Below are 72,089 nucleotides of genomic sequence, written 5' to 3' on the forward strand. Positions count from 1 at the left end.
AGGGCTCGGGAATTCCCCTATATACATGTCTGGTCTCGATCTAGGTCTTATAAAAATTTGTATATCCGATTATCAAGATCCTTTCTATCGCGGTGATCGAAGATAAATACCCAAATTAGTATAGAAAGGGTCAAAAATCTCTAGGGCTGGGCCAGTATCATAAAATAAGCACATCCTCGATGCCTCGAATCAGTATCATAAAATCATCATCCTCGATGCCTCTAGTCCACTAAAAATAGTAGTAATAAAGGTAGTATGACCCCTATTCGAAAATCATAATAAAATAGTTTCAATTGCAAACCAGCTTTCTCAAATCAATGCCAAGAAACAATGCATGCATCGGGGTCGACTACATATGTGAGAAAACAATGATCAAATGTAATTCATGTCATCACCAGCACCTAAACAACATGCACAATCACATACAATAATGACTCCACAAGCACCTTACCCTCTAGAGCTTGCAAACAGGGCTCACAAATACACTGACCTCTAATCAAGGCCTAAAGCTCAAATCTACTCTAATTTAATCACACAACCCAAAAAGGAACTCAACCCTAACTAGGTAATAATGAGGAGGAAAATAAGGAACCAGGGGCTCAGCTAGACAATCAATACCTCCATATCTACTTGGGAAATATCACCTCGAGATTTGTAACCATAAATAGCCCCACCAAATAGCGACAAGAAAGCTTATGGGATTCTAGCGCTAAATCTAGAAATGGGATACAACAACAATTCACAAGCTTAACCGGGTGGAAATCTCTATACCAAGGCTTTAAGATAGGTGCTATAATAGTGGAGGACACTAAGTCTCATAACTTCCGGCTAACAATGGCTACATCAACTTAGTTTCATCCTGACATCAATCCTAAGGAACAACTCCGCCAATCCTCTTAAACGCCGAACAAGCCACCTAAAATGTGCTAACTAAGGCAAAACTAAGGCATAATCATTAATCTTTCCAACTAGACTGGGGGTCTCATAAAGGGAACCTAACCTAAGGCTCATATCGGAATAAGGAAGCAAGAAACTGGAAATTATTCCTAACCCGTCATATACAATCCAAACTACAAGCTATTTATACTAAACAATACCTTATGAAGCTCAATCAAAAGAAATGACACTGTAGCCTACAACGAAGTCGAACAAGCACACATCAAATCCAATACCCGGTAGCTTTTTTCTCCTAAAATGAATCAAAATGCCTCCATGTTATCAAAATATTGATCACCTCATCAATACGAACATTTTGACACTAAAATTGCCTTTTTCGGAGAAGGACCCAAAATTGGGTTAAAACTGGGATTATGGGACCCGCAATGGGAATCTCAAAAATAACTCTGTGAAAGTGTTCTAAACGTATTATTGAGTTTGTACCCCAAAATAGGGCATAAATAGTGCTCAAAACTACCTAAATCTGCCCAACAATTAAAAACACCATTAAAGCCCTAAACTAAGCTTGAGCAGCTTGATTGGGCAAGAAATAACCTCAAACCAATAATCTTCACGCTTCCCTATGAAGACCAAATTTGGTCTACACCAACTGATGCACATCAGTTGGTTTTGGAAATTTTTTTAACTCCTGCGGGGTACTCAAAATTCATTTGAAATCCCGTGCATGCAAATGGATTATGCTACCCCACCAAACTCGACATTTCTGACTCAATGGCACAGTCAAAATTTCCATCTGAGGTCTTCTCGACAAAATCTGTGTCCCACACCTAAGCATAATTTTTGCCAATTTTTCAAAGAGGCTCAAAATGAGACCAGAAAAGCCTCGGGACACAAATAAAAGGTTGTTCTAAACCAAAATCGATATTCACGAGCTAACCACGCTATAGGAATTTCAATCTGAGTGTGTTTTTCAAGAATATTGACCAAAGTCAATCTTACGCCAAATTTCAAATACTAAAGCGTCAAATGGCTCCAAACTTGAACCGATTGCATCGATACTCATGCCGACGATGCTACTAGCCAAATTTAGCCATTTCAAAGCTGATGAAACCGTTAGAATTCTGTTCTGAGGTCGTCTTCCTAGAGTTTTAACCAAAGTTAATTGTTCAAACTCAAAGAGCTCCAAAATAGGGAAACGGTCATAAAAACTAAACGACCGACCAGGTAACCAAATTGTCAGTGCCAATAAGTCATAAATGGCTTAGGGTCGCTACAGGAAAGCTCTAAATGATGAAAAGATCGAAAAAGACAAAAATGACCCGGAGGGTCATTACAACATCCACCACTAAAAAGGATTTTTATCCTCAAAAGTCAAAAGATAGAAAGGAACCCAAGGGCATGAAAAGATTAGGAAGCTAGGCCCGCAAGCTCCACCTGACCTATAGGTACTTTCTCAGGCCGGACAACACCAATCCAGAACTCAGGGTAAGAGAAAACTCTTAAATTTACATTTCTTCAACTCAACCCAATTTCCAATTTCTCTCTTTTGATACAAACTTCAACTTAACAAGAACAAACTCTACCAAATACAACAGACTCATTCGAAATAAGCCAAAACCACACAAATTTCTCAGAATTAGGCGACCACAGACAAAGAAGATTCTAAATAACTCTGAATTCTTTTCTTTATTCTCCTAACTCAAGAATCTTTAGTCATCATGGGTATCCTACCTATCCTAAACTACAACAACAATTTCCAGCATCATCTGAACACTGTCAAAATAAAAAAGAGGGAAATGCAAGCACCACTAGGACATTGATGAGCGGCAAAAACTTAAAATAAATAACTCAACCTAGGGTACAAACCCAATGTTCAAACCCAATAACACCTGAAACCAAAAACTTGAGCCTGAAATCTATCTTTCAAAACTGAAAAGGCTATTCCAAAGGACAACCAAATCCTCGAGTAGAAATACCGCACTGAAAATAACTCTAATGTTGCTTTGCTGCCAACAGAACTTCTAGAACACTGAACTAATAAGCAATTTATTAGAATATTAAACCTGCAAAAAGTGATTGATGGAACCGAACCATTGCAGCAAAAACCACAAGTCGACCTGCCAGTGCAAGTCTGAGCTAACTACTCAGACTCAAGAAAAGCTAAACTGGCAAGTAGCGAGCAAGCATATAAACCCTTTTTTCGAGGGAGACCACAAATTAAGTTGAACCACTATAAGGAACAATTCCATCTAACCACAATGACATAAGCGAGCCTTGCAACCGTAGCAAGAAACCAAGAGATGATCCCACAAATTATTTTGACTCTATCCTGAGGCTAAGCTTTCTAAGAGAAATTTTATCCGCCCATGGAAACAAAAGTCTAATTTAGTCAAAGTACACCACAACAGAAAACTCAAATCAATAATCTAACTCTTGAACCATCAACACACCTATTGTAGTTTACTAGCAGAACCAAGGCATAACATGGAATCCTCAAGATTGAAGATAGTCCAGGTTGTAGTTTAACAAAAACCTTTGACTGAAATTTCTGAGACATATTGACTAACCACCTTAGAGTCCATAAGTCACAAGAGCACACCAAGAAAATTCTGATAAATCAAGACTCATCAATATGAACGCTCTCTCCACAATCATCCATGTCCACTAATTGTTGCTTAGTCACAAGCATAAGAAGACCACCATTTCCATAAACCCAATAGAATCTTCTTTACATGACACTTCAAGCTAAAACATCACCATACTTAGAATAACTAGAGAAAATTCATTCTTAGTTTTCTCAAGTCAAATATAGCCATTTGACATCGCATCACATAACCAGCTGAACTAATAATTAAACCATCAAACTTACCATGAAGAGACAACCCGACCAATTCGAACTAAGAACACGAATCAAACAAGGGGAAAATCATGAATGATATCTACAATAGACTAAAATGGCCTCAAATACTGACACATCCTTCTCTTCGAAGCAAACTCACATCAGCTAAGCACACTAGGAGGGGCAAGCTAGGAAGGGGAAGGATTAAGCCCAAAATCTCTAAAATAGCTAAATAAAGCTCACCAGAGAAATCAATTAAGATCAACATCCATAAGGTATAACTCTACTACTACTAAAAGAAATCATCTAGAGGAGATAAACACAGACAAAGAGTTCCAAGAAAAGCTATCATACCAAATAATAGGCAAGTAATCAGGCTACACAAGCATGCTCACATAAGTCCAAGTAATATAATTACCAGAATCAAAAGATGAATCTAACAATCCAACTAGTCACCGGTGGGTAAAAATACCCAAACACCCAAACACTACAAGAAATGAAGGTCCTAGAAATAAATTTATGGAAAACTGATTGATACCTGAAGCTTCATCCTCTGTCTGACCTACAATGGTCCTAGGACAAGGTATTAAAAATCGTCGATAATAAAGGCTCACCCCGCTGAAGGAAGGGGTGAGATACCCAACAGAAATAAAGGAAAATCCCTAAAAATAAACAGAATCATGAGATGGAATGCGCCTGGCCTCGAACTGAACTCCTAAACCACTAACCACCGCACTTAGGGCACCACCTCTAATTCATTATCCTTGGGCCCTATGGACCCAATCTTGTCGAGCCTATCACCTACGATGTGTGAGTGTAGGACATTCCCTAGCTAGATGTCCAAACTCACCATGTATATAGTAGTTTCTAGCAAATGCAGCCTACTGAGATGAACCAGCTAAATTAATATGAGCCCCAAAACCTGAATGCCCAGATAGAAAACCCTAAGAAGTCAGTCGTGAACTCTGTCCAGTGTGGGTACCATAATCTATCACAAGAATGCCTGGAACCTAAGGTGCTCCCTCCATGGGTCGGATAGGTCTAGAGTGAAGCTGACCCTCACTAGGATGATGCCTACCTCGTAGTGGGGTGCTTCTTCTACTGCACTGATGGCGGGATCTCATGTCTCCACCTTTGTCAGTCTCCATACATGCATGATCCATAGACAAACATGGAGGTTAAGCTCCCAAGGCTCTATAAATACAAAAGGGCCACCGCGACTGCGGAGGGATAAGCCATCAGGCTCCGCAAATGCGGAAGATACCTTGCTAATGCGGAGGCCAATGCCTTAAGGTTTTGCGAACGCGGCCTCATGCCTGCAAACACGGAGGACAAGGACCCTAGCTTCCGTGAATGCAGCCTAGGTGGTCCAAACACAAAGACCAAATTTTCCCTACACTAGCTGATGTACATCAGTTGATTTTGAAATTTTTTCAACTTCGGCGGGGTGCTCGGATTTCATTTGATATCCCATGCAAGCAAAAAGGACTATGCTACCTCACCAAATTTGATATTTTGTACTCAATGATGCAGTCAAAATTTCCATCTGAGATCGTCTTGAAAAAATATGGGTCCCATACCCAAGCATAAATTTTTCCAATTCTACAAAAAGGCTCTAAATGAGACCAGAAGCCTAGGGACACAAACAAAAGATCGTTATAGACCAAACTCAATATTTTGAAGCTAATTGCGCTATTGAAATTTTAATCTGAGCGCATTTTCCAAGAATGTTCACCAAAGTCAACCTTAGGCCAAATTTCAAAGATTAAAGTGACCAATGGCCCCAAACTTATACCGATTACCCTGATACTCGTATCGACCATGGTACTACCCTAATTTGGCAATTTTGGAGCTGATAGAATTGTCAGAATTCCATTCTGAGATCTTCTTCCTAGAGTTATGACGAAGTCAATTGTTCAAACTCCAAGAGCTCCAAAATAGGGAAACGGGGCATAAAATCCAAAAGAACGACTAGGCGACCGAACTGTCAGTGCCAACAAGTCATAAATAGCTTGAGGTCACTACAGGAAAGCTCTAAATGTAGAAAAGATCAAAAAGGACGAAAATGACCCGGATAGTCATTACGCTCACTCTTCTAAAAGAGCATGAAGAAACTAAAAAATACTAAATTTATAAAATCATACACATGACATTTTTTTATAGGTCAATATATATTTAATATTTTAAATATTATTTTCTTGATATATTAACTTTTATTAAAATATGTAAAAAAAATTATTGGCCCACAAAAACTTGTCATCTTTTGCTCTCTTTATTCTTCCCCAACATAGCTTCTTCTCCATAAAGCATCACTTTTTCCTCCATATTCATCTTCAACTCTATCGTTAACTGTGATGGTAGATATTTTATCTCTATGGCATCGCAGATTCAGGAAATAAGACGAGGAAAGAAAGAGATACAAGAGTTGTTTGGGTCTGGTTTGATTTGGTGGAGGTTGATTGTTGATGTTTTGTTTTGGTGTTCTTGTTGTGTTCTTGTTGTTTACTTGGGGTTTTGAGGGATCTGGTGGTGTATCTCTAGAGGTGGATGAGAGTTAATAATAAAAGGGATTTGGGTGGTGAAGTGATGGTGGAGCTCACCGAAAAATACAAAGAGAAAAAAATGGAGTAGTGAAGGCTAGAAATGGTGAAAGAAGTGAAGGGGTGGGTGAGGGAGGGGTTGGGGGAAAACAAAAATGGGCCATATTTTATAATTTGATTTTATAAAATATATTTTTAATTAATTAATTAATTAGGATAAATTAATTTTAAGAATATAAAAGAATAAATAAATTAATTAATTAATGATGCGGTGTTGACATGGCTATGTTGTGGCACTTACATAGAGATTATGTGGCATGTGAGAGTGGTATTATAATTCCACGATGATATATAATTCACTTCAAAGTTATTAAGGGGGATATTTAAACGCCCGTGTAGTTAAAGTACTATAGTAAGTTTTAGTGCCAAAAAGGAATTAAAAGAGTGAAAAATATTAGATCTACAAATATTACTCTTTTCAAAAGATTTGAATGGATGAATTGAGAAATATGAAATAAAGATCCTTCCATTGATATTCATTAGGTATAAAAAATATAGATTCAATGAACAGAAAAGAAAAATGAGGAGAAGAATGGGAGAATTGGAAATATAGAATTAATTCTTAAGGAAAGACAAGAGAATTAAAACTTAGAAACTTCCTTCTTAACTAAGAGATCTATTTTTGAATCATTTGTTGAATGCATAAATCATACTAACCTTATCATAGGAGTTATGTAACTAAACATAGGTTTCTTTAGCCTTTATGGATTAAAAGGTTAAATCAAATATCTTTGTAATCTGTACTCATTTTAGCTTTGTATCATCGTCCACCGGATCATTGGATTGGATCTTTTTATTGTGTATAGTTATGTTGTTCTTCTCTTTCGCGTTGTATATTTCTTTGTATATTGTTGTTATTTCTGTTGTTGTTGGTTTCTACCTACTAGGCTCGTTACTTGCTATTCAGAAATTTGGTTTGGCGTACCTTTTGGTGAATTATGATAGGTGCTATCATGAATCGATTTTTTCGATTGTGACAATAAGAGTGGAATTTATCCTTTATTTTATTCTTTCCATCCACTCAAGTTTCTTCCATTTTATCAATGTTTTCTGGATCCCACCCATCTTCCAAAACAAGAGAAGGTAAAGGAGTAGGATCAGTGGATCTCATGCCAAATATATTCACACTTATTTGATTCTAAACACCTAGTCTGAGTGGTTTCTAAAATATCATAATTAATAAATCTCCAAATTTAGGTGTCCCCTCAAATCAAGAATTTTGGCCTCACAATCACGAGCCAATATGCTTTACTCTCATGCCTTTCTTAAGCATATTCAACCGCTGACATCCGTCACAAGGTAAATCAACACCTCTTATATCTCTCGATTGATTCTGCTAAAGAGGCCAAACAAAGACAATAACTCCCCTCTCCCTTCCCCCCTCTCTGAGAACACATCTATTGTCAAAGAATGTAATGTCCCAATTATTGAGAAATTATTTTTTTTTGAGAAAAATGACCATTTTCTCCTTTCCTATAGTGTTTTCACACTTTATAATGTGGGGATGGTCGGCATGACTCCCAATGAAATTGGTGCGATTTTAGCAATTTGACGCCTTGAGTGAAAAGTTTCATTGAAATAGTTGACCTTGGACAACATATTGAGATCCGAGTGTTGGATGGAAATTCTGTTAGTTTTGTTGCATCCAAAACGTCGAATTTGTCCTAGTTGAGCAGTATTTTAGTGTCACGACCCAACCCCATAGGCCGTGACTAGTGCCAGAACTGAAAACTCGTGTACACCCTTGTTACCTATAATCAATCCTCAACTAAACATGAAATGAAACTTATATGGACGGAATATTATCTCGAAACTGTCACACACACACACATACACATATACACACACACACACACACACACACATATATATATATATATATATATATATATCAAAGCTACTTGTATCTTGAGGAGTCACAACCATCAAAAGATAACATAATACGTAAGTCGACAAGGCTGTCATAACGTGTAGGAATGTCCCAACTATACTTACGCAAGCCGACAAGGCTACCACTACATACAATATCCCAAAATATGTATATACGCAAGCCAAAAAGGCTGTCACTATGAATGGAAATGTCCCAAACTATAGGTCATTTAGACACAACTGAACAAATATGCACACAACCCATGCATATATCTACAGACCTCTAAGAGTATCAACAGTATCATATGATGGGAAAGGGCCTCTCCGTACCCCTGGATAAATATATATATACATCAAAAATGATTTGTACCAAAACTCTAGGCTCTGGGATAATGGAGCATCCAAGACAGCTGAATAGAATTCCTAAGCTGGCGGATCACTAAAGTGAGTATTTGTACCTGCGGGCATGAAACGCAGCCCTCAAGAGAAGAAGGGTCAGTACGAGATATGTACTGAGTATATAAAGCATGAAATACAATAAGAAAGATCATAACTGAAGTAGAGAGTCCAGGAGACAAGTATGATAATCAAGAGTTCACTGTACCTATGCCTTACAAAACAAATCATGCATATCATTATCATATACCGTACCAGCCCATTATGGGACTTGATGCCATAATCGTATCATCATATTATCATATCATCATATACATATGCCATAACCGGACCTCTAGTAAGGGACTCGGTGAATAAAGTCGTGTGCACGTATATCATACCCAGTCCATCATGGGACTCAGTAAATAATGTAGTAAAATTGTGCATAATAACGTACCCAGCTTAGGATTCGGTGAATAATACAATAACAATATACACGAGTGGAATATAATGAGAAACCATATATAATTAGATTATCATTTGAGATTCAATAGAATAATTAAAATAAACCATCATTTGAAAATCAAGACCGTTGTCATCTCAAGTACCCTTCGAATGTCATTATGAATTATACCAAATATGAATCACACCAAAATATGAATTATACCAAAATATGACAGCTGAAATCCTACACATCTATTAAGACATAATGATATAAGTTTTGGGAATCAAGAACATTAGCCATCCTACTGTGTCTAAGAATCGGAGCTTCTTTGGAATTTATACATTCGTCGTCTGTTTGTTTCATATGAATCATTCCAAAAGAAAGAAGGATACCTTTACATACCTTGAACTCTATCTAAATGTCCAACGTCTACTTCTCGAGATCGTGGGTCTAAAATTAAGATAACATAGGTCACAGTTAGATATCCAAATCACTTACTAACTAATCTAGTACGAATGAAACTTAACAAAATTCGAACAACATTTCCCCTGCAAACTTAATAATCCTCAAAATTTCAATTTACCCAAACACCAATTAAACTATCAACAACAACAATACCAACAATATCATATCAAACTAGAATTAAATCCATCTTTAAGTGACTTCCAAAATAGCCCAATATACATTCGGATGTCAATGCTTGTATACACTTCTTTATTTCCGTATATCCATAGTATATCAACAACAACAATTATAGCCAATCCCCCGATATTCCATCCCACAAAATAGTTCATAACAACCACAAAATAGTCTCCAAATTATTATCGTAAAACAGACACAAATATCATCACAAAACAACAATGAAAATCATGTAAAACAGCCCCAAATATTTTCACAAAATAGTCTGGTATACGCTTTATATAAAATATCTTCATATACTTTATTCTTTCAAATTCAAGAACAACAACTCATCAACAATATAAAAAACAATATCAACAATTATTATACATCATAACTCAGCTAATTCCATCCATTTAATCCTCGTAAAATATTCCCTTAATTCATAAATCTCAACAAAACAACAAACGAGTTTATAACGTTATTTTCTCCATTCTAATCCGTTAAAACTCTAAATAAACTTATTAACAATGAAAAATGGACTTTAATATTACCTTAGGTATGCAGATCCCACATTAATACTCTCTTTCTTAGTTGATTTTTAGTTCAAATTGAAGGCAGCGCGACGTACAACACTTTTCTCTTCATGAGTTTCAGGATTCGGGGCTCAGATTTTGATCAAAATTGGTGTTGCTCTCTAAGATTCTCCTCTCTCTCTCTCTCTAGAAATTCCTGGATGTTTTGGTCTGAAAAATAAAGGAGAAAAAAGAAAAATTTCCTTAAATGGCGTAGGTATTGGGCCTGACTCGACTTGGAATCGGGTTAGACCGAATCCACTGTTCAGCTCGACCTTTATGCATTAAAATGTCCATAACGCCTTATCCCAATGTCACATATAACCTATGGTTGGAAATCTATTTTAATTAGCTACAACTTTCATTTAAGAATGTTCCCAAATTCCCAAATACTGAAGGGGTTATGTCCTCCCGAAGTCAGATCACCCAAAAATGTAACTTAAAATATATATATTTTTTTGGATGACTTCCACTTTGATTACAAACAAGTCATTCCATTTTAAAATTCAAAATTAAAAATCCTTGAATTTGTGTCCATTACCTCAAGAATACTCCAATGTACAAAAATACGAAATATAACATTCTTCCTCAAATGTTAAACTAGCCTCATAAAGTCTTATAAGGAATTCGGGGGAATCTCTTTTGTTGCTACAACATATAGTTTCATCTATCAATCAATATAATCAATTTAGAAGTTAAGATTACCTGTAGGCATAGGGAACAAGTGAGGATACTTATTCTTTATCTCCTCTTTGGCTTCCTAGGTCATCTCTTCTCTATTCTTTTTTTGCCACAATACTTTGATGGAAGCCACGTCCTTAATACGTAACCTTCTGACTTGGCGATCAAGTATAGATATAGGGTTTTCCTTGTAAGACAACTCCTTCTTCACCTGAATATCATCCATGAGAAATACTTTAGAAGGATCACCAATACATTTGTGAAGCATCGACATGTGAAAGACTAGGTGCACTATTTCCAAATCAGATGGTAGATCCAACTCATAGGCAACCTTTCCCACCTTACGGACAATCTAATAAGGCCCAATGTACCTCGCTAAGTTTTCCTTTCTTGCTGAATCTCATTACACCCTTCATGGATGACACCTTCAAGAACACCCAATCCCCAACTTCAAACTCTAAGTATCGATGTCGATTATCTGCGTATGACTTTTGTTGACTCTAAGCTACTAATACCCTTTCCTGAATAAACTTCACCTTATCAACAGCTTGATGAATTATATTAGGGCCTATTAACTTTGCCTCACCAACATCGAACCAGCCAATAGGTGACCTGCACTTGCTTCCATATAAAGCCTCATACGGTGCCATTTGGATGCTAGAATGATAGCTATTATTATAGGCAAACTCGATAAGTGTAAAATGATCATCCTAGATACCCCTAAAGTCAATAACACAGGCCCGCAACATATCTACTAGCATATGAATAGTATGCTCGGTTTGTCTGTCAGTTTGAGGGTGAAATGCTGTGCTAAGACTCATCTGTGTCCCCAATCCTTCTTGGAATGATCTCCAGAAATTAGCTATAAATTGAGCTTCTCTGTCCGATATAATAGATGTAGAGACCCCTTGAAGTCTTACTATCTCCTTGATATATAACTTTGCATAGTCCTCGGCTCAATAAATAGTCCTAACCAGAAGAAAATGGGCTAATTTTGTTAGCCTATTTACAATAGCTCATATAGAATCATACTTATATGGAGTGCGAGGTAGTCCTGTAATAAAATCCATATTAATTTCTTCCCATTTCCAAGTCGGGATCTCCATCTCCTGTAATAATCCACCAGGCTTCTGATACTTAATATTAAATTATTGGCAGTTCAAGAACTAGGCTACAAACTCGACTATGTCCTTCTTCATGCCATCCCACCAATATAAACATTTGAGGTCATGATACATCTTTGTTGACCCTGGATGAACAGAATAACGAGCATAGTGTGCCTCTACCATAACTTATTGTCGTAGCCTTGCAATCTTAGGTACACATAATCTGCCCCTATATCTTAGCACTCCATCAAGTGTGATCTCAAATGGGATCTTTTCCTTTTGAAGTGTTTCATCCCTATACTGTGCCAGAATAGGGTCCTCATATTGGCATTGCTTTACTTCTCCCATGATAGACGATTCAACAACTCCTCGAACAGAAACTCTACCACCATCGAGATCAGCCAAATGGACTCCAAGGTTAGCTAACTGGCAAATCTCATAGACTATCTTTTTCTATTTTGGTTGTTCATCTGTCAAGCTACCCATAGATTTACAACTAAGTGTATCTGCTGCAACATTTGTTTTTCCTAGGTTGTATAGAATGTCAACATCATAATCTTTTAGCAACTTTAGCCACCTCTCTGCCACAAATTCAGCTTCTTCTACTTAAAGATGTATTGGAGACTTTTGTGATCCGTGTAGATATCAACATGTATGCCATATAGATAATGCCTCCATATTTTCAAAGCATGAATTACTATTGCTAACCCCAGATCATGAGTTGGATAACCCGAAGAAAGGGGGTCAGTACAAAAAATATACCAAATATGTAAAGCATGAACTGTAATAAATAAAACCATAATCTGAATAGTATGTGCAGAAAATGAACTAAATGTTCAGAATATCAAAATACTTATCATAATCATAAATCACACATGCAAAGTCGTATGCCATATTCGGCCCTATATTTTTAGGACTCGATGAATAAAATGTGGTCGCCACCTTGTCACTGGCGCCACCTCACAATATAACTCTAGAGTAGGGAATATCTCCATAACAAATCATATCATATCAGATGGTCATGTCCTATCATATCGTATCAGATCATATTATATCATATCATCAGACATCAGCAAATGTGAACATGGATCAATATAACTCCACAAACCCATGTACATAGTGTTCTTTCCCCCTCATGTCGGAGCACGGCAAACAATGCAGAGAAGTACGCTTGATAACATATCCTAGCCCAGGCTCAGTGAAAGAATGGTTACAGTATGCATTAGTAGAGTAGTGAGAAACTAAATGCAATTTAAAATACAAAACATTTATAAAGACCTGATAGAACAATCCCAATGACAAATCATATATATAAAAGAACTTGAATAATAATAATAGTGCAAGTCTTTCCAATGTCACGATAGTCTATGTCAAAATATTTTTCTGAGATCGTCTCCATATTTCAAAATATATTATGGAACTTAACAGAATCATTAGTCGTATAATATTCGGAAGAGTAGAAAAGAGTTTTCTTTACATTCTACCTAACATAAGCCAAATGGAATAATAAAGAAAAATTTGGGAATAGTGGGGCCCACCTCGGAAAAATGAGATGGCGTATCTAAATTATGTGCGTTAAATTTCATAATGTTATTTATAAGAGTTTCAAGGTAGTCGGATCCTATTTGTGCAAATTCTAGAAGTTTAGACAATTTTTCAAAAATATTCATAAATATTTAATTCAATTCTACTGAATAGAAAAGGGGCAAATTTAGGCATCGATTCCGAAGGGTAGAGTCATCCCCGAGGCTCGTATCCAAACCTATTACACCTAAGACATGCCAAGAGAAGAAAAGATAAAGCTTTACATACCTTATCGACCTTTTACGGTTGTCCAAATTCAATTCCCGTTTTCTCCAAAATCTACAATTGGTCACATTTACCAATTACTATTCATAAAACTTTAAGAATTCAATTCTAACCAACACTTGTCTACAAAACTTTCGGCAGCATCTCCCCTATTTATACAACAACCCCGAGATTCCAACTCGGCCACAATATCAACAACCATGCCAACAACAACAACAATAACACAAACAATCAATTCAAAACGCACCATAACATAAATTAATTTCTTTTCTAAATAGTGCAATAATTTCCAATCTAACTTTGCATTTTCAAGTCAATATCCATATTTTATGTTTATACATATCATTCTAAGACCATTCAAATATAGGCCAAGATATTCTAATTTAAACTATACAATACTTACCAATTCCATATTTCATCTAAAAGCTCCATAAATGCAACAAAGCTATTATATTAAACGTTCTTCTTTCAAATTCATAATCAACAACAACAATCCACACTTTAACAACTTTATTTCCATAATACCAAAAAATCATACTTGGATGACATAATTTCCTACAAACCATTTCAATACCAACTTAAACCATTTAAGCTTCATTTATATTCCATCTCATCACCTAACCCATATTTCCAACTTCAAAGAAAGTCATTCAACTTCCAATTCCAATATAAAATTCTTACCATAACTACTACTCCATAACTACTACTAAAATACTACACAAAAATTTAATTCATCTTGCCTCCACAATCTTCATATACAAGGATTTATACATATGTAAAATCCACCATGCAAACTTCCATATTTACATGTATTCTACACATATCTACGTACTACAACATAAACAACCTTCGTAACATAATAAAAATGAATTAGTTCTTACCTTTTTCCTTCTAACTTCTTCACTCACAAATCAATGAAACAAGCATCCAATCTTCCAAAATAACTTCACCATTTATAGAGGACCCTTGAATTAGTGGGAATACTAGGAGAAAATAATTTTGGGGATGAAATTTCAAGGGGTAAATTTTCCCTCACCTTGGCCGATTTTCTCTCTTTATTTTTCCTTGGTTTTCTATCTTCTATCATGCTCCAATTCTCTTGAATGTTCTAGGAATTGGATGATAAAAAGACTTCCATGAGAAATTTCAATTTTGCCTCTCACCTTTTCTAATATTTCCAAGTTGAAATTCTAATTTTGCCCTTAACTTTTTCTAGTATTTCCACTTTAAAATTTCCAATTTTGCCCTTAACCTTTTCTAGTATTTCCACTTTAAAATTTCTAATTTTGCCCTTAACCTTTTCTAGTATTTCTACTTTAAAATTCCAATTTTACCCTTCAACTTTTCTAATATTTCCACATCTCAAATTTAGTCATAAGAATTTTGTATCCAACAAGATCAAACATAGCCTTGCCCTTGACTTGTTACCATTATCCCCAAATTGTCCTAATGTGAAAAATACGGGTTATAACATTTTTTCCCTCTTTTGAACATTCGTCCTCAAATGTTAAACTAATCCTATAGGAGTTTATAAATACAGCTATTTCACATAATTTATTAATTAACCAATATAGGTAAATAAGGCATTTAGGTTACCTGTGGGTGCAGAGAACAACTGAGGATACTTCTTCTTCATTTCTTCCTCAGCCTCCCAAGTCATTTCTTCTCGGTGATTGTTGCGCCATAATACCTTGACAGAGGCCACATCTTTGGTGCATAATCTCCTTACTTGACGATCTGAAATAGCCATCGACTGTTCCTCATAGGACAGCTCTTCGGTCACCTGAATGTCTTGTATGGGAAATACTCTAGAAGGGTCGCCAATAAATTTGCGAAGCATAGACACATGGAATACCGGATGTACTGCTTCTAAATCAGCTGGTAAGTCCAACTCATAGGCAACCTTTCTTACTTTACGGACAATCTGATAAGGTCCGATGTATCTCGAACTAAGCTTCCCTTTTTTGTCGAATCTCATGACACCCTTCATAGGTGACACTTTCAAGAATACCCAGTCATCCACTTGGAACTCTAAAGGTCGACGCTGATTATCTGCGTATGCTTTCTGTCGACTTTGAGCCGCCAATAATCGTTCCTGAATAAGCTTTACCTTGTCAATTGCCTGTTGAATCAGATCTGGGCCAATAAACTTAATTTCACCCACATCGAACCAGCCTATAGATAACCTATATTTTTTGCCATATAGTGCCTCGTACGGTGCCATCTGAATACTAGAATGATAGCTGTTATTATAAGCAAATTCAACAAGTGGTAGATGGTCATCCCAGCTACCCTTGAAATTAATAACATAGGCCCGCAGCATATCTTCCAGCGTCTGAATAGTGCGCTCGACTTGCCTGTCAGACTGAGGATAGAATGTTGTACTAAGGCTCACCTGGGTCCTCAATCCTGCTTGAAAAGATCTCCAGAAATTAGCTGTAAATTAGGAACCTCTGTCAGTGATAATGGATATAGGAACTCCGTGGAGCTTTACTATCTCCTTAATATACAATCTGGCATAATCCTTAGCTGAATACGTGATCCGAATTGAAAGGAAATGGGCTAATTTAGTCAACCTATCAACAATAACCCATATAGAATCATACTTTCATGGAATGCGAGGTAAACCTATAATAAAATCCCTATTAATGATCTCCCACTTCCACATCAGAATTTCCATCTCCTGCAATAATCCACCTGGTTTTTAGTGCTTAATTTTGACGTGCTGACAGTTTCGACATTGGGCCACGAACTCAGCAATATCTCTTTTTATACCATCGCACCAATACAAACATCTAAGGTCATGGTACATTTTTGTTATCCCCGAATGAACAGAATATCGGGCATAATGCGCCTCACCCATAACCTATTACCATAGCCCAGCAACGTCAGGTACACATAACCTACCCCTATGTAATAATACCCCATCATATGTAATACCAAAAGGGATCTTTTCTCTATCAACACATATATATCTCGGTACCATTCCAAAATAGGATCTTTATATTGACGTTGCTTTATTTCCTCTATAATAGAAGATTCAGCAAACTCTCAGACCAAAACCCTATTATCTCCAAATTCGGCCAAGCGAACTCCAAGACTGGCCAATTGACCAATTTCATGAACTGTTTCTTTCTTTTCTCGTGGAACATCTGCCAAGCTACCCAAGGACTTATGGCTGAGTGCATCTGCTATGACGTTGGCCTTTCCAGGATGATATAGAATATCAACATCAATCTTTTAAGAACTCTAGCCATCTCTTCTACCGCAAATTCAAGTCTTTCTACTTCAAAATATACTGGAGATTCTTATGATCTATATAGATATCAATGTGAACGCCATATAAATAGTGCCTCTATATCTTCAGAGCATGCTGTCAGTTCTCGATCATGAGTAGGGTAATTTCTTTCATGCTTTTTAAGCTGCCGGGAAGCGTAAGCTATAACTTTGCCATGGTGTATCAAGACACAATCTATTCCCACACCCAAAGCATCACAATAAATCACATACCTATTTGGTCCCTCTGGAAGAGTTAACACTGGAGCGGTAGTCAACTTCTCTTTCAATAACTAAAAACTTCATTCTTAAGCATCAGTCCACTGGAACTTGGCTCCCTTCTAAGTTAATCTTGTTAGTGGTGCTGAAATTGAAGCAAATTTCTCTACAAATCTCCTGTAATATCCTGCTAATACTAGGAAGATGCGTACCTCTATAGGTGTCGTTGGCCTAGGCTAGTTTTTCACAGCCTTGATCTTCTATGTATCTACCCGAATACCATCAGCCCCGACAATATGTCCCAAAAATACCACAGAAGTCAACCAGAATTCACATTTAGAAAATTTAGCATACAGTTTCTGGTGTAGGAGTACCGCAAGTACCGTTCTCAGATGATCTGCATGCTCTTCTTCTGACCAAGAATAAATCAGAATATCATCAATAAACACAATCACGAACATATCCAAGAATGTTCTAAATACCCAATTCATCAGGTCCATAAATACTACTGGAGCATTCGTCAGCCCAAAAGACATCACTCTAAACTCGTAATGACCATATCAGGTCCGGAATGTTGTCTTTGCTATATCTGATTCTCTTACCCACACCTGATGATAACCCGATCGTAAGTGTATTTTTGAGAACTACTTGGCACCCTACAACTAATCAAATAAATCATCAATTTTGGGGAGGGGGTACTTAATCTTTATAGTTACCTTATTTAGCTACCTATAATCAATACACATCCACAGTGACCCATCTTTCTTCTTCAAAAATAATACTGGTGCTCCCTAAGGTGAAGTACTGGGTCTAATGAAGCCTTTTTCCAGCAAGTCTTTCAACTTCTCCTTCAGTTCTTTTAATTCTGTAGGTGCCATTCTGTACAGGGGAATAGATATCGGCTGGGTATGTGGCAGCACATCTACGGTAAAGTCTATCTCCCATTCGGGAGGAAGGCATGGAAGCTCATCTGGAAATACATCTGAAAATTCATTAACTACTAGAACTGACTGAAGGGTTGGCGCTTCCTCTTGCAAATTTTGTACACGAACCAGGTGATAAATACAACCTTTTCTGATCATCTTTCTCACCTTAAGGTATGAAATAAACTTCCCTTTCGGCGATGCTGTATTACTTGCCCATTCCATCACTAGTTCTTCTAGAAATTGGAAATAAACTACCTTCCGTTGACAATCAATGTTAGCATAATAGGAAGATAGCCTATCCATTCCCATAATCACATCAAATTCAGTCATCTCTAGTTCTATTAGGTCTGCTTTAGTGCAACAATCACATATAATTACCGAGCAACTTTTATATATCTGTCTTGCTATAATAGAATCCCCTACAGGAGTAGCTACCTTAAATGATTCTATCGGTTCATGATTTACCCCAATCTTATCAGCAATCAATAGGGAAATATGTGATAATATAGAACCTGGATCTATTAATGCATATACAATCTGGGAAAAGATCAACAATGTACTTGTGATCACGTCTAGAGATGCCTCCTAATCCTGTCGGGTGGCCAAAGCATAAGTGTGATTCAAATGACCACTAGAACTAGAAATCCCACCACGGCCTCTACTGCGGCCTGCTACTTTAGATACACCCTACCCTATGGGGAACATAGCTACCTAAGAAGATGATGACCCAGCAAATAATCCTATAGGCCGAGCTGCCCTACCTGAATTACCCTTATTTGGGCAATCCATCATCGTATGGCCTTGATGTACACAAGCAAAACAAGCCCCTGTAGCACGATAGCACTCTCCCACATGGTATCTGCCATAATAAGAACACTTAGACCTGGGTTTCCTCATCTGATCAGAGCCTCTATCTAGCTGCGAGCTGGAAGCCCTAGAGCTTGGACTTTCTCCCGCATATCCTGTGCCACCTAATTTCTGGCCTGAGGATAGTAGAAGCATACTTCATGCCGGCTGGGTCGGCTGTCTGCTACCTGCTGCTGGAATGACTTGCTTCAGAACTCTTCAAAATACCTAGATGATCTGGCCCTCTTGGGCTAACTCCTACCAAACTCTCGGTCAGACTGGTGTTCTCTATGTCTGTCCTCCATGCCCTGAGCATATACTTGAATACGGGCGATGTCCATCCCTAGCTTGGCAACCATCACCAAACAACTATCAACCAAATACCGATCTAGGCCCATCACATATCTATGCATCCTGTCAGTCATGTTAGCTACCAAAGCAGGTGCATGTCGAGCTAATGAGTCGAACTCTAAACTATACTCAAAAACACTGTGGCCTCGCTACCTCAACAGTAAAAATCTGTCTACTTTAGCTCTCCGTATCTTAAGAGGCAGGAAATGACTGAGAAACACCTCCGTAAACTCGTCCTATATAGTTGGAGGAGCTACTCTACCCCTGGACAACTCCCAGGACTCATACCAGTTAGCAGCTACCTCATGTAGTCTATACAAAGCCAACTCAACCGACTCCGTCGAAGAAGTCTTTATTAGATATAATGTGAGCTACATCTCCTTAATGAACTCTTGAGGGTCTTTCTCGAGCTTTGTCCTGAAGAACTCTAGAGGGTTACAAGTCAGAAACTCACGAGCCCTCAAACTATCTGTTCTATGTACTTGATCTTCGCCTAAACCGTATCTGTACTCCTGGCCTGCCACCAATCTGGTCAACAGCTGGACTGCATACTGCATAGCCCTGCCCTCAGCTCCTGGCTGTGGAGCTAGGGGATCGGGTGTTGAGGATCTAAAAACTGGCAGTAAAGCCACTCTCTGATCTGCAGCTGAGGTTTCCCTAATCCCCTTTGATACTAGCGGCGTCGCGGAGCTGGCTGTCGGGGGAACAGTCCTCAGATCAGGCTGAGATCGGGCCCTGGTAACTATGTGGGCCTGACTAGCCTTACCTGGCACTGCTGATTTGCTCTTCTGGGCAGCCGTCGCTTTCTTCGGAGGCATCACTGGAAACATAACAATTCGTGTTGTTAGGGAGGAATCATCCTGATAATATAACTCTTATCGCATGATCTAAGACAAAAAAGAAAGGTAACATCCTAAATATCATGTAGCCTCTTGTTTATAGATGTGGTGCATAACACACCAATAAACAAGACTCTACTAGATACTATCTGTAGACATTCCGAGGACCAAATCGCTCTAATACCACTTTTGTTATGACCCAACTCCGTAGACCGTAACTCATGCCCGAGTTGGGCACCCAAACATACCCTTATCCCAAATTAGCATATTAACCGAGTAAACATAGGTAGTAATTAGAAAAGATTGCTAAATAGATCACAAAAATAGATATAGGCATGAGGGTTGATAGGCCATCATAAAATACACAAAACCCAAAATATATATACAAAACCCACAGCATAACTCTATATACAGACCTCTACAGATAATAGCATATTCATATGATGGGATAGGGCCCCGTCGTACCCCTGACCAACATATATAAATATACAGAGAAAAAGTCATTACCAAAAGATAAACTCCAGACAAGGGAGCACTGTCAACGACACGACAGATGTCCTAAGAAGGCGGGTCAGCAAAACGAACGTCTGTACCTGCGGGTATGTAACGCAGCCCCCCCCCCCCCCCGAAGAAAGAGGGTCAGTACGAAAAATATACCAAATATGTAAAGCATGAACTGTAATAAATAAAATCATAATCTGAATAGTATATGCAGAAAATGAACTAAATGTTCAGAATATCAAAATACTTATCATAATCATAAATCACACATGCAAAGTCATATGCCATATTCGGCCCCATTTTTTTGGGACTCGGTGAATAAAATATGGTCGCCACCCTATCACTGACGCCACCTCATAGCATAACTCTAGAGTAAGGAATATCTTCATAACAAATCATATCATATCAGATGGTCATGTCCTATCATATCGTATCAGATCATATTATATCATATCATCAGACATCAGCAAATGTGAACATGGATCAATATAACTCCACAAACCCATGTACATAGTGTTCTTTCCCCCTCATGTCGGAGCACGGCAAACAATGCAGAGAAGTACGCTTGATAACATATCCTAGCCCAGGCTCAGTGAAAGAATGGTTACAGTATGCATTAGTAGAGTAGTGAGAAACTAAATGCAATTTAAAATACAAAACATTTATAAAGACCTGATAGAACAATCCCAATGACAAATCATATATATAAAAGAACTTGAATAATAATAATAGTGCAAGTCTTTCCAATGTCACGATAGTCTATGTCAAAATATTTTTCTGAGATCGTCTCCATATTTCAAAATATATTATGGAACTTAACAGAATCATTAGTCGTATAATATTCGGAAGAGTAGAAAAGAGTTTTCTTTACATTCTACCTAACATAAGCCAAATGGAATAATAAAGAAAAATTTGGGAATAGTGGGACCCACCTCGGAAAAATGAGATGGCGTATCTAAATTATGTGCGTTAAATTTCATAATGTTATTTATAAGAGTTTCAAGGTAGTCGGATCCTATTTGTGCAAATTCTAGAAGTTTAGACAATTTTTCAAAAATATTCATAAATATTTAATTCAATTCTACTGAATAGAAAAGGGGCAAATTTAGGCATCGATTCCGAAGGGTAGAGTCATCCCCGAGGCTCGTATCCAAACCTATTACACCTAAGACATGCCAAGAGAAGAAAAGATAAAGCTTTACATACCTTATCGACCTTTTACGGTTGTCCAAATTCAATTCCCGTTTCCTCCAAAATCTACAATTGGTCACATTTACCAATTACTATTCATAAAACTTTAAGAATTCAATTCTAACCAACACTTGTCTACAAAAATTTCGGCAGCATCTCCCCTATTTATACAACAACCCCGAGATTCCAACTCGGCCACAATATCAACAACCATGCCAACAACAACAACAATAACACAAACAATCAATTCAAAACGCACCATAACATAAATTAATTTCTTTTCTAAATAGTGCAATAATTTCCAATCTAACTTTGCATTTTCAAGTCAATATCCATATTTTATGTTTATACATATCATTCTAAGACCATTCAAATATAGGCCAAGATATTCTAATTTAAACTATACAATACTTACCAATTCCATATTTTATCTAAAAGCTCCATAAATGCAACAAAGCTATTATATTAAACGTTCTTCTTTCAAATTCATAATCAACAACAACAATCCACACTTTAACAACTTTATTTCCATAATATCAAAAAATCATACTTGGATGACATAATTTCCTACAAACTATTTCAATACCAACTTAAACCATTTAAACTTCATTTATATTCCAAGAATCACAACAACAATTAACAAACTATACAACCTTAATTTTTTTCCATCTCATCACCTAACCCATATTTCCAACTTCAAAGAAAGTCATTCAACTTCCAATTCCAATATAAAATTCTTACCATAACTACTACTCCATAACTACTACTAAAATACTACACAAAAATTTAATTCATCTTGCCTCCACAATCTTCATATACAAGGATTTATACATATGTAAAACCCACCATGCAAACTTCCATATTTATATTTATTCTACACATCTCTACATACTACAACATAAACAACCTTCGTAACATAATAAAAAGAAATTAATTCTTACCTTTTTCCTTCTAACTTCTTCACTCCTAAATCAATGAAACAAGCATCCAATCTTCCAAAATAACTCCACCATGTTATAAAGGACCCTTGAATTAGTGGGAATACTAGGAGAAAATAATTTTTGGGATAAAATTTCAAGGGGTAAATTTTCCCTCACCTAGGCCGATTTTCTCTCTTTATTTTTCCTTGTTTTTTCTATCTTCTATCTTGATCCAATTCTCTTGAATGTTCTAGGAATTGGATGATAAAAAGACTTCCATGAGAAATTTCAATTTTGCCCCTCACCTTTTCTAATATTTCCAAGTTGAAATTCCAATTTTTCCCTTAACCTTTTCTAGTATTTCCACTTTGAAATTATAATTTTACCCTTCAACGTTTCTAATATTTCCACATTCCAAATTTAGTCATAAGAATTTTGTATCCAACAAGATCAAACATAGACTTGCCCTTGACTTGTTACCATTATCCCCAAATTGTCCTAATGTGAAAAATATGGGTTATAACAAGTGGTTAGCCTAAAAGACATCACCCTAAACTCATAACGCCTATATCGGGTCTTGAACGCAATCTTTGAAATATCTACTTTCTTTACCCGTACCTAATGATAGCCTGACCTGCAGGTCTATCTTTGAGAAACTCTTAGCACTCTGCAACTGGTCAAATAAATCATCAATCCTTGGAAGGGGATATCTATTCTTTATTGTCACCTTGTCCAACTGCCTATAATCAATACACATTTGCAGCGACCCATCTTTCTTTCTCACGAACAATACCTGTGCTTCCCCAAGGTGATGTGATAGGCCTAATGAAGCCCTTTTCTAACAAGTCTCTCAGCTTCTCCTTTAATTTCTTCAATTCTGTAGGTGTCATTCTATAAGGAGGAATATATATAAGTTGAGTATCTGGCAACAGATCTAGAGTGAACTTTATCTCCCGCTCAGGAGGAAGACCTGGAAGTTCATTTGGGAATACATCTGAAAATTTATTAGCTAACGGAACTGATTAAAGAGTCGGTACTTCTATTTTCAATTTATGCACATGAATTAGATGATAAATATAACTCTTTCTAACCATCTTCCTTGCCTTGAGGTATGAAATAAACTTACCCCTTGACGATGCTGTATTGCCCACCCATTCTATGATTGACTCTCCTAAGAACTGAAATCGAACTGCATTTTCTCTACAATCAACATTACCATAACAAGAAGCTAACCAATTTATGTCCATAATAACATCAAATTTTTTCATATCTAATTCTATCAAATCTGCCTTGGTATGACGACTATATATAATCACCGAACAATCTCTATATACTTGCTTGGCTATAATAGAATCTCCTATCGGTGTAGCTACCTCAAATGGTTTTATAAATTCAGGTTTTATTTTGATTCTATTGGCAACAAAGGGAGATATATATGATAAGGTCGAGCCTGGATCTATCAATGCATATACGTCTCGAGAGAAAATCGATAATATACCTGTAACCACGTTTAGTGATACCTCTTGGTCCTGTCTAATAGCCAAGACATATATGCGGTTCGAAGGACCGCTATAACTGGAAGCTCCACCATGGCCTCTACCATGGTCTACTGGTGTCTGAATACCCTGCCCCATAGGGCGCATAGCCATAAAAAAAGATGAACCAATAATTGACCCAGTAGGCTGAGCTGCACCACCTGGACTACCCTCGAATGGACACTCCCTCATAATATAGCCTTGACGGTCGCAAGTAAACCAAGCACCTATAATAAAATGACATTCCCCAAAATAGGGCCTACCATAATGAGAACATCGAGGCAAAGGAGGCCTCGACTGGTGCGTACCCCTGTTCATATGTAAACTTGAAACCCTAGAGCTCTAACCGGCTCCTGAATACCCTATTCTATCAAATCTCCTACCTATGAACTATGGGGGTGCACTCTGGGATGGCTAAGAAGGATATCTACTATACTGCTGAGGCTGCCCGTCTTGAAGCTCATCTGAATAATCGGGCGATCTAACTCTTTTATTTTGGCCTCTATCATGATCTCTATCAGGTTGACTCCCTCTGTGCCGATCCTCTTCCCCTTGTGCATATGCCTGTACCTTAGAAATATCCATACTTGGCTAAGAAGACATTAACATACAGATATCAATCAAATAATGATCCAGCCCTATCACATAAAGATGCACTCTATCAGCTATATCAACTATAATAGTGGGTGTATATCTTGCCAATGTATCAAACACAAGGCTATAATATCGAACACTCCTGCTATTCTGCCTCATATATAAGAATCTATCAACTCTGGCTCATCTTATTTCTGGAGGTAGAAAGTGGCCAAGAAAGGCCTCCACAAACTCATCACATACTGCTGGAGGAGCACCCTCACCCCTAGACAACTCCTAGGATTTATACAAATTAATGACTATGTCACATAGTTAATATGAATCCAACTCAACAGACTCAGTCTTAGAAGCCCTAATTATCCTTATCATCACTACACTTGTCAGATAAACTCCTATGGGTCATCCCAAGCCTCGACCCATAGAACTGTGGGGGGTTACCAATTAAGAAGTCACGAACCCTTAAATTATCATGTCTATTTGCATAATCAACTCCTAGCCCATGCTTGTGAGCCTGTCCTTCCATTAATCTGGTCAATAACGGAACTGCATCTCTCATGGCCCTATCCTCTGCCCCTGACTAGGGAACTGGAGGCTCAGGTACTGGGGCCTCAGGAGTTGGCGGTGGAGCTGCCCCCTGATCTGCAGTTGTTGTTGCTCTAAGCTCATCAAGAGGTGGTGGTATAGCAGAGCTCGCTAACTAAAGTATAATCTCGGGCATAGACTGGGCACAGGCCCTAGTACATCTCTGAGTCTAACTAGTCTCTCCTGCTATTAATTTTCCCTTCTAGGCAGCTGTCGCTTTTTTTGGAGGCATAGCTGTAAACATAACAATATTTTAGGGGGGATTATCTTGATAATATAGCTTTATCGCACGATCTAGAATAAGAAGGAAAGATAACATCCTAAATTTCTTGTAGCTTCCTATTTATAGATGTGGTGCACAACACACCAATAAAGAAGACTCTATTAGACACGGTCTGTAGATACTCAAGGGAAGAACTACTCTGATACCACTTTTTTCACGGCCTAACCCCGTAGGCCGTAACTAGTGCCCGAACTGGACACTCGTGTACACCCCTATTATCTATAATTAATCCACAACTAAACATGATATGGAACTTATACAAATGGAACGTTGTCTCAAAACTATAACATATATATATATATATATATATATTGTTAGGCCCCGTACTTTCATTCTTCAGAATTTTTTCTTAAGCTTCTTAAAAGTTGCCATGTGACCTAGAGTATCTATGATGTTGTCAAATAACTCTAAAGAAGGGAGGATGTGATGTCCTATAATAGGGAAGGTTGTAAATAGAGTTATAAGAATTTGAAGGGAGTTGGAGGCCAAATAACACGTCGTGGAACTCGACTTACTTGCGTAAGCTACCAATTTGGAGGGCTTATATAATTAAGCTACGAGAATACATGTCGAGCTTAAGTGGCAAAGAATACATAGGCTCTTAAAGTGAGACCATATTATGAACTCACAAAAGAGAAATAAGGAGACGACGCACCCACTTAAAGCAAGTAGGTAACCTACCTACTTGGGGTGGACCCTACGCTGCCACATGGCAGCTTTGGATTAGGCGCATGGATGAGGTGGCGCCCTAGGGGGCTTCCATATTTCACCTCCTAAGGAGGTGTATATATTTATTACAAGCTGAGTATATCTCATTCTTCAGTTGTACTTAGCCAGAAAAAAAGAGAAAAACTTGAGAGAAGGAGAGGTTGCCACGTGTTTGGCTCAATTTAAGGTAAGGCTCCACTTTTGTTTCATGAATTAATAGGTATGCCTAGGTCAAGTATGGGTATTAATAACATAAATTAATTGTTTGGAGAAGCACCAAAAGGGTAACGAGCAGCCACCACATTTTCAGCACGTTAAGGAGCTTCCGAAGTCAATTTTCAGCAAGTTTGGGAAGTCGTTTGTTAAGGTATGGATTGATTCTCTTCTACCACATTTTGGTAAAGGTTTAAGCATATTATGGATGTGTACATATGAGTTGGAGACATGAAAATATGTATGTTACTGCTGAAAGAGGTGGCAGGCCATATAGGGGCTGTTTTGACGATACTCTAATGGGTTAACGTTTGGCTAGTGTCATTGTTATTGTGGTGTTATATTGGGAGTTGTTTTGTAGTGTTTCAGGGATGGAAACATGTCTACATATGGGTATAAGTACTTCTGGTTTCAGCCACATGACACCCCATTTCGTGTGGTTAAAGATTTTACGAAACAGAGATAAAAAACCTTATTTTGATATCGTAGTTTTGGGCGAGTTGTTTGGAACTTGTATTACATCATATTATAGTAATTCAATGTTGTATATCTTCTGGTTGTTGTTGTTAATATGTATGCTAAGGTTTGGAGGTTAAAACGGAAGTTTGGATAGGGCAAGTTATAGGGGAGGTGCTGCCTGATTTTCGTTAAATTCTTAACTAACTTATAAACTAGTCGAGAAAGGCAAACAAGGAAATGGTTCCTATAGATACTTGAATACAAATGTAGGAACTGGAGAGTCGAAGGTTATTAATATGAGTATTATTTTCATGTTAAATAGGTTCAGAGGATGACGACGCGAACGTGGTTATGAGTAACCCATAAGAGGTATGTAAAGCTTATTTCTTCCTTTGTTTTAGCATGTTTACAAGTTAAGTAATGAATGATATGAGATTAAGGGTAAATCTACTCATAAATGCCAAGCGTAATTCATGGTCCTTATTTACTTCTTGATGAAAGCACTCTTACAGTAATAGAACTAGGGCTTTTCAAGCCTTCCATACATTAGGAAGTGATGAGTATGTGAAGCTATCCTTCTTTTTTCTTGGCTTGTCTTAGCGATAACTGGTTTGTATATGGAATGTGGGGATAATTTTATTCACAAAACTCCAGGCATGACTCATAATTCTTACCCACTTCTTGGTATTAGAACTCTTATAATAGTTGAGTTATTGCCTTTTAAGGCTTCTATATAATGAAGGATAGTATACGTAAAGCCTATCTCTCCTTTCTTTTGGAATGTCTTAAATGTAAGTGAATTGATATATGATATGAGTTTGGAGGGAGTTCCATTCATAAGTTTTGGACATAAACCATGACTCATGTTCACTCCTGAATGCTAGAAGTCCTAAAGTAGTTGATCTACTACCCTCGAGCCTTTTATATGTTGAGTAGTGACTGAGTACGTAAGCTCCTATTTCTAAAGACTCTGTGATGATAAATGTCTCTGATTGCATAAGTTGTGTAGCATTATCTTGATGCACGTCTATGTTGCTTGAGGCTCTACTTAATATGATCCCTAATGACCTTTAGAAGGTACTTAAGACAAGTACTACCCTGATCTTCAAGTGATGGTTCAATTGACTATTTCCTTGAATCTTAGACGGTGATTTTACTTGCATATGGTTACTCGCTACTCTGCTCGTGCATGCTATTAAAAAATTATACACCGCATCCCATGAAGGGCCAGGCATGATAAACGAGGAAATATTTATTCACCGCATCCCATAAAGAGCCGGGCAAGATAAGTGATGAAATGATTATTCACCGCATCCCATGAAGGGATAGGCATGATAAATGACAAATGATTATTCACTACGTCCCATGAAGGGCCGGGCATGATAAATGATAAAATGATTATTCACTGCATCCCATAAAGGGCCGGGCATGATAAATGATGAAATGATTATTCACCGCATCCCATGAAGAGCCGGGCATGATAAATGATGAAATGATTATTCACCACGTCCCATGAAGGGCCGGGCCTGCTAAATGATGAGATGATTACTCACTAAGTCCCTTACCAAAGGGGCGGATATAGTATATAGACATACATATGAAATATAGTGATACACTTGTAGCACCGAGTCCTACATCGGGCCAGGTATGGTATGTGAGGAAAATGTACATGCCCTCATTTCATAAGGTGCAGGTATAGTGATTTGTTAACTGTTACACTTGTTTCCTGCATCCGTTTTTCAGTTGTTGTCTCACTTATGACATATTATGCTTTATATATTCAGTACATATATCATACTGACCCCCCATTCTTCGGGGGGGCTATGTTTCATACCCGCAGGTACAGATGTTCATTTTAGAGATCTGCCAGCTTAGGATTTCCACTTAGCCATATTAGAAGTGCTCAACTATTCCGGAGCCTAGCTTTTTGGGTATTGGTCCTCCTATGTATATATTTGTTTGTTCAGGGGTACGGCGGGGGCCCTGTTCCATCATATGTTACCATTACTATTCTTAGAGGTCTATAGACATGTGTGTGTGGGTTGGTTATAAGTCGTTTCAATTGTGCCTATACGTCGCATTGTAAATTTTTTTATGTTATGGTAGCCTTGTCGGCTTGCGTGTCCTTTCATTATATGGTACAAATGAAAGAGGCTACATGTACATGAAAAACTATTGATCCACTGGGGTTTTTGTGAGAAGTATCACATTTTACATAGCTTAACTTGACTATAGCTGATAGATACTTATACGGGGGTCCAGGTTGGAACCCAGTCACGGCCTACGGGGTTGGGTCATGACATATATATATATCAAAGCCACCTTTCTCCTGGGGATTTTCAACCATCAAAAGATAACATAGTACGTAAGCCGACAAGGTTGTCATAATGTGTGAGAACATCCCAACTATGCATATGTAAGCCGACAAGGCTGCCACTACATACAAAATCCCAAAATATATATATATACGCAAGCCAACAAGGCTGCCATAATGAATGGGAACATCCTAAAATATAGATCATTTAGACACAACTGAACACATATACACACAACCCATGCATATGTCTACAGACCTCTAAGAGTATCAACAGTATCATATGATGGGAAAGGGCTCCGCCGTACCCCTGGATAAATATATATATATACATCAAAAAGGATTTGTACCAAAACTCTAGGCTCTGGGACAATAGAGCATCCAAGACAACTGAATAGAAGTCCTACACTGGTAGATCACTAAATCCAATATCTGTACCTGCGGGCATAAAACGCAGCCCCTCAAAGAAGGGGGGGTCAGTATGATATATGTACTTAATATATAAAGCATGAAATACAATAAGAATGATCATAACTGAAGTTAGAGAGTCAAAGAGATAAGTATGATAATCAAGAACTCACTGTACATGTGCTTTACAAAACAAATCATGGATATCATTATAATATACCATACTCGGTCCATTATGGGACTCGGTGCCATAATTGTATCATTATATTATCATATCATCATATACATATACCGTACCCGGCCCTCTATTAAGGAACTTGATGAATAAAGTCGTGTGCACGTATACCTTATCTGGCCCATCATGGGACTCGATAAATAATGTAGTAAAATTGTGCATGATAACATATCCGGCCCGGAACTCGGTGAATAATACAATAACATTATGCATGAGTGGAATATCATGAGCAACCACATATAATTAGATTATCATTTGAGATTCAATAGAATAATCAAAATGAACCATCATTTGAAAATCAAGACCGTAGTCATCTCAAGTACCCTTCGAATGTTATTATGAATTATACCAAATATGAATTACATAAAAATATGAATTATACCAAAATATGACGAATGAAATCCTACACATGTATCAAAACATAATGATATAAGTTCTGGGAATCAAGAACATTAGCCATCGTAGTGTCTCTAAGAATAGGAGCTTCTTTGGAATTTCTACATTCGTTGTCCGTTTGTTTCATATGAATCATGCCAAAAGAAAGAAGGGTAGCATTACATACCTTGAACTCTATCTAAATGTCCAACTTCTACTGCTCGAGCTCGTGGGTCTAAAATTAAGATAACATAGGCCATATTTAGATATCCACATCACTTACTAACTAATCTAAGTACGAATGAAACTTAAAAAAATTCAAGCAGCAGTTCCCCTGCAAACTTGCTAATCCTAAAAATTTCAATTTAGCCAAACACCAATTAAAATATCAACAACAACAATACCAACAATTTTATATCAAACTAAAATTAAATCCATCCTTAAGTTACTTCCAAAATATCCCAATATACATTCGGATGTCAATTCTTGTATACACTTCTTTATTTTCGTATATGCATAGTACATCAACAACAAAAACTATAGCCAATCCCCGATAATTTAGCCTACAAAATAGTTCATAAAAACTACAAAACAGTCCCCAAAATTTCATCGTAAAATAGCCACAAATATCATACCAAACTGCTCCAAAATATCGTCACAAAAAACCATGAAAATAATATAAAACAACCCCAAATATTATCCCAAAATAGTCCAGTATACGCTTTGTATAAAATATCTTCATACACTTTATTCTTCCAAATTCAAGAACAACAACTTATCAACAATATCAAAAACAATATCAACAATTATTATACATCATAACTCAGCTAATTTCATCCATTTAATCCACCTTAAACTGACCCCTAATCCATAAATCTCAACAAAACAACAAATGAGTTTATAATGCTATTTTCTCCGTTCTAATCTGTTAAAACTCTAAATAAACTTGTTAACAATGAAAAACGGACTTTAATATTACCTTAAGTACGCAGAAAACACATTAATACTCTCCTTCTTGGCTAATTTTTAGCTCAAATTGAAGACAACGCGACATACAATACTTTTCTCTTCATGAGCTTCAGGATTCGGAGCTCAGATTTTGGTCAAAATTGGTGTTTCTCTCTAAGATTCTCCCCTCTGTCTCTCTATGTAAATTCCTGGATGTTTTGATCTGATAAATGAAGGAGAAAGCTGAAAAAATTGCTTAAATGGCGTGGGTATTGGGCCATACCTGACCAGGAATCGAGTTGGCCTAAATCCACTGTTCAGCTCGACATTTTTTCCTTAAAATATCTATAAATCCTTATCCCGATGTTACATCTAGACCCACAATCTATGGTTGGAAAGATATTTCAATTAGCTACAACTTTTATTTTGAGAATATTCTGAAATTCCCAAATGATGAAAGGGTTATAGCCTCCCGAAGTCAGATCACCCGAAAATGTAACTTAAAAAAATATTTTTTTGCATGGATTCTACTTTGATTACAACCAAGTCGTTCCATTTTAAAATTCGAAATTAAAAATTCCTGAATTTATGTCCATTAGCTCACGAATAGTCTATGTGCAAAAATACCGAATATAACACTTACAGCCCCGGGATCTTAGTTTTTGTTCTAAGACAATAGGCTAAAAGTTGAGTTTTAGGACTAAAACGGGTCTGGGAGAGTAATTTCATCATAACGGCCATTTTTTGAAAATTCGATGATTACATTGAGTTTTAATGTCGAATTCAATACGGTAGCATATCCAGTTTATTTTTATCGAACTCGAACGAATCTCGAGGGTCAGATTAGAGACTTTGAGAATTTACTATATCTAGTTTCTGGTGCAGGTGCTTTTACTTATTTCTTTTGCGGCCATAGGCTCCAAATTCGCAAAGAGTCACTTTGTTGTTCTTTGTGTTCTCGAAGAGGGTCTCGCGTTCATGAAACAAACCCCCATGTGATTAGCAATCGTAGTAGTGATGTTCGTGTTCGCAAAAGGTCAACCTCTTATACTCCACAATTGTGGAGGGTAATGGCCCGCGATAGTGGACGGTAATGGTCCGCGATCCTAAAGGTCATTTTTACCTAAAACATTGTTAAGTTTGGAAATTAGTCCATTTTTCATATGCCACCATTTTTGCTCTGTTTGGAGCTTAGAGAGACTGTTTTTGGAGAGATTCTTTAGAGGAAATCATTTTGGTATGTATATCTATTCAATCTTTATCGGTTTTCATCAATTTTATCCTCTTAAATCATTGTAAAATCAAGATTTCAAATGGATTTTTAGGTTTTTTTCTTTCTATTTTCAAGTTTAAAGATTTGGTGATTTCTAACTCGATTCTTGATCAATTTTAATGTGTTTTTCAACCACAAACTCCTCTTGATGTGTAGAACATATTTTTAAAACTAAATTCTAGTTTTTCCCTTTTTTGTTTTTGAGGTGATTTTTGGATGATTTATCCTAAATTTTAAAACCTATCAATATGGGTATCATTAGACTCCTTTTGATAAACTCTTGTCATTTTTGATAGTGGGTAACTATTTTGGAGTCAATATTCATGAGTTGAGCTCCGATTAGAGCGTTCGTGCGAAGTTTTGGCATTCGAGGTAGGTTTGGCTATCCTTCTTTGAGACTGGGTTGGGTAATTATTCATTCATATGTTATAGACTATGGAATGAGGTCATACAATAAGTTCAGACTTTTAATTTTGTTGTGATGCCCGTATGGGGACTTTTTTATATTTTTTATGCATGTGTGGAGGCTTATTTGTGTTGTGTGGCCCGTGTAGGAGCCTTATTAGCTATCTTATTAGCTTTGAGAGCATGTTGTTCATGATTTACTAGTGAGAGAGGCTTAAGGAGACTATTTGACTTGTAATGCCTGCCTGAGGGGTTGAGTATATGGCTTTGAGCATATTTGAGTACCGAAATATTTTAAAATGGATGAACACTTATTTCAATGTATTTCCTTCCCATTATTATCTATTGAGGGTGTATATCATGATTAGGTTGAGTTTTAAGAACTTTGAACCTAGAATTACAAGTTTAGTTGAATATTGCATCCATGCCATAGGTTTTTTTATGCATTCATCCTCATTCATCATATCAGTGATCTTGGAAAGTCGAGAACTGTGGAAAATTTCTTTTGAAAAAGAAAATGTGACACCTTTTCATATACTTGACCACGAGCTAGGTGGCAAGTTGATGAGATATTGAGATTGTGATTAGTATATGGACTATGAATCTCTCATGGGTCCTTGTTTGAAAGTCTTAGCTCGACAGTTGTATAGACATGTTGTGCGACAGTCTTGATTCTGCTGTACCACCACATAATTGCATTGCATTGCTATTTGAACAACCTGACTTACCTGATTAATTGTGATTTGAACTATCCCTATGTGTTTACTTTATTCACACAATTCTATATAAATTTATCGTATATACATCGAAATGGGACTTTTCTATATGTAGGTGGAAGTGTTCCTTAGTTTATTTCATAGGTTTAATTATTTCCTTATACTCAGTTAGTCAAACCTACTAAGTACATATGCATTGTACTCACTCCTACTTTTGTGTACCTTTTTGATGCAGATCCTAGTCAGTATGGTCTACATGGCCGCTGATCTTCCTAGCGGACTTCATATCTTCAGATTAGTGGTGAGATTCTGGGATCCGTTTCTCCACTTGTTCTATCATTCATCTTGTAGTATTTATTATTATTCAGAGACGTATGATGTATTTCAGATTTGAACCTTGTATTAGATGCTCTTTACACTAATGAAACCAGATTTTGGGATATTTTTCATGGTCCTTCTTTTCATTTACTTTGTGGCTTAACTTCCCCTTTTGGGAGTCTCGTATTAGTTTTACTTTTAGGCTTACGCATCAGGTTCGTTTTTGGGATGTGTGCCTTCATGACCTAAGATTTTGGATCATGAAAAATTTATATTGGAGCACTAGGTTCACTGGTCTCATAAGTTAAAATACAGGGTGTCTATTAGAGTATTGTGGATTGGTATGTAGACGTCCGTACTTATCTTTGAGAGGCTGCAAGATACGTAATAAGATAAATTCCTTTTATTGATTCCTTTCGTACAAGTTATTCATATCAAGTGTTGTATACCTCTAATCTATTATTTCTGCGTTAGAGGTAATCATTAAGTTCCAGAGGGAAACCCCTGCTTAAGGATGATCTAGTAAGGCTCCACCCGAGTATGACTATTAGTACGAGGGTGTGGAGAAGCAGACTGAAGAAGTGGGGAAAATGGTCGGTTAGACACCGAGTGTTGGATTTCAAATTTTGGGTAATTAGCCTACTTTTTCATTCCTCTGAGATCTATGGCTCAGCTATTTCTGCTAATGTTGCTATGTCTACTTTGGAGAAGAATTTTGAGAGCTTCGTCAGATTATTACCTCCCAAGTTTGATGGTATGACTGGTGAGGAGACTTATGACTTTTGACCGATTACCATAACAGGTTGTTCATCCCAGGTACATTAGAGATACACGGAGTCTCTTATATCTTGTTTCAATTTACGAGAGTGGATACATAATGGTGGAGATAGGTTCTTACCCATTGGCCTATGGGTTCTCTTATGATAAGTTGGGCATAGTTCACTGAGGTGTCCCATATAATCATCGCGATTGGTGCCATGATGAGTTTGACATATTGTACTAGGGTTTACTATCAGTATTTGAGTATGAGGCTCATTTTCACAAGCTATCTCATTATGCTATGTCGAGTATCCCTACAGAGTTTGAGTGGATTCATAAGTTGGTGAAGGGATTCCCCGCTTATAATTTGGATGTAACAACCTCTCTTATGTTATCAGGTGGCTCATTTTAGAATATTATTAACCATGGTAGGATGATCAAGAGAATCCAACTGCTAGATAGGGCATCACCAAGAGGTTCCATCATCAGGGTCATTTCAGTGGCTATTCATCCAAAGGTAGAGAGTATTCGGGTCCAAGCACCTAGGCTTATCAGGGAAGGCAGTGCATGTAGCAATTCAGAGTACATATGGTACAGGTGGATCCAGGCTGAGTCAGACTAATTATAGTAGTTCTTCAGGCTTAGAAGGACGTGTTGAAACTTTTGTTATCCTCTATGGGGTTTGGGTCCTCGAGGCTACTTTGTTTTTGATGAGTTTGGGCATAAAGTAGAGGATTTTCCAAGACGTGCTTCTTCTACTTTACAACCTAGGACACAGGTTGTTTGTGCTATGTCGTCCCTAGCTATTCGAGGTTCTTTGTAGAGTGCAAGAGGTGGTGTTAGGGGTGTCAAGGGTGGAGCTCATGGTGGCTCACAGGCTAGTAATGACCTTAGGCTATGCTATCCTATACCAGGTAGATATGAGGCAGAGGCCTCTAATGCAGTGATTACAGGTATTGTCCAGTTTACCATCATTTTGCTTCACTATTATTCAATCTCGGATCTACCTACTCTTATGTGCCAACTTATTCTAATGTGGGAATTGATTATGTATGTGTGACCCTGGTTGTGTATATTACTATTTCTACCTTGATGGTTGAATCTTTAGTGGTGGATCGGGTATATCGGGGGTGTGTGGTAATATTTTCGAGTAGAGAGACCCGACACAACTGATCTTTCTAGCGGACTTCATATCTTCAGATTAGTGGCGAGATCCAAGGATCTGGATCGCCACTAGTTCTATCTTTCATTTTGTAGTCTTTATTATTATTCAGAGACGTATGATGTATTTCAGATTCGAACATTGTATTAGATGTTCTTTATACTTATGACACAAGGTTTTGGGATATTTTCTTCATGGTCCTTCTTTTCGATTACTTTGTGGCCTGACTTTCCCTTTTGGGAGTCTCGTATGAGTTTTACTCTTAGACTTACATATTAGGTTGGGTTTTTGGATCTCTACCTTCATGACCTCAGATTTTGGATCGTGACAAAGAAACTCATGATAGAGACTATTCCTTTGAGAAGAGAAGATGAGTATCAATTAAAGAAGACTAAGATTGTTTACATGTGCACAAGATTTTCATGGAGAATTGTAATATGCAAGACTTATAACTCTATAAGAAATTGAAAATTTATTCAAGAAAATTTACCATATACTTGCACATAGAATTAGTTCCAAATAAGGAGTCGAGAAAGCGCCATGCGCGTCAACAAGAGGAAAATCAAGTCAAATTAGGATTGAATTCTTGCCAAGTCTTGAACCAAATATCTCCTAGGTTTTACAATAACGATTGTAAATCTAAATTATTATAGAGAGTTGGATCGTGATTTTTGACTCCTAAAAGAGAGGAGTTTTCCACATTAAATATTGTAAATCGAGCTCCTAACTCCCAAAATGTGTCTTGAACAAATGAACTTCGACTATAAAATTTAAACATTGTCAAGGACTTACCCTATGCGATCATAAAGAGTACTTAATTTGGTGGAACCCTCGCGATCAAGGTTGACCCTAACTACCGCGCTACCCTAGACCCTTAACCCTTTGCCAACGTTATTCTCCCTTCCACAATCACGCAATGAACACTAAATTATTTTGTATACTTTTAGTAATACTAATGGTTTAAATACAAATGATTGACCAAATGTTGTTCCTCAAGATGATATAATATTTAGGGATTAACGATCGAAATTGCGATAGTATCATTAATTTATTACTTGTTAAGCACGTACACTTGCATATGGATGCATTTGGACCCAACACAAGTGTTTCCTCCTATAGTTTCTAGGAATAATTATTTAGCAATTGTAGTAACTGAAGAATTTCTATGGGAAAGTAAATACTCTTAAGGATTAATTTAAAACCGTGAAATCATATCATTAACTGACTAAAACATTCACTGTGGCACTAGCTCCTTAACGAACTCAATTAATGCCTTTATCTCAACATGAAAACTAACATAAATAAAAAATAACTAAAAATTCCAGGTTGGATAACCAACACTTTATGGAAATTAAATTAATTAGAACAATATTTATCCAATAATTCAATTGTTTGCTCCAAAAGTATCTTTCACAGCATCTGCAGCTCCTTCAGCCTTAGCCTTCATCTGCTGGCCAGTCTGCAATCAAACATTATGACCAAAAATTCAAGTAAGAATACATTTAAATTAATGGAGAAATAAATAATCAACTATTATGATGGTTGGTCCGTTTTTCCGGTTTTTATGAATGTTATGTTGAAGTAGAAGTGACGCTTACTTGTATTACCAGCGTCACATTTAAACAATTTTGCGGTGTTTTTATTTTTGATTTAAATATATTGTTGAATTAATTTTTCGTTGGAAAAAAAATGTTTTATGATTAAGGTGTGATAAATTGAACGTTGATTGAAAAAAGTTAAACCCATATTCTAAAATGCATAATACAGAAATACATCTTTTAACTTAGGCTTAGCTAAAGATATCTAAATTTGTATAAATTTGAACAAATAAATCCACATGTCATACGTGACATAATACACGTAGAACACAACTTTTCACACAGAACGTAACGTCATTCTAATATGCCATTCTAAAAAGAAAAGTTTTATTAATAATAGTTTCATAGACAAACCTCCTGCATGGATTGCTGAGCAGATTGGACAGTGTCTCTAGCTTTGTCCATCATTTGGCTAGCTTTCTCCTGAAATGTATATTAATTCACCAGAAAATCATGAACTAATTAATTAATCCAAATTAATCAAGATATATGTATATATATAGTTAATGAACCTGAGTTTGGCCCTTAGCCTGTCCTGCATGGTAACTGGCTTTCTGAGATGAATTCATCTTGCAATAAAAATAAATTAAATGTAGAAAATAAATTATTAATAGAGAGTGTTTAATTAATTTGGTAGTAATTAACTAGTGATGTTGAAAATTAAAGCAAATAGGTAAGGTATATATAGGTAGCAAGAATGGATGTGTGACAATACGTGTGTAGCTTAGAATAATTGTCGGACGACGTTTGATCAGGACAACTTCAATCCTATTGGACAATTCCAGCGTCAACAATTCTTAGGAATTTATAGATTAATTCATAGTTGTTATTAAAAGATTAAGAGGTTAATTATATACTAAGAATAATTAATATAATTAAAATATAGTTAGATCAAGATATCATATTACATAATAACATTATATTATACATATCATGGGAGAATAATTAAAAAAAATTATAGTAGAAAACTTACACGACTTAATACAGAGAGAGGTTTTCCTTTCGGAAAGACTCCATACACTAGCTTATTTAGTAGTCTTAAAACTATTTTAAAGAGGGGATTTAAATTATAAGGTTTAATAAATAGGTAAATGAAAAGATAAGGAACATGTAGGCTACGAAGGAATAAGGTGTTGGGGAAATGCAGACAAACATAAAAATATATATGGTCAAAATAATGATACCAACAATTTTACGTAGAAACTCTTTTAAATAAGAAAAGAATCACATGTCAAGAGGAACAATTGATATCACTATAACAAGGAATTCTACATTGTATAGTCATCAGTACAATACTCAAAGTGACTACTATACACTAAAAAGAAATAATTCTTTTTAAATTTTCCACATCACTAAAATATTGTTCATACTCTATATTTCTTCAAAAAGTATTTTTATATGTATAGTCTATGATATACCTCAATAGTCACTGCTCTCTATATTTTGTTTTCTTTTTGTAGTGTATTTATGAGAGAGCGGATGCTCTTTATTTATAGAAAAATTGCCAATCATTTTAGCCAATCATAAGGCTTGATTACTTACAATTTTGCAACTGCAAATTGCTCGTCCATTCAACAACTTGCCACACTTTTTCAATATTTGCTGCCAATCAACCTTTTCAACATTTGTTGTCAATCAACTTTCCTTTTTTTTATTTTTCATTCTATGGGTATGGATGTCACGATCCAAAAACTCGGGTCATGATGACATCTATCAAATCTCATCGGTAGCGAAGCCAAACCATATTTCAAAACTACAGGTAGCAGGTCCAGTGGGCAGAAGTTCAAACAAACATCAGAATTAACAACATAAAAAAAACACAACGCGGAAGAGAAGAACAACAAATATACAATAATACAAGATCAAATTCCACGACATGGTGGATGATGGTACAAAGCTACAACAATTGAGTACAAGTTCCAAAATAGTCAGTCTTGACAATAACCTGTTTATCCATTTCTTGATCGTGTTGCCTAACAAAGGTTGAGGTTGTGTGTGTTTATACTTGATGCCTTTTTACTCTTGCTTTATTTTTGTGATGTCAAAAGGCGGAAGATAAGTGTATGATTGTGTATGATATTAAAGAAAAGTGTATGACTGTGTATGATATAAACCCAAAAGTGTAGGTTAGAGGTGTCATCATCAAAAGGGGGGAAATTGATGACATGAAAATATTCAATACAAGTTTTGATAATGACAAAACTGAATCAGGTTCACCAACTTGATGGAAATACCGGAGAAAATGCGGGAGCTGCAAAAACCCTTATTAAAAGGTCAAGACTCCTGAATAAGGAAAAGCAGCGCAGTAAACTCCTACGAAAAAATGTAATCAGCTGGAAAATTATTTTTCTTATTGGGCTAGACTAGGGTTTCACACAATCCTATAAAAGGATAATAGAAACACGAAGACATAGCTTTTGCAATCATAAATTATGAATTTCTCAAGCAAGATTGAAAGTGCAAGAGGGGGTGAATTTCTTCTTTTTATTTTTCTAAGTAATAGTCAACTAATAAAGTTTAGTAATCGGCTGCAGTTGATAGAACATAACTTATAAGAATAATAATGAAAGTACAGAAAGTAAGACTTGACAAAAAATGTTTTATACTGATTGGGATCCAATATGGATCTTACTCCAGTCCCCTTGGATTGCAAAGATTTTCTCTTCTAGCCCTTTGATGTTTTGGAATGAGTACAATGTTAAGAAAATGTCCTATGACTACTATCTATCTTTTCTCTCTTTTCTTTTTCGATACAAAGCCTTACCAATAATATTTTCCTCTCTTCTCTTTTTTTTTTGATTACACAGTAAAAAACTAAGTAATACAATACTTGATAAAAATTAGAGCAAAGAAGGTAAGATGATTAAGACTTATTGTATATTTGTTCTTTTTAGCCACTCTAGTATTTGTAGTGAGGAAGTCTGAACTTTTCCTTTTAGAAGAGAAGGCAACCCAAGAGAATGATCCTTGAAAAAAGACAGTGATTGATCCTTTTTTCAAGAATAGGTGAGGGCTTTTTCTTGACTAAAATCTCCTTTCTTGACTTTTGATTATCTTCCTGATATGGTTGGATGTGATGGTTTGATGAGCTTCTTTATTTAAGGCACTTGTTGGTTGTATTGATCTTCTTGCTAATTTAGCTTCAATTAAATTGATCTGCTCCAATCTTGATCTTCAATTAGCTCCTTTAATTGTGGAAGATATCTCTTCAATCAGCTTCTTTTTTGGTGGCAGTATCTTTACTTCGATACTTACTTGATCTGCTCCAATCTTAATCTTTAATTAACTCATCTAATTGTGGAAGATATCTCTTTTCAAATTAGGGGAAATCTGATCTTCATTCAATATTGATGTAACACTGCAAGTGATTGATGCTTTCTTTTTTATTGATTATCCTAGGAAGAATACAATTGCTTATCATGAAAATCATGCACTATCAATGTCCCTTTTTTGATTATGCCAATTGTGAGTAGTGGTACATTCTTAATAGACGATTATTTATGTGCTCCCTCTTAATCTTACGCCATTTCTTTTGTCATGCCTGCTCCAAAATAAGGATCCAAAATATGTATATACGCAAGCAGACAAGGATGCCACTACGAATGAGAATGTCCCGAAATATAGGTCATTTAGACACAATTGAACACATATACACACAACCCACACATATGTCTACATACCTTTAAGAGTATTAACAATATCATATGATGGGGTAAGGCCCCGCCGTACCCCTATATAAATATATATATATACATCAAAAAGGATATGTACCAAAATTCTAGGCTCCGGGACAATGGAGCATCCAACACAGCTGAATAGAAGTCCTAAGCTGACGGATCTCCAAAGCGAATATCTGCACCTGCGGGCATAAAATGCAAACCCTCAAAGAAGGGGGGGTCAGTATGATATATATACTGAGTATATAAAATATGAAATACAATAAGAAAGATCATAACTGAAGTAGACAGTCCAAGAGACAAGTATGATAATCAAGAACTCACTATACATGTGCCTTACAAAATAAATCATGCATATCATTATCATATACCATACCCGACCCATTATGGAACTCAATGCCATAATCGTATCATCATATTATCATATCATCATATACATATATTGTATCCGGCCATCTAGTAAGGGACTCGGTGAATAAAGTCGTGTGCACCTATACCGTACCCGGCCGATCATGGGATTTGGTAAATAATGTAGTAAAACTGTGCATGATAACGTACCCATCCCGAGATTTGATCAATAATAAAACAACATTAATCACGAGTGGAATTACATGAGAAACCATATATAATTAGATTATCATTTGAGATTCAATAGAATAATCAAAATGAACCATCATTTGAAAATCAAGACCGTAGTCATCTCAAGTACCCTTCGAATGTCATTATGAATTATACCAAATATGAATTACACCAAAATATGAATTATACCAAAATATAACGGCTGAAATCCTACACATGTAGCAAGACATAATGATATAAGTTCTGGGAATCAAGAACATTAGCCATCCTAGTGTCTCTAAGAATAGGAGCTTCTTTGGAATTTCTACATTCATCGTCCGTTTGTTTCATATGAATCATGCCAAAAGAACGAAAGGTAGCTTTATATACCTTAAAATCTATCTAAATGTCCAGCATCTACTTCTCGAGATCGTGGGTCTAAAATTAAGATAACATAGGCCATATTTAGATATCCACATCACTTAATAACTAATCTAAGTACGAATGAAACTTAACAAAATTCGAGCAACATTTTCCCTACAAACTTAATAATCCTCAAAATTTCAATTTAGCCAAACACCAATTAAAATATCAACAACAACAATACCAACAATTTCATATCAAACTAGAATTCAATCCATCCTTAAGTTACTTCCAAAACGTCCCAATATACATTCGGATGTCAATGCTTGTATACACTTCTTTATTTTCGTATATCCATAGTATATCACCAACAACAACTATAGCCAATTCCCCAATATTCCATCCCACAAAATAGTTCATAAAAATCATGAAACAATCCCCAAAATGTAATCACAAAACAGCCAAAAATATCATACCAAACAGCTTCGAAATATCATCACAAAATAACAACGAAAATAATGTAAAACAGCCTCAAATATTATCACAAAATAGTTCGGTATACGCTTTGTATACAATAGTTTCATATAATTTATTCTTCCAAATTCAAGAAAAACAACTCATCAACAATATCAAAAACAATATCAACAATTATTATACATCATAACTCAGCTAATTCCATCCATTTAATCCACCTAAAACAACCCCTTAATCCATAAATCTCAACAAAACAACAAACGAGTTTATAACGCTATTTTCTCTGTTCTAATCCGTTAAAACTCTAAATAAACTTGTTAACAATGAAAAGGGGACTTTAATATTACCTTAAGTATGCAGAAATCACATTAACACTCTCCTTCTTGGATAATTTTTAGCTCAAATTGAAGACAACGCGACGTACAACACTTTTCTCTTCATGAGCTTCGGGATTTAGGGCTCAGATTTTGATCAAAATTGGTGTTTCTCTCTAAGATTCTCCTTTCTCTCTCTCTCTCTGGAAATTCCTAGATGTTTTGGTCTGATAAATGATGGAGAAAGCTTAAAAATTTTCTTAAATGGCATGGGTATTGGGCCTGACTCAACCTGGATCGGGTTGGGTTGAATCCACTGTTCAGCTCGACCTTTTTGCCTTAAAATGTCTATAAATCCTTATCTCGATGTCACATCTAGACCCACACCTATGGTTGGAAAGCTATTTCAATTAGCTACAACTTTTATTTTGAGAATATAACCAAATTCCCAAATGTTGAAGGGGTTATGCCCTCCCAAAGTCAGATCACCCGAAAACGTAATTTTAAAAAAAAAATTGGATGGCTTCAACTTTTATTACAAACAAGTCATGACATTTTAAAATTCAAAATTAAAAATACTGGAATTTATGTCCATTAGCTCACAAATAGTCCAATATGCAAAAATACGGAATATAACACTTATAGCCCCAGAATCTTAGGTTTTTTGTTCTGAGACAATAGACTAAAAGTTGAGTTTTAGGACTAAAAGTTGTCTGGGAGAGTAATTTCATCATAACGGCCATTTTTTGGAAATTCGATGATTACATTGAGTTTGAATGTCGAATTCAATGCGGTAGCATATCCAGTTTATTTTTATCAGACCCGAACGAATCTCGAGGGTCCGATTAGAGACTTTGAGAATTTACTAAATCTAGTTTCTGGTGCAGGTGCTTTTACTTGTTTCTTTTGTGGCCATAGGTTCCAAATTCGCAAAGAGTCACCTTATTGCTCTTTGTGTTCTCGAAAAGGGTCCCGCATTCATGAAACAAACCCCTATGTGCTTTGTAATAACATTAGTGATGTCCGCGTTCGTGAATGGTCAACCTCTTAGACTCCACAATTGTGGAGGGTAATGGTCCGCGATCGTGAAGGTCATTTTTACCTAAAATATTGTTAAGTCTGGAAATTAGCCCATTTTTCATATTCCACCATTTTGCTCTGTTTGGAGCTTAGAGAGACTATTCTTGGAGAGAATTTTCAGAGGAAATCATTTGGTATGTTTATCTATTCAATCTTTATCGGTTTCCATCAATTTTATCCTCTTAAATCATTGTAAAATCAAGATTTTAAATGGGTTTTTGGGTTGTTTTCTTTCCAATTTAAATTTTAAAGATTTGGTGATTTCTAACTTGATTCTTGATCAATTTTAATGTGTTTTTCAACCACAAACTCCTCTTGATGTGTAGAATATATTTTTTAAACTAAACTCTAGTTTTCCCTTTTTCATTTTCGAGGTGATTTTTGGACGATTTGTCCTGGATTTTAAAAACTATCAATATGTGTATCATTAGACTCCTTTTGATAAATTCTTGTAATTCTTGATAGTGGGTAACTATTTTGGAGTCGATATTCATGAGTTGAGCTTTAGTTAGAGCGTTCGTGAGAAGTTTTGGCATTCGAGGTATATTTGGCTATCCTTCTTTGAAATTGGGGTTGGGTAATTAGTCATTCATATGTTATAGACTATGGAATGAGGTCATACAATAAGTTCAGACTTTTAATTTTGTTGTGATGCCCGTATGGAGACGTTTTTATATTATGACGCATATGTAGAGGCTTATTTGTGTTGTGTAGCCCGTGTAGGAGCCTTATTAGCTATCTTATTAGCTTTGAGAGCATGTTGTTCATGATTTACTAGTGAGAGAGGCTTAAGGAGACTATTTTACTTGTAATGCCTATTTGAGGGGTTGAGTATATGGCTTTGAGCATATTTGAGTACCGAAATATTTTAAAATGGATGAACACTTATTTCAATGTATTTCCTTCCCATTACTATCTATTGAGGGTGTATATCATGATTAGGTTGAGTTTTGAGAACTTTGAACCTAGTATTACAAGTTTAGTTGAATATTGCATCCATGCCATAGGTTTTGTGATGCATTCATCCTCATTCATCATATCAGTGATCTTGGAAAATCGAGAACTGTGGAAAATTTCTTTTGAAAAAGAAAATGTGACACCTTTTTATATACTTGACCACGAGCTAGGTGGCAAGTTGATGAGATATTGAGATTGTGATTAGTATATGGACTATGAATCTCTCATGGGTCCTTGTTTGAAAGCCTTAGCTCGACAGTTGTATAGACATGTTGTGCGACAGTCTTGATTCTGTTGTACCACCACATAATTGCATTGCATTGCTGTTTGAACAACCTGACTTACCTGATTAATTGTGATTTGAACTATCCTTATGTGTTTACTTTATTCACACAGTTCTATATAAATTTATAGTATCAATATCGGAATGGGACTTTTTTGTATGAAGGTGGATAGCGTTCCTTAGTTTATTTCATAAGTTTAATTATTTCCTTATACTCAGTCGGTCAAACCTACTAAGTACATATGCATTGTACGCACCCCTACTTCAATGTCCCTTTCTGATGCAAATCCTAATCAAGATGGTCTGTATGGCAGTTTATCTTCCTAGCGGACTTCATATCTTCAGATTAATGGTGAGATCCTGGGATCCGTTTCTCTACTAGTTCTATATTTCATCTTGTAGTATTTATTATTATTCAGAGACGTATGATGTATTTCAGATTTGAACCTTATATTAGATGCTTTTTACACATATGACACTAGATTTTAGGATATTTTTTTCATGGTCCTTCTTTTCATTTACTTTGTTGCTTAACTTCCCCTTTTGGGAGTCTCGTATGAGTTTTACTTTTAGGCTTACACATCAGGTTGGGTTTTGGGATATGTGCCTTCATGACCTAGGATTTTGGATCCTAAAAAAATTATATTGGAGCACTAGGTTCATCGGTCTCATAAGTTAAAAAGCAGGGTGTCTATTAGAGTATTACGGATCGGTATGTAGACGTTCGTACTTATCTTTGAGAGGCTACAAGATACGTAATAAGATAAATTCCGTTCATTTATTTCTTTCATACAAGTTATTCATACCAAGTGTTGTATACTTCTAATCTATTCTTTCTGCGTTAGAGGTAATTTCCAAGTTCGAGAGGAAAACTTCTACTTGAGGATGATCTAGTAAGGCTCCACCCGAGCCCGACTATTAGTACGAGGGTGTGGAGCAGCAAATTGAAGAAGTGGGGGAAATTGTCGGTTAGACACCGAGTGTTGATTTCAAATTTTGGGTAATTAGCCTACTTTTTCATTCCTCTGAGATCTATGGCTCACCTATTTCTGCTAGTGTTGCTATGTCTACTTTGGAGAAGAAGAATTTTGAGAGATTCATCAGATTATTGCCTTCCAAGTTTGATGGTATGACTGGTGAGGAGACTTATGACTTTTGACCAATTACCATAACAGGTTGTTCATCCTAGGTACATTGGAGATACACGGAGTCTCTTACATCTTGTTTTAATTTATGAGAGTGGATACAGAATGGTGGATATCGGTTCTTACCCGTTGGCCTATAGGTTCTCTATGATAAGTTAGGCGTAGTTCACTGAGGTGTTCCTTGAGAGGTTTGTCCCTTATAGTCATCGGATCAGTGCCATGATGAGTTCGACATATTGGACTAGGGTTTACTATCAGTATTTGAGTATGAGGCTCATTTTCATGAGCTATATCGTTATGCTATGTCGAGTATCCCTACAGAGTTTGAGTGGATTCATAAGTTGGTGAAGGGATTCCCCAGTTATAATTTGGATGTAACAACCTCTCTTATGTTATCGGGTGGCTCATTTTAGAATATTATTAACCATGGTAGGATGATCAAGAGAATCCAACATGCTATATAGGGCATCACCAAGAGGTTCCATCATCAGGGTTATTTCAGTGGCCATTCATCCAAAGGTAGAGAGTATTTGGGTTCGAGCACCTAGGGTTATCAGGGCAGGCACTGCATGCACCAATTCAGAGTACAGATGGTACAGGTGGATCCAGGCTAAGTCAGACTAATTATAGTGGTTCTTCAGGCTTAGAAGGACGTGTTGAAACATTTGTTATCCTCTATGGGGTTAAGGTCCTCGAGGCTACTTTGTTTTTGATGAGTTTGGGCATAAGGTGGAGGATTTCCCCTGACGTACTTCTTATACTATACAACCTAGGACACAGGTTGTTCATGCTATGTCGGCCCTAGCTATTCGAGGTTCTTCAAAGAGTGTAAGAGGTGGCGTTGGGGTGTCAAGGGTGGAGCTCATGGTGGCTCATAGGCTAGTAGTGGCCTTAGTTTATGCTATCCTATACTAGGTAGATATGAGGCATAGGCCTCTACTTCACTGATTATAGGTATTTTCCAATTTATCATCATTTTGCTTCACTATTACTCAATGTCGGATCTACCTACTCTTATGTGTCAACTTATTCTAATGTGGGAATTGATTATGTGTGTGAGAACCTGGTTGTGTATATTACTATTTCTACCTTGATGGGTGAATCTTTAGTGGTGGATCGGATATATCGGGGGTATGTGGTAATATTTTTAGGTAGAGAGACCCAAGAAGACTTGATTTTATGAGATATGCTTGACTTTGATGTGATATTGAGTATGCAGGTGGAAGCGTTCCTTAGTTTATTTCATAGGCTTGATTAATTTCATATACTCAATCAGTCAAATCTACTGGGTACATATGGATTGTACTCACCCTACTTCTGTGTCTCTTTTTTATGCAGATCCTAGTCACAGTGTTCCATGCAACTGATCTTTCTAGCGGACTTCATATCTTCAAATTAGTGGTGAGATCCAAGGATCCGGATCGTCACTAGTTCTATCTTTCATTTTGTAGTCTTTATTATTTTTTAGAGATGTATGATGTATTTCAGATTCGAACATTGTATTAGATGTTCTTTACACTTATGACATCTGGTTTTGGGATATTTTCTTCATGGTCCTTCTTTTCGATTACTTTGTGGCCTGACTTTCCCTTTTGGGAGTCTCGTATGAGCTTTACCCTTAGACTTACACATCTGGTTGGGTTTTTGGATCTATACCTTCATGACCTCAGATTTTGGATCGTGACACAGAAACTCATGATAGAAACTATTCCTTTGAAAAGAGAAGATAAGTACCAATTAAAGAAGACATAGATTGTTTACATATGCACAAGATTTTCATGGAGAATTGTAATATGAAAGATTTATAACTCTATTAGAAATTGAAAATTTACCATAAACTTGGACATAGAATTAGTTCCAAATAAGGAGTCGAGGAAGCGCCATGCGCATCAACAAGAGAAAAGCTATTTCAATTATCTACAACTTTCATTTTGAGAATGTTCCCAAATTTTCAAATATTGAAGGGGTTATGGCCTCCCGAAGTCAGATCACCCAAAAATGTAACTTTAAAAAAAAATTAGATGGCTTCCACTTTTATTACAAACAAGTCGTGCCATTTTAAAATTCGAAATTAAAATCCCTAAATTTATGTCCATTAGCTCACAAATAGTTCAATATGCAAAAATACGGAATATAACACGTAGAGCCCCGGAATCTTAGTTTTTTTGTTCTGAGACAATAGACTAAAAGTTGAGTTTTAGGACTAAAAGGTGTTTGGAGAGTAATTTCATCATAACGGCCATTTTTTGGAAATTCGATAATTACATTGAGTTTGAATGTCGAATTCAATGCGGTAGCATATCAAGTTTATTTTTATCGAACCCGGACGAATCTCGAGGGTCCGATTAGAGGCTTTGAGAATTTACTAAATCTAGTTTCTGGTGCAAGTGCTTTTACTTTTTTCTTTTGCGGCCATAGGCTCCAAATTCGCAAAGAGACACCTTGTTGTTCTTTGTGTTCTTGAAGAGGGTCCCGCATTTATGAAACAAACTCCTATGTGCTTTGCAATCACAGTAGTGATGTCCGCGTTCGCGAATGGCCTGCGATAGCGGAAGGTAATGGTCCGCGATCGTGAAGGTAATTTTTACCTAAAACATTGTTAAATCTAGAAATTAGTCTATTTTTCATATTCCACCATTTTACTCTGTTTGGATCTTAAAGAGACTATTCTTAGAGAGATTGTTTGGAGGAAATGATTTGGTATGTTTATCTATTCAATCTTTATCGGTTTCCATCAATTTTATCCTCTTAAATCATTGTAAAATCAAGATTTCAAATGGGTTTTGGGGGTTTTTTCTTTCCAATTTCAAGTGTAAAGATTTGGTGATTTCTAAGTTGCTTCTTGATCAATTTTAATGTGTTTTTCAACCACAAACTCCTCTTGATGTGTAGAACATATTTTTTAAACTAAATTCTAGTTTTTCCCTTTTTCATTTTCGAGTTGATTTTTGGACGATTTGTCCTCGATTTTAAAACCTATCAATATGGGTATCATTAGACTCCTTTTGATAAACTCTTGTAATTCTTAATAGTGGGTAGCTAATTTGGAGTCGATATTCATGAGTTGAGCTCTGGTTAGAGCATTCGTGAGAAGTTTTGGCATTCGAGGTAGGTTTGGCTATCCTTCTTTAAAACTGGAGTTGGATAATTAGTCATTCATATATTATAGATTGTGGGATGAGGTCATACAATAAGTTCAGACTTTTAATTTTGTTATGATGCCCGTATGGAGACATTTTTATATTATGACGCATATGTAGAGGCTTATTTGTGTTGTGTAGCCCGTGTAGGAGCCTTATTAGCTATCTTATTAGCTTTGAGAGCATGTTGTTCATGATTTACTAGTGAGAGAGGCTTAAGGAGACTATTTTACTTGTAATGCCTGTTTGAGGGGTTGAGTATATGGCTTTGAGCATATTTGAGTACCGAAATATTTTAAAATGGATGAACACTTATTTCAATGTATTTCCTTCCCATTACTATCTATTGAGGGTGTATATCATGATTAGGTTGAGTTTTGAGAACTTTGAACCTAGTATTACAAGTTTAGTTGAATATTGCGTCCATGCCATAGGTGTTGTGATGCATTCATCCTCATTCATCATATCAGTGATCTTGGAAAGTCGAGAACTTTGGGAAATTCTTTTTGACAAAGAAAATGTGACACCTTTTTATATCCTTGACCACGAGCTAGATGGAAAGTTGATGAGATATTGAGATTGTGATTAGTATATAGACTGTGAGTCCCTTATGGGTCCTTGTCTGGAAGCCTTAGCTCGACAGTTGTATAGACATATTGTGTGACAGTCTTGATTCCACTGTACCACCACATAATTGCATTGCATTGCTATTTGAACAACCTGACTTACCTGATTAATGTGATTTGAACTACCCTTATGTGTTTACTTTATTCACACAGTTCTATATAAATTTATAGTATCAATATCGGAATGGGACTTTTTTGTATGCAGGTGGATAGCGTCCCTTAGTTTATTTCATAAGTTTAATTATTTCCTTATACTCAGTCGGTCAAACCTACTAAGTACATATGCATTGTATGCACCCCTACTTCAATGTCCCTTTTTGATGCAAATCCTAATCAGGATGGTCTGCATGGCAGTTTATCTTCCTAGCGGACTTCATATCTTCAGATTAATGGTGATATCCTGGGATCCGTTTCTCCACTAGTTCTATCTTTCATCTTGTAGTCTTTATTATTATTTAGAGATGTATGATGTATTTCAGATTTGAACCGTGTATTAGATGCTCTTTACACTTATGACACCAGATTTTGGGATATTTTTTCATGGTCCTTCTTTTCATTATGTTGCTTAACTTCCCCTTTTGGGAGTCTTGTATGAATTTTACTTTTAGGTTTATACATTGGGTTGGGTTTTGGGATATGTGCCTTCATGACCTAGGATTTTGGATCGTGAAAAATTTATATTGGAGCACTAGGTTCACCGGTCTCATAAGTTAAATAGCAGGGTGTTTATTAGAGTATTACAGATTGATATGTAGACGTTCGTACTTATATTTGAGAAGCTACAAGATGCGTAATAAGATAAATTCCATTCATTGATTCCTTTCGTACAATTTATTCATACCAAGTGTTGTATACCATTAATATATTCTTTCTGTGTTAGAGGTAATTGCCAAGTTCGAGAGGAAAACTCCTACTTGAGGATGATCTTGTAAGGCCCCACTCGAGCCGAACTATTAGTACAAGGGTGTGGAGCAACAGATTGAAGAAGTGGGGAAAATGGTTGGTTAGACACCGAGTGTTGGATTTCAAATTTTGGGTAATTAGCCTACTTTTTCATTCCTCTGAGATCTATGGCTCACCTATTTCTGCTAGTGTTGCTATGTCTACTTTGGAGAACAAGAATTTTGAAAGATTTTTCAGATTATTGCCTCTCAAGTTTGATGGTATGACTGGTGAGGAGACTTATGAGTTTTGACTGATTACCATAACAGGTTGTTCATCCCAAGTACATTAGAGACACACGAAGTCTCTTACATCTTGTTTTTATTTATGGGAGTGGATACAGAATGGTGGAGATCGGTTCTTACCCATTGGCCTATGGGTTCTCCTATGATAAGTTAGGCATAGTTCACTGAGGTGTTCCTTGAGAGGTTCTTCATAGAGTGCAAGAGGTGGTGTTAGGGGTGTCAAGGGTGGAGCTCATGGTGGCTCAAAAGCTAGTGATGACCTTAGGCTATGCTATCCTATACCAGGTAGATATGAGGCAGAGGTCTCTAATGCAGTGATTACACGTATTTTCAAGTTTACCATCATTTAGCTTAACTATTATTCAATCTCGGATCTACCTACTCTTATGTGTCAACTTATTCTAATGTGGGAATTGATTATGTGTGTGAAACCCTAGTTGTGTATATTACTATTTCTACCTTATGGGTGAATCTTTAGTTGTGGATCAAATATATCGGGGGTATGTGGTAATATTTTTGGATAGAGAGACCCGAGAAGACTTGATTTTATTAAATATGCTTGACTTTGATGTGATATTGGGTATGCAGGTGGAAGCGTTCCTTAATTTATTTCATAGGCTTGATTAATTTCTTATACTCAATCGGTCAAACCTACTGGGTACATATGGATTGTACTCACCCTACTTTTGTGTCTCTTTTTTTATGCAGATCCTAGTCAAGGTGTTCCACGCAACTGATCTTTCTAGCAGACTTCATATCATCAAATTAGTGGTGAGATCTGTAACATGCCCTAAAATTTCTCACTAAGATTCGGACCCTTCTTCGCATACGTGTAGGATAGAACTCGACTATTGTGAAGTGTATGCATGAGTTAGGATGAGTTCCAAAGTAATTGAAGAGTTTTAGAGGTGATATAGGGTCACAAAGGATCCCTAAGACCAAGCTAAGTCCAAAGAATTCATCTTGGCTAAGTTTTAGAATGGGTTTGTATAAGGGGTTGACTTCTAATGACCATATCTTTTGAAATATGATGATCTGGGTGGCCCATGACGTATTAAATTAAAGATCTTCGAGCCTTCTTTCCAACGCTGTCAAGATTGTAATTTTTAGAGTTCGGAGTCAAAAGTTATGACTATCCTAAGATGAACTAGTACTGCAGGAAACCTGGGCTTAGCGCCGCAGTGGCGCGATGCGCCACTATAGCGCCAGGAACAAGCCTTAGTAGTTTGGTCCCTGGCGCGGCGCACCACTATTAGATGTGCAAAGTTTTTAAGCCTATTTTCCAGAACCCAGAAAATTTAGGCTTGGCACTGTAAGGGCGCGATGCGCCACTATAGCGCCATAAAACAGCCTTAGTAGTTTGGTCCTTGGTGCGATGCGCCACTATCAGATGTGCAGGTTTTAAGCCTATATTCGACTTGGCGCTGCAGTGGCGCGACGCGCCACTATAGCGCCAGGAGGATTTTAGCCTATTTTTCTAGATTTTTGAGGAAGGGCAAATTAGACATTTTCCCTAATTATATATACACTGATTTGGTCACGATTTGGACCATAATTTTCAGTCTATTGCCTCTTCCAAAAATCCCTAGACATCCTCTTTTCTCTCTCAATCCATCTCCAATAAGGATTACCTTCAAGGACTTTAGGATTCAAGCCTTCCATTGGAGACCCAACATCAAGGTTTCTTCAAAGTCTTCACCAAGGTATGTAAGGCTACTCAAAACATGGGTTGAGTCCACTCATGTGCCCTTCACTTTTTTGAGGTTAAATGTTCATGAAAATGGAGTTTCTTGATAGGCTTATGTCCAAATGAGTCTTTTCATCTATTTTCCTAATTTTTGTTATGTTGATGTTGTGGAGTTAAGAAAGTGATGTGCTACATGTTGGTATGAGTTGATTGATAGGAGTGGTTAAATATATTTTGTTAATTTTCTTAACTATGTCGATTTCTTTAAATATGTTAATTTCCTTAAGTATGTTGATTACCCTAAATTGTTGATTTAGAACCTTGGACTCCTGATGAGTCCTGGAAAGATTTGCTAAATGAATAGAGGAATGATTGGATAGGATTGTATGATGTTATAAATACATTCTTAAATTTCACTTGAAAGATACGATTAAGATTGATCGAATAGTTTGATTTGAGGAGGTTTGATTGTAATAGAATTGATGATTTTACAAGGTTCCAAATGAGACTTGTCGATATGATTTGATTGAGTTGATTGGATGGAGTTTTATGAGGATTGAGTCTTGGGAGGAGTATCGAGCACCGACTTGGGTAAGAGTAAGTAATAACTCGAATCCAATAACTACGTCGCCAAACATAGGAGGGGATTGAACCGTTAAAGTCGGATGCTTCCCCAAACTTATTGTCCTGACATGATAGGACTTGGTTGGATTGGATCCATGATTTTTTGATTCGTTTATACCCTGGCAAAGTATGACTGAACGCGGCAACAACGTCGGTTTGTTGTATTGTCACTGGCTCATAAGTGATGGTTGTCAGATAAGAGAAACTCCCATATAGGTCTTGATAGTACTCTGAGTCGGATAGAGTTGAATTATATGTGATTGGTCCCGTCTAATCCATATTTTTATTTAGACTTAGGATACTTGATTGAGTTGTTCTTTCTTCTGAGTTGAGACTCCGATTTGATTTAATTCTTCTTTGATGGTTGTTTAATTCGGCTATTTTACATACTCGTACATTTCATGTACTGACGCCATTTGGCCTGCATCATTTTATGATGCAGATACAGGTACTAGAGATCATCAACCGATGCACTATTGAAGATCTATTCACTTCCAACTAGTTGGTGAGTCTTCCCAGTTTTAGGAGGATATCGAGATTTTCTTGTCGTTTTGATTTATTTCTCTTGTTTTGATTTTTGGTAGTCATGGACTTGTCATTGGCACCTCTTGGATTGTTGTTAAAGGCTTCATAGACTAGAGTGTGGAAATGTTGATTTGTTCATTTTGACTAGTTTTATTTTAGTTGATTATTGATTTGATAGTTGTTTGGCCTTTGGCCCTAAATTATGGATAGTAGTCTTATAATAGAGTCTTCCGCCGATGGAATGTGATTGAATGAAAGTGTGACTGGACCAAGTGGTTCGCTTAAAGGCCAGAAATGGCTTTCGAGTGCCGGCCACGTCTAGGGTACCCTCCCGGGCGTGACAAATATGGTATCACAGCACAAAGTTCAAGAGTCCTAGGGAGTGTATGAAGTCGTGTCTAGTAGAGTCTTGCTTATGGGTGTGTTGTGCACCACACTTATAATTAAGAGGCTATAAGACATTAAGGATTGTTTCACTTCTTTCATACTCTGAACTCGTGCGATAGAGTTAAACTCTATAAGACTTCCTTTCTAATTCTTGCATTTACACATTACAGATAATGCCTCCTAAATGTACTGCTAGCCAGAGGAATGCCAATAACACAGAGATTCCACAGTCAGAAATGTGCCCATCTAGGACTAGGGGCCGACCCACAGGGTATGCTGAGGCACCTCAAGTACCTACTACTCCACCTGCACCAACTTCGGAGGTAGATTTTCGAGGAGCGATTGCCATACTCACTCAATTAGTGGCTGCCCGCAATGGTAACTAGAGTTCGCCAACTCTTAGCTCTAGTTCCCAAGAGTCATCTGCTACCACAAGAATTAGAGACTTTCTGAGAATGAATCAGCCGGCATTCATGGGTTCTAAGGTATATGAAGACCCCCAGAATTTTATTGATGAGATGTGGAAGATCTTGAAAGCTATGCATGCTACGTAGATCGAGGGGGTTGAGTTAGTGTCTTATTAGCTCAAGTATGTGGCAAACATCTGGTATAACCAGTGGGAACAAAGTAGAGGTGAAGATGTTGAGCCTGCTATTTAGGATGAATTTGAGAAAGCCTTTCTTGACCACTTCTTTCCCAGAGAATTGAGGAAAGCGAAAATGGAAGAGTTTGTGAATTTGAAACAAGAGGGTATGACCATTAAAGAGTACAGTCTAAGGTTCATCCAGCTGTCCAGATATGCCCCAGAGATGATCCCAGATATGAGGTCAAAGATGAGGAAATTTGTCTCCGGATTGGGAAGACATGGGAAGAAGGAGTGCAAAGCGGCATTATTAATATCCGACATAGATATTTCAAGATTAATGGTGTATACTCAACAGGTGGAGGATGAGAAGAGGAAAGACAGGGAGGAGCATCAGAGTAAGAAGGCAAAATCAGCGGGACATGAGAATGAACAGAGGCAGAACAAGGGCAACAGGTCCTTCTTCCAGAAGAGGTCTTCCAACTATGCCTCGTCCGCCGCAAGTGCACCTATGCTACATAACAGGTATGATCGGTAGAGACAAAGTCACTAGAATGTCAGATCTCAGGGTTCTCAATCCCAGGCTAGCTGTCACGCCCCGGGAGGGTACCCTAGACGTAACCAGCACCCGAAGGCCATTTATGCCCTCCGAGCGAACCACCTGGTCCAGTCACTCATTCATTCAATCACAATCTATTTGTAGGAAATCAATTAGAGAAATACTTTTCATAATATAAGGGCCGAGGGCCAAACATTTACAATCAAAAGAAGACAATGAAGTAGGACTCCTCAAGATGACCGCTCGACCTCCCCACACTCCAGTCTATGAAGCCTCTATTCATGTCTAAAAGGTGCCAATGACAAGCCCATGGCTACCAACAATCTAAATAAAAAGAAGGGCAACAAAACAGTGCAAGAAGGCCCAATATCCTCTGGGAATTAGGAGGACTCACCGACTGGCTGGAAGTGTATGTGGATCTTCAACGGAGCGCCGGTTGATGATCTCAGTACATGGAATGTACGAGTATGTAAAATGGCCGAGTATAACGAACATCAAGGAAGAATAAATCAACTCGGGAACTCAACTCAAAAGGAATGACAACTCAATCAAAGGTCCTAAGTCTGAACAAAATATGATTTAGACTGGACCAATCATATACAACTCAACTCAATCTGACTCAGAGTTCTATCAAAAACATATTTGGGAGTTTCTCTTAACCGACAACCAACACTTATGAGCCAGTGAAGGTACAACAAAACGACGTTGTTGCCACTCCCGTTCATACCTTGCTAGGGTATGAACAAATCGAACACTCATGGATCTAATCCAACTAAGTCCAATAATGTCAGGGCAATTCTCTCGGGGAAGCATCCGACTTTAACAGTTCAATCCCCCCTACGTTTGGCAACATAGGTATTGGGTTCGAGTATAGACTATACTCTTGCCCAATTCGGTGCTCGATACTCCTCCCAAGACTCAATGCTCATAAAACTCCATCAAAGCAACTCAATCGACTCATATCGACAAGTCTTATTACAACCTTGTCCACTCATCAACTCTATCACAAACAAATCTCTTCCAAGCATACTATTTGCTCAATCTCAATCATATCATCAAAAGAAAATTTAAATGCACATGTATAACATCATCTAGATATAATCAATCATTACCTCCATCCATTTGAGAAAATCCTTGTGACTCACCACATCTTCAAGACTTCAAATCGACCTTTTTTTTATAATAGGCAATATTTTTAAGAAAATAAAATACTTTGTCAAATCTATATAACTAAGAAGATCAATAAAACATATTTAGCAACTCATTTCTTCATCATCTCATACTCACATAAGGGCTCATTTTAGGGACCTCTTAGCTCAACAACATTGACACATAAATAATCAAGTAAGATGGAGACAAAACTTATTCAAACATGCACCATACTAAGAAACTCCATTTTCATGAATATCTAACCTCAAAGCAAGAATAGGGCACATGGGTGGACTCAACCCATGTTTTGGATAGCCTTACATACCTTAGTGAAGACTTGAAGAAAACCTTGTAGTTGGGTCTTCAATGGAGGACTCAAATCTTGAAGTTCTTGGACTCCTTTTTGTTGGAAATGGAGAAGAAGAGAAGAGAGAGGAGCTAGGGCTTTTAGAGAGAGAGTGGAGGCTGAAGAAATGGTCCCAAAATGTACAAGGCTTGTGTATATATAATTTGGGACAATTCCCAAATTGCCCTTCCTCTAAATTCTAAAAATTAGGCCAAAACGCCCTTGGTGCGATAGTGGTGCATCGCGCCATTACAGCGCCAAGGCCAATTACGCCTAAAACCTGCACAACTTTTAGTGGCGCGTCGCGCTAAGGACCAAACTACTGAGGCATGTTTCTGGCGCGATAGTGGCACGTCGCGCCCTTACAGCGCCAAGCCCAATGTTCTGAATTTTGGGAATTTGGCCTGGAAAACCCTGCACAACTTTTAGTGGCGCGTCGCGCCAAGGACCAAACTACTAAGGCAAGTTTCTGGCGTGATAGTGGCGCGTCGCGCCCTTACAGCGCCAAGGCCATTTCCCCAGCAGTTGCAACCTAGGCCAAAATGAAATTCCTGTCGTGCTAGTTCATCTTAGGATCGTCATATCTTTTGACTTCGAACTCCAAAATTTACGTTCTTGGTGGCATTGGAAATAAGACTCGACGACCTTTAATTTGATAGGCCGTGGGCTACCCAGATTGACGTCTTTCAAAAGATAGGGTCGTTAAAAGTCGACCCTTACATGAACTCGTCCTAAACTTAGCCACGACGGATCTTTTGGGCTTAGCTCGGTCCTAGGGGTCCTCAATGACCCCACATCACCTCCAACGCTCTTAAATTCCTCAGGGACTCATCTTAACTCTAGCACATACTTCGAAATAAATACGATGGGCCCCACACGTATACAAAGAAGGCCCGAATCTTAGGGAAAATTTTGAGGGGTGTTACACTAGCGTTGGTCAAGGTTTGCAAGGGAAGCCACCATGCGGCAAGTGCGGTAAGCTCCACTTGGGAGAGTGCAGAGCGGGAAGGGTTGGTTGTTATAAATACAGCCAAATAGACCATTTTCAGAAGGAGTGTCCAACATGGGGGAATAGAGCCCAGTATTCTACCACCGCACCACCAGCTAGAGATAATCCGAGGGGCACTACTTCAGGTACAAGCAGAGGTACAAACCGTCTATATACCATGGGTAGTCGCCAAGATCAGGAGAACTCCCTAAACGTTGTGACGGGTATGATACGAGTCTCTTCTCTTGACTTTTATGTTTTGATAAATCCGGGTGCCGTACTATGTTTTGTGACTCCTTACGTGGCTAGTAAATTCAATAAAATTCCTGAATGTCTTCTTGAGCCTTTCAGTATAGCTACTCCTATCGGTGATTCTATCTTAGCTGAGAGAGTCTATAGAGATTGAACTATGTCAATCCATCACAGGGATACCTTGACCGACTTAGTTGAGTTGGACATGGTCGATTTTGATGTGATACTTGGCATGGACTGGCTTTATATCTGTTATACCTTTATTGATTGTAGGACTCAGATTGTCAAGTTCAAATTCCCGAATGAGGCTGTCATAGAGTGGAAGGGTAGTCTTGTCGTGCCTAAGGGTAAGTTTATTTCTTACCTTAGGTTCAGAAAACTAATCTTGAAAGGGTGTATTTATCACATCATCCGAGTGAAAGATGACAATATTGAGTCTCCATCCCTTGAGTCGGTCTCAATTATCAATGAGTTTCCTGAAGTCTTTCTTGAAGATTTGCCTGGAATCCCTCATAATAGGGAGATCGACTTTGGGATTGATTTCCTTCCTGGTACCCAGCCTATCTCTATCCCTCCATATAGAATGGCTCCTGCAGAGTTGAAAGAGTTGAAGGAACAGCTGAAGGATTTGTTAGATAAGAGATTCATTAGGCCGAGTGTCTCACCATGGGGTGCTCCTGTCCTATTCGTGCAAAAGAAAGATGGGTCCCTTAGAATGTGTATTGATTACAGGCAACTAAATAAGGTTACCATAAAGAATAAATACCCTCTCCCCAAAATAGATTATTTATTTGACCAACTTCAGGGTGCGACTTGTTTCTCGAAGATAGACCTAAGGTCGGGTTACCATCAATTGAAGGTGAGGGAGTGTGACATCCTAAGGATAGCTTTTGGACCCGTTATGGCTATTTTGAGTTCTTGGTTATGTCCTTTGGATTGACTAATGCCTTTGCAGCTTTTATGGATCTGATGAACCGAGTATTTAAGCTATATCTTGATATGTTTGTGATTGTATTCATTGATGATATTTTGGTTTACTCCAAGAATGAGGAGGAGCATGCCTATCACCTTAGAGTCGTCTTGCAAACTTGAAAGACCAGATATTGTATGCAAAATTCTCCAAATGTGAATTTTGGCTTGCATCAGTGGCTTTTCTAGACCACATTATATCTAGAGATGGTATTCAGGTTGATGCTCAGAAGATTGAGGCAGTGAAAAATTGGCCTAGACCTACATCCCTAATAGAGATAAGAAGATTCTTGGGTTTGGCTGGCTATTATCGAAGGTTTGTAGAGGGATTCTCATCCATATCATTACCATTGACCAAGCTGGCCTAAAAGAAGGCTAGGTTCCAATGGTCTGATGCTTGCGAAGAGAGTTTCCAGAAATTGAAGACCAAACTGACCACTGCTCCTATTCTAACTTTGCCTGATGGAACAGAGGATTTTGTGATCTATTGTGACGCGTCTAGAGTTGGTTTGGGATGTGTGTTGATGCAGAGGAGAAAGGTGATAGCCTATGCTTCAAGACAGCTTAAGGTTCATGAGAGAAATTACCCAACTCATGACCTTGAGCTAGAAGCTGTGGTATTTGCTCTTAAAATTTGGTGCCACTACTTGTATGGAGTGCATGATGATGTGTTCACCGATCATAAGAGTTTGCAATACTTCTTCAGTCAGAAGGAACTCAACTTGAGAAAAAGGAGATGACTCGAGCTATTCAAAGACTATGATATGAGCATCCTCTACCATCCAGGTAAAGCTCAGGTTGTTGCTGATGCTCTTAGCAGGTTGTCTATGAGTAGCACTGCCCATATAGAGGAGGGAAGGAAAGAATTGGCTAAAGAGGTGCATAGACTAGCTCGATTGGGAGTTCGGCTTGAAGAGAATAATGAAGGCGGAGTTAATATTCAGGATGGGTATGCATCCTCCCTCGTGGCAGAGGTAAAAGAGAAGCAAGACCAAGATCCCGTCCTTCTCCAATTGAAGGAAGCTGTTCACAAACAAGAGGTGGTGGTTTTTACCAAAGGGGGAGATGGTGTGTTGAGGTACCAAAATAGATTGTGTGTTCTAGATGTTGATGATGTGCGAGAAAGGATTTTAGCTGAAGCGCATAGTTCTAGATACTCTATTCATCCTAGTTCTACAAAGATGTATCATGACTTGAGAGAAGTTTATTGGTGGAGTGGAATGAAGAGAGATATCGCGGAATTTGTTTCCAAGTGCCCGAATTGCCAACAAGTTAAAGTTGAGCATCAAAGGCCATGTAGGTTAGCTCAAAACATAGAAATTCCAGAATAGAAGTGGGAGATGATCAATATAGACTTTATTACAGGTTTGCCGAGGTCCCAAAAGCAACATAATTTGATTTGGGTGATTGTGGATAGAATGATGAAATCATCTCACTTCTTGGCAGTTAGGACTATTGACACCGCAGAAGATTATGCAAAATTATACATCCAGGAGATTGTCAGGTTGCATGGAGTCCCCTTGTATATCATCTCATGCAGAGGAGCTCAATTCACTTCCCAATTTTAGAGATCCTTTCAGAAGGGACTGGGTTCAAAGGTGAATCTTAGTACGGCCTTTCATCCCCAGACAGATGGCCAAGCAGAGCGCACCATCCAGACATTGGAAGATATGTTGAGGGCATGCGTACTTGACTTCAAAGGAAATTGGGATAATCACTTACCTCTCATAGAGTTTGCATACAATAACAGTTATCATGCGTGTATTCAAATGGCTCCTTATGAAGCTTTGTATGGGAGGAGGTGTAGATCACCAATTGGATGGTTTGAAGTTGGTAAAGTTGAGTTGATTGGGCTTGATTTTGTACACCAAGCTATAGAGAAGGTGAGAGTTATTCAAGATAGTCTAAAGACAACCCAAAGCCGTCAAAAATCTTACACCGATGTGAGAAAGAGAGACTTAGAGTTTGAGGTGGATGATTGGGTGTACTTGAAAGTGTCACCCATGAAGGGCGTCATGAGGTTTGGAAGGAAGGGAAAGCTTAGTCCTTGATACATTGGTCCTTACCGGGTTGTGAGAAGGATAGGGAGTGTTGCTTATGAATTAGAGTTACCCTCGAAGCTAGCCGCCATTCATCCGATATTTCACATCTCGATGTTGAAGAAGTTCTTGGGCGATCCCTCATTGATAGTCCATATTGATAGTATTGGAGTTAAGGATAGCTTGTCCTATGAAGAGGTTCCGATCCAAATTCTTGATCGCCAAATTCGCAAATTGAGGAACAAAGAGATTGCCTCAGTCAAAGTCTTGTGGAGGAATCAATTTGTTGAGGAAGCCACATGGGAAGCGGAGGAAGATATGAAATCTAAATATCCTCACCTATTCGTGCCCATCAATGAGAATGTTGAAGGTAACGTCTATTTTCTTGACTTGAATTCATTTGTGCATTTTGAGTTCGAATAGTAAATTATTTTGATAATTTGATTAGTTGAATGACTGAATTCTGATTATGATTTGTACCTCGAGTCCATCCTTGGTTTACTCGTCATTCGAGGATGAATGATCCCAAGGGGGAGTTAATGTAACACCCCCTAAAATTTCTCACTAAAATTCAGACCTTTGTTCGCATACGTGAAGGATCAAACTTGACTATTATAAAGTGTATTCATGAGTTAGGATGATTTCCCAAGTAATTGAAGAGTGTTAGAGGTGATGTGGGGTCACAAAGGATCCTTAATACCAAGCTAAGTCTAAAGAATTCATCTTGGCTAAGTTTTAGAATGGGTTTGTATAAGGGGTCGACTTCTAATGACCATATCTTTTGAAATATGATAATCTGGGTGTCCCATGACCTATTAAATTAAAGGTATTTGAGTCTTCTTTCCAACGCCTCCAAGATTGTAATTTTTGGAGTTTGGAGTCAAAAGTTATGACTATCCTAAGATGAACTAGTACTGCAGGAAACCTGGGCTTGGCGCCGCAGTGGCGCGATGCGCCAATATAGCGCCAGGAACCAGCCTCAGTATTTGGTCCCTGGTGCGGCGTGCCACTATTGGATGTGCAGGGTTTTTAAGCCTATTTTCCAAAACCTAGAAAATTTAGGCTTGGCGCTGTAAGGGCGCGACGCGCCACTATAGCGCCATAAAACAGCCTCAGTAGTTTGGTCCTTGGCGTGATGCGCCACTATCAGATGTACAGGTTTTAAGCCTATATTCGACTTGGCGCTGCAGTGGCGCGACGTGCCACTATAGCGCCAGGAGGATTTTAGCCCATTTTTCTAGATTTTTTAAGATGGGCAAATTGGACATTTTCCCTAATTATATATACACTGATTTGGTCACGATTTGACCATAATTTTCAGTCCATTGCCTCTCCCAAAAATCCCTAGACATCCTCTTTTCTCTCTCAATCCATCTCCAACAAGGATTGCCTTCAAGGACTTCAAGGATTCAAGCCTTCCATTGGAGACCCAACATCAAGGTTTCTTCAAAGTCTTCACCAAGGTATGTAAGGCTACTCAAAACATGGGTTGAGTCCACCCATGTGCCCTACACTTTTTTTGAGGTTAAATGTTCATGAAAAATGGAGTTTCTTGATAGGCTTATGTCCAAATGAGTCTTTTCATCTATTATCCTAATTTTTGTTATGTTGATGTTGTAGAGTTAAGAAAGTGATGTGCTACATGTTTGTATGAGTTGATTGATAGGAGTGGTTAAACATATTTTGTTGATTTTCTTAACTATGTCGATTTCTTTAAATATGTTAATTTCCTTAAGTATGTTGATTACCCTAAATTGTTGATTTAGAACCTTGGAGTCTTGATGAGTCCCGGAAAGATTTTCTAAATGAATAGAGGAATGATTGGATAGGATTGTATGATGTTATAAATGCACTCTTAAATTTCACTTGAAAGATACGATTGAGATTGATCGAATAGTTTGATTTGAGGAGGTTTGATTGTGATAAAATTGATGATTTGACAAGGTTCCAAATGAGACTTTTTGATATGATTTGATTGAGTTAATTGGATGGAGTTTTATGAGCATTGAGTCTTGGGAGGAGTATCGAGCAACCGAATTGGTTAAGAGTAAGTAATAACTCAAATCCAATAACTACGTCGCCAAACATAGGAGGGGATTGAACAGTTAAAGTCGGATGCTTCCCCAAAATTATTGTCCTGACATGATAGGACTTGGTTGGATTGGATCCATGATTGGTTGATTCATTCATACCCTGGCGAAGTATGAACGGACGCGGCAACAACATCGGTTTATTGTACTGTCACTGGCTCATAAGTGATGGTTGTCGGATAAGAGAAAATCCCATATAGGTCTTGATAGTACTCTGAGTCGGATTGAGTTGAATTGTATGTGATTTGTCCCGTCTAATGCATATTCTTGTTTAGACTTAGGACACTTGTTTGAGTTGTTCTTTCTTCTGAGTTGAGACTCCTAGTTGATTTGATTCTTCTTTGATGGTTTTTTTATTCAACCATTTTACATACTCGTACATTCCATGTACTGACGCCATTTGGCCTGCATCATTTTATGATGCAGAGACAGGTACTAGAGATCATCAACCGACGCACCATTGAAGATCTATTCACTTCCAGGTAGTTGGTGAGTCCTCCCAATTTTCGGAGGATACCGAGATTTTCTTGTCGTTTTGATTTATTTCTCGTGTTTTGATTTTTGGTAGTCATGGACTTGTCATTGGCACCTCTTGGATTGTTGATAGAGGCTTCATAGACTAGAGTGTGGAAATGTTGATTTGTTCATTTTGACTAGTTTTATTCTAGCTGATTATTGATTTGATAGTTGTTTGGCCTTTGGCCCTAAATTATGGATAGTAGTCCTATAATAGAGTCTTCCGCCCATAGAATGTGATTGAATAAAAGTGTGACTGGACCAAGTGGTTCGCTTGAAGGACAGAAATGACTTTCGAGTACCGGCCACGTCTAGGGTACCCTCCCGGAGCGTGACAAGATCCAAGGATCCGGATCGTCACTAGTTCTATCTTTCATTTTGTAGTCTTTATTATTTTTCAGAGATGCATGGTGTATTTCAGATTCGAACATTGTATTAGATGTTCTTTATACTTATGACACCAGATTTTGGAATATTTTCTTCATGGTCCTTCTTTTCGATTACTTTGTGGCCTGACTTTCCCTTTTGGGAGTCTCGTATGAGTTTTACTCTTAGACTTACATATCATGTTGGGTTTTTGGATCTGTGCCTTCATGACCTCAGATTTTGGATCGTGACAAAGAAACTCATGATAGAGACTATTCCTTTGAGAAGAGAAGATGAGTATCAATTAAAGAAGACTGAGATTGTTTACGTGTGCACAAGATTTTCATGGAGAATTGTAATATGAAAGACTTATTACTCTATAAGAAATTGAAAATTTATTCAAGAAAATTTACCATATTCTTGCACATAGAAATAGTTCCAAATAAGGAGTCGAGGAAGCGCCATGCGCGTCAACAAGAGAAAAATCAAGTCAAATTAGGATTGAATTCTTGCCAAGTCTTGAACCAAATATCTCCTAGGTTTTACAAGAACGATTGTAAATCTAAATTATTATAGAGAGTTAGATCGTGATTTTTGACTCCTAAAAGAGAGGAGTTTTCCACATTAAATATTGTAAATCGAGCTCCTAATTCCCAAAATGTGTCTTGAACAAATGAACTTCGACTATAAAATTTAAACATTGTCAAGGACTTACCCTATGCGGTCATAAAGAGTACTTAATTTGGTGGAACCCTCGCGATCAAGGTTGACCCTAACTACCGCGCTACCCTAGACCCTTAACCCTTTGCCAACGTTATTCTCCCTTCCACAATCACACAATGAACACTAAATTATTTTGTATACCTTTAGTAATACTAATGGTTTATATACAAATGATTGACCAAATGTTGTTCCTCAAGATGATATAATATTTAGGGATTAACGATCGAAATTGCGATAGTATCATTAATTTATTACTTGTTAAGCGCGTACACTTGCATATGGATGCATTTGGACCCAACACAAGTGTTTCCTCCTATAGTTTCTAGGAATATTTATTTAGCAATTGTAGTAACTGAAGAATTTCTATGGAAAAGTAAATACTCTTAAGGATTAATTTAAAACCGTGAAATCATATCATTAACTGACTAAAAAATTCACTGTGGCACTAGCTCCTTAACGAACTCAATTAATGCCTTTATCTCAACATGAAAACTAACATAAATAAAAAATAACTAAAAATTCCAGGTTGGATAACCAACACTTTATGGAAATTAAATTAATTAGAACAATATTTATCCAATAATTCAATTGTTTGCTCCAAAAGTATCTTTCACAGCATCTGCAGCTCCTTAAGCCTTAGCCTTCATCTGCTGGCCAGTCTGCAATCAAACATTATGACCAAAAATTCAAGTAAGAATACATTTAAATTAATGGAGAAATAAATAATCAACTAATATGATGGTTGGTCCGTTTTTCCGATTTTTATGAATGTTATGTTGAAGTAGAAGTGACGCTTACTTGTATTACCAGCGTCACATTTAACAATTTTTCGGTGTTTTTATTTTTGATTTAAATATATTGTTGAATTAATTTTTTGTTGGAAAAAAAATGTTTTATGATTAAGGTGTGATAAATTGAACGTTGATTGAAAAAAGTTAAACCCATATTCTAAAATGCATAATACAGAAATACATCTTTTAACTTGGGCTTAGCTAAAGATATCTAAATTTGTATAAATTTGAACAAATAAATCCACATGTCATACGTGGCATAATACACGTAGAACACAACTTTTCACACAGAACGTAACGTCATTCTAATATGCCATTCTAAAAAGAAAAGTTTTATTAATAATAGTTTCATAGACAAACCTCCTGCATGGATTGCTGAGCAGATTGGACAGTGTCTCTAGCTTTGTCCATCATTTGGCTAGCTTTCTCCTGAAATGTATATTAATTCACCAGAAAATCATGAACTAATTAATTAATCCAAATTAATCAAGATATATGTATATATATAGTTAATGAACCTGAGTTTGGCCCTTAGCCTGTCCTGCATGGTAACTGGCTTTCTGAGATGAATTCATCTTGCAATAAAAATAAATTAAATGTAGAAAATAAATTATTAATAGAGAGTGTTTAATTAATTTGGTAGTAATTAACTAGTGATGTTGAAAATTAAAGCAAATAGGTAAGGTATATATAGGTAGCAAGAATGGATGTGTGACAATACGTGTGTAGCTTAGAATAACTGTCGGACGACGTTTGATCAGCACAACTTCAATCCTATTGGACAATTCCAGCGTCAACAATTCTTAGGAATTTATAGATTAATTCATAGTTGTTATTAAAAGATTAAGAGGTTAATTATATACTAAGAATAATTAATATAATTAAAATATAATTAGATCAAGATATCATATTACATAATAACATTATATTATACATATCATGGGAGAATAATTAAAAAGAATTATAGTAGAAAACTTACACGACTTAATACAGAGAGAGGTTTTCCTTTCGGAAAGACTCCATACACTAGCTTATTTAGTAGTCTTAAAACTATTTTACAGAGGGGATTTAAATTATAAGGTTTAATAAATAGGTAAATGAAAAGATAAGGAACATGTAGGCTACGAAGGAATAAGGTGTTGGGGAAATGCGGACAAACATAAAAATATATATGGTCAAAATAAGGATACCAACAATTTTACGTAGAAACTCTTTTAACTAAGAAAAGAATCACATGTTAAGAGGAACAATTGATATTACTATAACAAGGAATTCTACATTGTATAGTCACCAGTACAATACTCAAAGTGACTACTATACACTAAAAAGAAATAATTCTTTTTTAATTTTCCACATCACTAAAATATTGTTCATATTCTATATTTCTTCAAAAAGTATTTTTATATGTATAGTCTATGATATACCTCACTAGTCACTGCTCTCTATATTTTGTTTTCTTTTTGTAGTGTATTTATGAGAGAGCAGATGCTCTTTATTTATAGAAAAATTGCCAATCATTTTAGCCAATCATAAGGCTTGATTACTTACAATTTTGCAACTGCAAATTGCTCGTCCATTCAACAACTTGCCACACTTTTTCAATATTTGCTGCCAATCAACCTTTTCAACATTTGCTGTCAATCAACTTTCCTTTTTTTTATTTTTCATTCTATGGGTATGGATGTCACGATCCAAAAACTCGGATCATGATGACATCTATCAAATCTCATCGGTAGCGAAGCCAAACCATATTTCAAAACTGCAGGTAGCAGGCCTAGTGGACAGAAGTTCAAACAAACATCAGAATTAACAACATAAAGAAAACACAACGCGGAAGAGAAGAACAACAAATATACAATAATACAAGATCAAATTCCACGACATGGTGGATGATGGTACAAAGCTACAACAATTGAGTACAAGTTCCAAAATAGTCAGTCTTGACAATAACCTGTTTATCCATTTCTTGATCGTGTTGCCTAACAAAGGTTGAGGTTGTGTGTGTTTATACTTGATGCCTTTTTACTCTTGCTTTATTTTTGTGATGTCAAAAGGCGGAAGATAAGTGTATGATTGTGTATGATATTACAGAAAAGTGTATGATTGTGTATGATATAAACCCAAAAGTGTAGGTCAGAGGTGTCATCATCAAAAGGGGGAAATTGATGACATGACAATATTCAATACAAGTTTTGATAATGACAAAACTGAATCAGGTTCACCAACTTGATGGAAATACCGAAGAAAATGTGGGAGCTACAAAAACCCTTATTAAAAGGTCAAGACTTCTGAATTAGAAAAAGCAGCGCAGTAAACTCCTACAAAAAACGTAATCAGCTGGAAAATTACTTTTCTTATTGGACTAGACTAGGGTTTCACACAATCCTATAAAAGCATAATAGAAACACGAAGACATATCTTTTGCAATCATAAATTGTGATTTTCTCAAGCAAGATTGAAAGTGCAAGAGGGGGTGAATTTTTATACTGGTTGGGATCCAACATGGATCTTACTCCAGTCCCCTTGGATTGCAAAGGTTTTCTCTTCTTTCCCTTTGATGTTTTAGAATGAGTACAATGTTAAGAAAATGTCCTATGACTACTATCTATCTTTTATCTCTTTTCTTTTTTGATACAAAGCCTTACCAATATTATTTTCCTCTCTTCTCTTTTTTTTTGATTACACAGTAAAAAATTAAGTAATACAATACTTGATAAAAATTAGAGCAAAGAAGGTAAGATGATTAAGACTTATTGTATGTTTGTTCTTTCCAGCAAAACTAGTATTTGTAGTGAGGAAGTCTGAACTTTTCCTTTTAGAAGAGAAGGCAACCCAAGAGAATGATCCTTGAAAAAAGACAGTGATTGATCCTTTTTTCAAGAATAGGTGAGGGCTTTTTCTTGACTAAAATCTCCTTTCTTGACTTTCAATTGTCTTTTGATATACCTGCTTCAAAAAGAGATATTGTACACAAGATGGTGACTCTCCCTAAATGAGACTTCCTCTTTATCTAAAATTCATTGTACCTGAACCTGAATTTGAAAACGTCAATTTAAACAAACACAAAGCACAAGCACATGCAAAAACATGTATCTAGCAAAGAGTACTACTACTAATTATTACCCCCTTTGGCATCATCAAAAAGGAAAGATAAATCAAAAACATCGAGTCTGGGGGAAACATAGCCCAAATAAAAATATAGTCTTAGCAACATAAAATATTGTCTTAAACAACATGTAAGGCTAACGAGGATGCAGAAAATAAGTAAAGGTGTTGACAATAGAAGTAGACATGGCTTCGAACTTGTTGGAGACGATGGTCGTTAGAGCAGTAAAGCTTACCTGAATCTTATGGCGATCTTCACATCTTTCTTGATAACCTGTTCAAGCCTCAGACGAACTCTACCTACATCAACACCTTTTTTTTGGAGACCCCCTATATTTTTTCCATTTTGAAATACGTCGCAAGCAACAGATGTTTGAAGTTATCAAACTTTTCATTCATACCAGTGATGCGAGTAAGAATGTCTTTGAGCTGAGTAACAGAGATGGTCAAAGAATCCAGTTTGACATCCATGGAATTCAAAAAAAGGCCTTAATGTGACAGTTTAGAGAAGAGATTAAGTCAAGATTAACAACTCTTCCATGCACAAGGGTTTTGGACTTGAAAAAGTAAAACAAATCTTCATGAGAAGAGTTTTAGAAATCTACCTTTTCATGGAGCGAGCTGTCCAAATCGAACCTGAATTTCTTCTTTGAAGATCAACAGTCGCCAAAGTCACACGGAAGCTTTTCAAATGATGATGCAGAGGACATCTGAGCAATGATTTCAATAGAGAAATCGTAATCAACACAAACAGAAGATGAGACCATCTTTTTTTCTTTATTTCGAGCACTTTTTTTGGTAGTAGGAGAGGATAGCTTCTGAGACATAGCCATGAGAAAAAATAGTAGAGAAGAAGCAATAGGAGAAGAAGAATGGGGAGTGCAACATATAGCTTAGAAAAGTGGAGAAGGTGAAGAGTTTTAGACAGTGGCATTGAACTGACAACTGAAACGACGGCTATAAGTCATGATGACTTCTTTCTTGAAGAGAGAGGAGACTAAAAACAATCATAAATAAGGCAAGAAATAAATTTAAGTACATACACATTATTCGATACAACAGTTGAACTCTTCAAAGAAGAAAAGTAATTAACGCAAATAATGACTCCTCAGAATTCAAGGGATTTGCAATAATATTTAAGGAAGTTCTAAGAGTACAAAATATTTCTTCCAAAAGAAGTTTAGTAAAAATATCAACTAGTTTAAAATCAATGCTAATAAATAAAATTTCAATATCTCCATGTAAAACATGATCATGAATAAAATGATGCTAATGTCAATATGTTTAGCATGAGAATGATGCACAGAATTTTTAGATAGACAGATAGCACTAGAATTATCACACATAATTTTGATAGGTTTAACATTTAATCCATAATCACTAAGTTGATGAACCATCCATAGGATTTGAGTACAGCATTGACCTATAGCAATGTATTCAACTTCGGTGGTGAACAAGAATACAGGCCCTATTTTTTGCTATTCTAGGATATTAAAAAAATTCTCTGAATTTGACAAGTTTCATTGGTGCTTTTTCTATCATCTTTGTCACCTGCATAATTAGCATCTAAAAACCTTTAAGAGAAAAAGTACTCTCTTTTGGATACCATAAGACAAAGGAATTTGTACCAACTAAGTATCCGATAATACTTCCTACAGCAGTTAAATGTGATTCCTTTGGAGCTGACTAGAATCTTGCACACCTGCACACACTAAACATAATATCTGACGACTTGCAGCTAGATAAAGTAGAGAGCCGTCATAATTTGATATTTTATTTCATCAATATTTTTACCACCTTCATCCTTATCTAATGAGCATTGGAGCTCATTGGTGTTTCCAAGGACTTAGAATTTGACATCCCAAATTTATGAATTAATTCTTTGCAATATTTACTTTGACAGAGAAATATACCTTTATCTAATTGATGAATTTGCAATCCAAGGAAGAAGGTTAATTCTTCCATCATACTCATTTTAAATTCTCTATGCATAAGAGTCGAGAATACTTCACACAAGGAGATATTAGTACTAACAAATATTATATCATCAACATAAATCTGTATTTTAAGATTTTCAGAGCCAGAAATTTTAATAAACAAGGTAGTATCAATTTTTTCTCTTGAAAATTTGTGATTTATAAGAAAAGTACGTAGTCGATCATACCAAGCACGAGGTGCTTGTTGGAGACCATATAAAGTTTTTGACAATTTAAAAAAATAATAAGGAAATTTAGTATCTTCAAAATCAGGGAGATGCTTAACAAAAACTTCTTCTTCAATAAAACCATTTAAGAAAGCACTTATAACATCCATTTGAAAAAGTTTAAAACCTTTGTGAGCAGCATAAGCAAGTAATAATCTAATTGACTCTAACCTCGCTACAGGTACAAAGGTTTCATCGTAATTGATCCCTTCTTGTTGAGAATAACCTTGTGCAACCAATCGAGCTTTGTTTCTAACCATATTTTCGTTTTCATCTAGCTTATTTTTGAAAATCCATTTTGTTCCAATGATGAATTTATTTTTAGGTTTTGAAACAAGAGTCCATACTTGATTTTTCTCAAACTGGTCAAGTTCTTCTTTCATTGTCTTTATCCAATGATCATCAGTAAGAGCTTCATCAGTCTTCTTTGGCTCAAATTGAAGGATGAGAGCAACGTTTGATTCACTTCTCCTAGTTGTTCAAGTCTTCATCCCTTCATTTGGATTTTCAATGATAAATTTATTTGGATAGTTTAGTTCAGTTCTCCATTTATTTGGAACAACTTCAGTGGTTTGGTCAGTAGTCAACTCTTCCTTAGAATTATCATCTTTTGAA

At 36.8% G+C, this 72,089-nt stretch overlaps 2 protein-coding genes and 1 pseudogene across 2 annotated transcripts; all 3 read right to left on the reverse strand.

Annotated features, from left to right (window-relative positions):
- Positions 1 to 1,867: 1,867 nt before the first annotated feature.
- LOC129894822 (uncharacterized) lies at positions 1,868 to 16,038 on the reverse strand. The gene is made up of 2 exons (XM_055970451.1): positions 15,411 to 16,038; positions 1,868 to 2,037 (listed from the first exon to the last, which is right to left on the reverse strand). The coding sequence occupies exons 1-2, from the start codon at positions 16,036 to 16,038 to the stop codon at positions 1,868 to 1,870; spliced, it is 798 nt and encodes a 265-aa protein (XP_055826426.1).
- Positions 16,039 to 37,554: 21,516 nt separating this feature from the next.
- Positions 37,555 to 38,337, reverse strand: LOC129896823 (stress-induced protein KIN2-like). The gene is made up of 3 exons (XM_055972803.1): positions 38,281 to 38,337; positions 38,123 to 38,191; positions 37,555 to 37,629 (listed from the first exon to the last, which is right to left on the reverse strand). The coding sequence occupies exons 1-3, from the start codon at positions 38,335 to 38,337 to the stop codon at positions 37,555 to 37,557; spliced, it is 201 nt and encodes a 66-aa protein (XP_055828778.1).
- Positions 38,338 to 65,959: 27,622 nt separating this feature from the next.
- LOC129893838 (stress-induced protein KIN2-like) lies at positions 65,960 to 66,741 on the reverse strand (annotated as a pseudogene).
- Between the last annotated feature and the right edge of the window lie 5,348 nt (positions 66,742 to 72,089).

Source organism: Solanum dulcamara, chromosome 7 (genome assembly GCF_947179165.1).
Source record: "Solanum dulcamara chromosome 7, daSolDulc1.2, whole genome shotgun sequence".
Lineage (NCBI taxonomy): Eukaryota > Viridiplantae > Streptophyta > Magnoliopsida > Solanales > Solanaceae > Solanum > Solanum dulcamara.

Bases quoted from the DNA above. Each gene is read 5' to 3' on its own strand.
- LOC129894822 (XM_055970451.1), bottom strand. From the start codon at position 16,038: ATGGCACCGTACGAGGCACTATATGGCAAAAAATATAGGTTATCTATA. The intron at 2,038-15,410 runs GTAACCTAAATG...TTAAAACTCTAG, and splicing joins GTTGTTCTCTGCACCCACAG to GAAGACGACCTCAGAACAGA.
- LOC129896823 (XM_055972803.1), bottom strand. From the start codon at position 38,337: ATGAATTCATCTCAGAAAGCCAGTTACCATGCAGGACAGGCTAAGGGC. The intron at 38,192-38,280 runs GTTCATTAACTA...TATACATTTCAG, and splicing joins AGGCTAAGGGCCAAACTCAG to GAGAAAGCTAGCCAAATGAT. The intron at 37,630-38,122 runs GTTTGTCTATGA...GTTTGATTGCAG, and splicing joins CTCAGCAATCCATGCAGGAG to ACTGGCCAGCAGATGAAGGC.